Source organism: Capricornis sumatraensis, chromosome 17 (assembly GCF_032405125.1).
Source record: "Capricornis sumatraensis isolate serow.1 chromosome 17, serow.2, whole genome shotgun sequence".
NCBI classification, from domain to species: Eukaryota; Metazoa; Chordata; class Mammalia; order Artiodactyla; family Bovidae; genus Capricornis; species Capricornis sumatraensis.
The window spans coordinates 40999205-41071293 of NC_091085.1; the positions used below are offsets into that span (position 1 = coordinate 40999205).

The 72089-nt window shown below is 38.8% G+C and overlaps 1 pseudogene; it reads right to left on the bottom strand.

Moving 5' to 3' along the window:
• Nucleotides 1–20746: 20746 nt before the first annotated feature.
• On the bottom strand, nt 20747–36478 carry LOC138093535 (histone-lysine N-methyltransferase SETMAR-like; annotated as a pseudogene).
• Between the last annotated feature and the right edge of the window lie 35611 nt (nt 36479–72089).

Sequence of the window (72089 nt, forward strand, 5' to 3'; positions counted from 1 at the left end):
CTCCAAGGGATCTCCCAACCCAGGAATCGAACCAGGGTGTCTTGCATTGCAGGCAGATTTTTTACCAGCTGAGCTACCAGGAAAGCCCTAATCTTCCATAAACCTTATTAAAAATTAGATCTGGTCTCAAGGTGTGGGAAACTACAGAAACAAAAACTATTCCAGAGGATAACAGTGTTTTTTTCTCCAAAACCAAGATGGTTGTCACACTGGTATTAATGATGGAAGATAGCTTTTCCAGTTGGCTACTAGGAAGAATGGCAAGGCAAGATGACAGAAGCATAGCAGGTTAGAAGGCTGCTTTTGAGCACAGATAAAGCCACACCCTGAGGAATTCTCAGATCTGATGGGGACATTTTATGGAGTTAACCTCTGATAACAATAAATCTAGTAGATGTTCAGATAATAGTAACTTAGATTAGACACAAAGAAGAATGACAAGGAGGAAGGAGCCAAGAAGAAAAGGAGGAGAAGAGGAGGAGATGTAGGTTACTACCTAACCTACATCACCCCTCTGTATAAGCATTCCCCTCACTTATTAATGTTTCTGTACAGTTTTTCCCTGTATATTTTCCCCAAGTGAATGTAGCCTAGATGTTTCAGAATGAACTATGACTTTTTCTGCATCTAAGCCCATAACCCTGCCCTTTCAAGTTGTATGTGAGAAACACAGACCTATTTAGAATAGGATGACATGATCTCCCACCCAAAGGTCATTGTTCTTTTCTGAAGAGGCACCCTTTGATATAAACAAATTTGCAAAGCAAAACACAGATACTTTCATCTGCCAGATCCAATGTAGTAATTTAATAGGCATGAGATTATTTAAATAAGTAAAGTCTGTAAAAATATCATTATAAAGCCATTAGTTTGAGCATTTACTTAGAAAGTAACATTGACTCTAACAGAAACAATGATCTGGGATTTGTTTGAAAATTATGTTCTCATTCACAGGGGAAAGTCTTGCCTAGTGCCTGTTAAAAATAAAGAATAAAAAAGGCATAGAATCAATGATGATTTACTAGTTAATACTACACATATCCCACAAGTATATACTACATTTATTTCTATGTAGAGATATATGCCAATACTTTTCCTTCTCTACTGGACAAGTCTTTTTCTTTAAAGAAAAACTCATATTCTAGCACTACCATGACTAAGAACTTTATGAATTTTTCAAACTCAGTTGAGCTTTGTCTCTTCTGAATACCACATAATCCTTAGACCACAAAAGATAATTTAGTTATAACCTTTTTTGTATAGTGTTTATTATTCATATGAGTTTGTTATATCTTCCTTGAATGTTACTGAAATGTCTGTAATGATGATACCCAGGTCTTAAAAGATCTTGGTAACCTACATAGAACATAGCCTATATGCTATCATAAAAATTAAATGTTATTTTAAGATATTTTAAAAGCCAGAATAGCTATATATATATATATATAGCATTATTTTTTTAAGAAAAGAAAAGCTGTCAAACGCACTAACATACACAAAGTCACTGGACTAGCTAGTCTCCCCAACACAACAACAATGATAATAACAACACTGAGTATTTACTGAGCTTCCCAGGTGGGTCAGTGGTAAAGAATCTGCCTGCCAATGCAGGAGCTGCAGATGATGAAGGTTTGATCCCTAGCTAGGGAAGATCCCCTGGAGGAGGTAAGGGTAACCCACTTCACTATTCTTGACAGGACAATTCCACAGAAAGAGGACACTGGTGGGTGATAGTCCATGGGGTCTCAAAGAGTTGGATGTGACTGAGCACTCACACACTACTATGTCACAAATTGCCTAGCACTTCATATAGATTAACTCGGTCTTCACAATAACCCATGACTTGGTTACTACTGTAGTTTTTGCTATTATGCACTCTACTGGAAATTCATATCATCATGAGGTAATTTTTAAATTAGTTTATAATGATAAGCAACCACAACATGAACTGTCATACACTGTCAGTGTGGCATCCTCTTTCCTTAGGCAGAGAGCAGTGTGACCTGACCCAGTCTTGCTAAACAATTAGACAAAAAATGACGTAACATAGAACATAGACATAATGATGTGATGATTGTAACATAGAACATAGACAGTTCTAATGATTTAACAGCAAAAGGAAAAGATGCCCTGGTCCATCTAACTCAAAATAAAGAAAGTCTTACCATACTTAAAGTCATGAAAGAAAATAACCTACAGCCCAGATTACTGTATCCAGCAAGGATTTCATTCAAATATGAAGGAGAAATCAAAAGCTTTACAGACAAGCAAAAGCTCAGAGAATTCAGCACCACCAAACCAGCTCTCTAACAAATGCTAAGGATATTCTCTAAACAGGAAACACAGAAAAGGTGTAAAAATTCGAAACCAAAGCAATAAAGTAAATGGCAATGGGATCATACTTATCAATAATTACTTAAAGATAAATGGGCTGAATGCCCCAACCAAAAGACAGAGACTGGCTGAATGGATACAAAAACAAGACCCCTATATATGTTGTCTACAACAGACCCACCTCAAAACAGGGGACACATACAGACTGAAAGTGAAGAGCTGGAAAAAGATACTCCATGCAAATAGAAACCAAAAGAAAGCAAGAGTAGCAATACTCATATCAGATAAAATAGACTTTCAAACAAAGGCTGTGAAAAGAGACAAAGAAAGATACTATATAATGATCAAAGGATCAATCCAAGAAGAAGATATAACAGTTATAAATATATATGCACCCAACATAGGAGCACCACAATATGTAAGACAAATGCTAACAAGTATGAAAGAGGAAATTAACAATAACACAATAATAGTGGGAGACTTTAATACCCCACTCACACCTATGGATAGATCAACTAAACAGAAAATTAACAAGGAAACATAAACTTTAAACAATACAATAGACCAGTTAGATCTGATCGATATCTATAGGACATTTCACCCCCAAAAAAATGAATTTCACCTTTTTCTCAAGTGCACATGGAACATTTTCCAAGATAGATCACATCCTGGGCCATAGATCTAGCCTTGGTAAGTTCAAAAAAATTGAAATCATTCCAAGCATCTTTTCTGACCATAATACAGTAAGATTATATCTCAATTACAGGAGAAAAACTATTAAAAATTCCAACATATGGAGGCTGAATAACACGCTGCTGAATAACCAACAAATCACAGAAGAAATCAAAAAAGAAATCAAAATATACATAGAAACAAATGAAAATGAAAACACAACAACCCAAAACCTGGGGGACACTGTAAAAGCAGTGCTAAGGGGAAAGTTCATAGCAATACAGGCATACTTCAAAAAAACAAGAAAAAAGTCAAATAAATAACCCAACTCTACACCTAAAGCAACTAGAAAAGGAAGAAAAGAAATCTTAAAAATTAGGGCAAAAATAAATGCAAAAAAAAAAACAAAAGAGACCATAGTAAAAATCAACAAAGCCAAAAGCTGGTTCTTTGAAAGGATAAATAAAATTGACAAACCATTAGCCAGACTCATCAAGAAACAGAGAGAAAATCAAATCAATAAAATTAGAAATGAAAATGGAGAGATCACAACAGACAACACAGAAATACAAAGGATCATAAGAGACTACTACCAGCAATTATATGCCAATAAAATGGACAACATGGAAGAAATGGACAAATTCTTAGAAAAGTACAACTTTCCAAAACTGAACCCGGAAGAAACAGAAGATCTTAACAGACCCATCACAAGCATGGAAATTGAAACTGTAATCAGAAATCTTCCAGCAAACAAAAGCCCAGGTCCAAACGGCTTCACAGGTGAATTCTACCAGAAATTTAGAGAAGAACTAACACCTATCCTACACAAACTCTTCAAGAAAATTGCAGAGGAAGGTAAACTTCCAAACTCATTCTATGAGGCCACCATCACCCTAATACCAAAACCTGACAAAGATGCCACAAAAAAAGAAAACTACAGGCCAATATCACTGATGAACATAGATGCAAGAATTATTAACAAAATTCTAGCAATCAGAATCCAACAAAACATTAAAGAGATCATACACCATGACCAAGTGGGCTTTATCCCAGGGATGCAAGGATTCTTCAATATCCGCAAATCAATCAATGTAATTCACCACATTAACAAATTGAAAAATAAAAGCCATATGATTATCTCAATAGATGCAGAGAAGGCCTTTGACAAAATTCAACATCCATTTATGATAAAAACTCTCCAGAAAGCAGGAATAGAAGGAATACTCCCCAACATAATAAAAGCTATATATGACAAACCCACAGCAAACATTATCCTCAATGGTGAAAAATTGAAAGCATTTCCCATAAAGTCAGGAACAAGACAAGGGTACTCACTTTCAACACTACTATTAACATAGTTTTGGAAGTTTGGGCCACAGCAATCAGAGCAGAAAAAGAAATAAAAGGAATCCAAATTGGAAAAGAAGAAGTAAAACTCTCACTGTTTGCAGATGACACGATCCTCTACATAGAAAACCCTAAAGACTCCACCAGAAAATTACTAGAGCTAATCAATGAAGACAGTAAAGTTGCAGGATATGAAATTAATAAACAGAAATCACTTGCATTCCTATACACTAATAATGAGAAAATAGAAAGAGAAACTAAAGAAACAATTCTATTCACCATTCCAACGAAAAGAATAAAATACTTAGGAATATATCAACCTAAAAAACTAAAGACCTATATATAGAAAACTATAAAACACTGGTGAAAGAAATCAAAGAGGACACTAATAGATAGAGAAATATACCATGTTCATGGATCAGAAGAATCAATATAGTGAAAATGAGTATACTACCCAAAGCAATCTATAGATTCAACACAATTCCTATCAAGCCACCAGTGGTATTTTTCACAGAGCTAGAACAAATAATTTCAAGATTTGTATGGAAATACAAAAAACCTCGAATAGCCAAAGCAATTTTGAGAAAGAAGAATGGAACTGGAGGAATCAACCTGCCTGACTTCAGGCTCTACTACAAAGCCACAGTCATCAAGACAGTACGGTACTGGCACAAAGACAGAAATATAGATCAATGGAACAAAATAGAAAGCCCAGAGATAAATCCACACACCTATGGACATCTTATCTGTGACAAAGGAGGCAAGAATATACAATGGATTAAAGACAATCTCTTTAACAAGTAGTGCTGGGAAAACTGGTCAACCACTTGTAAAAGAATGAAACTGGAACACTTTCTAACACCATACACAAAAATAAACTCAAAATGGATTAAAGATCTAAATGTAAGACCAGAAACTATAAAACTCCTAGAGGAGAACAAAACACTCTCTGACATAAATCACAGCAGGATACTCTATGACCCACCTCCCAGAATATTGGAAATAAAAGCAAAAATAAACAAATGGGACCGAATTAAACTTAAAAGCTTCTGCACAACAAAGGAAACTATAAGCAAGGTGAAAAGACAGCCTTCAGAATGGGAGAAAATAATCACAAATGAAGCAACTGACAAAGGACTAATCTCAAAAATATACAAGCAACTCCTTCAGCTCAATTCCAGAAATATAAACGACCCAATCAAAACATGGGCCAAAGAACTAAATAGACATTTCTCCAAAGAAGACATACAGATGGCCAACAAACACATGAAAAGATGCTCAACATCACTCATTATCAGAGAAATGCAAATCAAGACCACAATGAGGTACCATTTCACACCAGTCAGAATGGCTTCAATCCAAAAGTCTGCAAGCAATAAATGCTGGAGAGGGTGTGGAGAAAAGGGAACCCTCTTACACTGTTGGTGAGAATGCAAACTAGTACAGCCACTATGGAAAACAGTGTGGAGATTCCTTAAAAAACTGGAAATAGAACTCCCATATGACCCAGCAATTCCACTGCTGGGCATACACACCGAGGAAACCATAATTGAAAGAGACATGTGTACCCCAATGTTCTTTGCAGCACTGTTTATGATAGCCAGGACATGGAAGCAACCTAGATGTCCATCAGCAGATGAATGGATAAGAAAGCTGTGGTACATATACACAATGGAGTATTACTCAGCCATTAAGAAGAATACATTTGAATCAGTTCTAATGAGGTAGATGAAACTGGAGCCTATTATACAGAGTGAAGTAAGCCAGAAAGAAAAACACCAAAAGAGTATACTAATGCATATATATGGAATTTAGAAAGATGGTAATGATAACCCTGTATGCGAGACAGCAAAAGAGACACAGATGTACAGAATAGTCTTTTGGACTCTGTGGGAGAGGGAGCAGGTAGGATAATTTGGGAGAATGGCATTGAAAGATATATATCATATAAGAAATGAATCGCCAGTCCAGGTTTGATGCGTGATACTGGATGCTTGGGGCTGGTGCACTGGGACGAGACAGAGGGATGGTACAGGGAGGGAGAAGGGAGGGGGGTCAGGATGGGGAACACGTGTATACCTGTGGCAGATTCTGTTGATGTATGGCAAATCCAATACAGTATTTTAAATTAATTAACCTCCAATTAAAATAAATAAATTCACATTAAAAAATAAATAAAGAAAATAAAGAAAAAAAAAGTCTTACCAATGAGAGTAAAATATTTGAAGTCTGATTCCACATTTATTTTTACAGTAGGGATGGCTTTGTCCTTCAATCAGTTCAGTTCAGCCACTCAGTCGTGTCCAACACTTTGTGACACCATGGGCTACAGCACACCAGGCCTCCCTGGCCATCACCAACTCCCAGAGCCTACTCAAACTCATGTACATTGCGTCAGTGATGCCATCCAACCATTTCATCCTCTGTCGTCCCCTTCTCTTCCCACCTTCAGTCTTTCCCAGCATCAGGATCTTTTCAAATGAGGCAGTTCTTTGCATCAGGTGGCCAAAATATTGGAGTTTCACCTTCCGCATCAGTTCTTCCATGAATATTCAGGACTGATTTCCTTTAGGATTGACTGGTTGGATCTTCTTGCAGTCCAAGAGACACCCAAGAGTCTTTTCCAACACCACAGTTCAAAAGCATACAACAGTACACTGACAGTGTATGACAATTCTTTGGTGCTCAGCTTTCTTTACAGTCTAACTCTCATATCCATACATGACTACTGGAAAAACAATAGCTTTGACTAAACAGACCTTTGTTGGCAAAGTAATGTCTCCGCTTTTTAATATGCTGTCTAGGTTGGTCATAGCTTTTCTTCCAAGAAGAATCCTTTAATTTCATGGCTGCAGTCACCATCTGCAGTGATTTTGGAGCCCCCAAAAGTAAAGTCTCTGTTTCCATTATTTCCCCCAACTATTTGTCACGAAGTGATGAGACCAGATGCCATGATCTTAGTTTTCTGAATGTTGAGTTTTAAGCCAACTTTTTCACTCTCTTATTTCACTTTTCTCAAGAGACTCTTTAGTTCTTCTTCACTTTCTGCCATAAGGGTGGTATCATCTGTGTATCTGAACCAGTGAATCAGTGAAGTTGTTCAGTCATGTCCAACTTTTTGTGATCCCATGGACTGTAGCCTACCAGGCTCCTCCATCCATGGAATTTTCCAGCAAGAGTACTGGAGTGGGTTGCCATTTTCTTCTCCAGGGGATCTTCCGACCTGAGGATCAAACCCAGGTCTCCTTCATTGCAGGCAGACACTTTACCTTCTGAGCTACCAGGGAAGCTTGATATTTCTCCTGGCAATCCATCAATACTGTCCTGCAACACTTATTATCAATTAATTTATGGGATGTGAGTGACAAACATAAACAGAATTAAAGAGTCTATTTAACTTTTAGAAATTTTAATAATAAAATCAATATTTTTAAGAAATTGAAGCAGCATAATAGAAAAAATAGAATTGAGACACCATTGCCAAATAGAACATATTCAAAGGAAACATGAGGAATGCCCACTAAGCATCTCTCGCCTGGTAGACCTCAGCTTAGCACAAGGAAAAGCAAACAAAGACAGAGCTGTGACAGAATCTAATGCAAGGCTGCCCAGGTTCAAACCATGACTCCACCACTAGCAGGACACATGGCCTTGCAAAATTGCCTTAATTTCTCTGGGTCTCTGTTTCTTCATTTATAAAATGGAAATAAATACCTACTTCTTAGAGTTATTGTGAAAAGTAAATATATATGAATTTCTATAACAATACCTAGAACATAGTAAGAACTATGTGTTACCTGTTATTTAAATTGCCTTGCACTTTTAACCCCATCAACAGTATGAAAAGCAAAATGATAGGATACTGAAAGGGGAACTCTCTGGGTCGGTAGATGCCCAATATGCTACTGGAGGTCAGTGGAGAAATAACTCCAGAAAGAATGAAGGGATGGAGCCAAAGCAAAAACAATACCCAGTTGTGGATGTGACTGGTGATAGAAGCAAGGTCCAATGGTGTAAACAGAAATATTGCATAGGAACCTGGAATGTCAGGTCCATGAATCAAGGCAAATTGGAAATGCTCATACAGGAGATGGCAAGAGTGAATGTCGACATTCTAGGAATCAGTGAACTAAAATGGACTGAAATGGCTGAATTTAACTCAGATGAAAATTATGTCTACTACTGTGGACAGGAATCCCTTAAAAGAAATGGAGTAGCCATCATGGTCAACAAAAGAGTCCGAAATGCAGTACTTGGATGTAATCTCAAAAACAACAGAATGATCTCTCTTTGTTTCGAAGGCAAACCATTCAATATCACAGTAATCCAAGCCTATGTCCCAACCAGTAACACTGAAGAAGCTGAAGTTGAAACGTACAAGATCTTTTAGAACTAACACCCCAAAAAGATGTCCTTTTCATTATAGGGGACTGGAATGCAAAAGTAGGAAATCAAGAAACACCTGGGGTAACAGGCAAATTTGGCCTTGGAGTATGGAATGAAGCAGGGAAAAGGCTAATAGAGTTTTGCCAAGAGAATGCACTGGTCATAGCAAACACCCTCTTCCAACAACACAAGAGAAGGTTCTACACATGGACATCACCAGATGGTCAACACCAAAATCAGATGGATTATATTCTTTGCAGCCAAAGATGGAGAAGCTCTATACAGTCAGCAAAAACAAGACAGGGAGCTGACTGTGGCTCAGATCATGAACTCCTTATTGCCAAATTCAGATTTAAATTGAAGAAAGTAGGGAAAACCGCTAGACCATTCAGGTATGACCTAAATCAAATCCCTTATGATTATACAGTGTAAGTGAGAAATAGATTTAAGGGCCTAGATCTGATAGAGTCCCTGATGAACTATGGATGGAGGTTCATAACATTGTACAGGAGACAGTGATCAAGACCATCCCCATGGAAAAGAAATGCAAAAAAGCAAAATGGCTGCCTGGGGAGGCCTTACAAATAGCTGTGAAAAGAAGAGAGGCAAAAAGCAAAAGAGAAAGTGAAAGATATAAGCATCTGAATGCAGAGTTCCAAAGAATAGCAAGGAGAGATAAGAAAGCCTTCCTCAGTGATCAGTGTGAAGCAATAGAGGAAAACAACAGAATGGGAAAGACTAGAGATCTCTTCAAGAAAATTAGAGATACAAGGGAAAATTTCGTGAAAATATGGGCTCGATAAAGGACAGCAATGTTACAGACCTAACAGAAGCAGAAGATATTAAGAAGAGGTGGCAAGAATACACGGAAGAACTGTACAAAAAAAGAGCTTCATGACCCAGATAATCACGATGGTGTAATCACTCACCTAGAGCCAGACATCCTGGAATGTGAAGTCAAGTGAGCCTTAGAAAGCATCACTACGAACAAAGCTAGTGGAGGTGATGGAATTCCAATCGAGCTATTCCAAATCCTGGAAGATGATGCTGTGAAAGTGCTGCACTCAATATGCCAGCAAATTGAGAAATTCAGCAGTAGCCACAGGACTGGAAAAGGTCAGTTTTCATTCCAATCTCAAGGAAAGGCAATGCCAAAGAATGCTTAAACTATCGCATAATTGCACTCATCTCACACACTAGTAAATAATGCTCAAAATTCTCCAAGCCAGGCTTCAGCAATACATAAACTGTGAACTTCCAGATGTTCAAACTGTTTTTTAGAAAAGGCAGAGGAACCAGAGATCAAATTGCCAACATCCGCTGGATCATCAAAAAAGCTAGAGAGTTCCAGAAAAACATCTACTTCTGCCTTATTGACTATGCCAAAGACTTTGACTGTGTGGATCACAATACACTGTGGAAAATTCTGAAAGAGATGGGAATACCAGACCACCTGACCTGCCTCTTGAGAAACCTGTATGCAGGTCAGGAACCAACAGTTCGAACTGGACATGGAACAGACTGGTTCAAATAGGAAAAGGAGTACGTCAAGACTGTATCTTGTCACCCTGCCTATTTAACTTATAAGCAGAGTACATCATGAGGAACACTGGGCTGGAAGAAGCACAAGCTGGAATCAAGATTGCTGGGAGAAATAGCAATAACCTCAGATATGGAGATGACACAACCCTTATGGCAGAAAGTGAAGAGGAACTAAAAAGCCTCTTGATGAAAGTGAAAGAGGAGAGTGAAAAAATTGGCTTAAAGCTCAACATTTAGAAAACAAATATCATGGCATCTGGTCCCATCACTTCATGGCAGATAGATGGGGAAACAGTGGAAACAGTGGCAGACTTTATTTTTGGGGGCTCCAAAATCACTGCAGATGGTGATTGCAGCCATGAAATCAAAAGACGCTTACTCCTTGGAAGAAAAGTTATGACCAATCTAGATAGCATATTCAAAAGCAGAGATATTACTTTGCCAGCCAAGGTCCGTCTAGTCAAGGCTATGGTTTTTCCAGTGGTCATGTATGAATGTGAGAGTTGGACTGTGAAGAAAGCTGAGGGCCGAAGATCTGAAGCTTTTTTTTTTTTTTTCTTTTTCTTTTTTTTTTATTAAATTTTAAAATCTTTAATTCTTACATGTGTTCCCAAACATGAAACCCCCTCCCACCTCCCTCCCCATAACATCTCTGTGGGTGATCCCCATGCACCAGCCCCAAGCATGCTGTATCCTGCGTCAGACATAGACTGGCGATTCAATTCTTACATGATAGTATACATGATAGAATGCCATTCTCCCAAATCATCCCGCCCTCTCCCTCTCTCTCTGAGTCCAAAAGTCTGTTATACACAGCTGTGTCTTTTTTCCTGTCTTGCATACAGGGTCGTCATTGCCATCTTTCTAAATTCCATATATATGTGTTAGTATACTGTATTGGTGTTTTTCTTTCTGGCTTACTTCACTCTGTATAATCGGCTCCAGTTTCATCCATCTCATCAGAACTGATTCAAATGAATTCTTTTTAACGGCTGAGTAATACTCCATTGTGTACATGTACCAAAGCTTTCTTATCCATTCATCTGCTGATGGACATCTAGGTTGACTGTGGTGTTGGAGAAAACTCTTGGGAGTCTCTTGGACTGCAAGGAGATCCAATCCGTCCATTCTAAACGAGATCAGTCCTGGGTGTTCTTTGGAAGGACTGATGCTAAAGCTGAAACTCCAATACTTTGGCCATCTCATGCGAAGTTTACTCTTTGGAAAAGACCCTGATGCTGGGAGGGATTCGGTGCAGGAGGAGAGGGGATGACAAAGCATGAGATGGCTGGATGGCATCACCGACTTGATGGACATGAGTTTGAGTGAACTCCGGGAGTTGGTGATGGACAGGGAGGCCTGCCAAGCTGTGATTCATGGGGTTGCAAAGAGTTGGACATGACTGAGGGACTGAACTGAACTGAACTGAACTGCACTTTTAAAAAATTAGACATCTTTTCATTTTCATAATTGATTAAAGATATACCAAGACGATTTTCATATACTACATGATATGGAAATCTACTTTGGTTTTTGCCTGAGCTTTCCTAAGGCTTACTGTTAGCCATTAAACTATACGACTGTCCAAATTAATAAAATAAGATAAACCTTTTTCAGAATTTTTTCAGATTTTTTTCAGCTTTTCAGATATTTTTAAGATTCTCTTTGAACAAATACTACCCTTTCTTTCCTAATGGATAGACTTTAGAAGATGGAAATAAAAGCTTTAAGCAGGTTTGCTGACTAACTGCTCAGCTTTGGCTAAAGGAATACTTTACTGGTATCACAGCCTGAGGTAAACACTCCAGTTCTTAGTTTCCACCTTAAAACACTAAGATGCTCCTGTGCTATCTTAAGACTCTTTCTTGGTCGTGTTTCTTTTAACATTTTTTATCCCAGATTTAGGGTAGTTGAATGAATATTCAAATGCTAGTAAAGGAAGCCAGATTTTAGTAGTGGTCTTAGCCAGCTCAGGCCACCGTAACAAAATGTCACAAATACGAGTTTATTTTCCCACAGTTTGGGAGGCTGGAATAGATATCAAAGTGCTAGGGTGGGCAGATTTCTGGTGCAAGCTCTCTTCCTGGCTTGCATGTGTCCCCATATTTGGTGGGGTAGGGGAGAGAGAAAGAGAAAGAGAATGAATAAACTATCTGGTGTCACTTCTTATGAGAGCTGTTATCCCATGACCTCATCCAACTCTAATTACCTCACAAAGGCTCCATCTCCAAATTTCATTACATCAGGGTTAAGGATTCAACATATGGATTTTGGTGGGTGAGCAAAATCATCCAGTCCACACAGGAGTGTATTAAGGAGAGATTAAGAGTATTTAAATCATATATATATTACTGTCTTTAAGCTGGTAGGCACAGCCTAGTTCTTTTACTGCTCTGAGAAAGACCAGTTACTTAGCTGACTTCATGCAGTAATATTTGATGGCAGAAGGGAACTTAGAAATGCTATATTGAAAATCTGAGAACAAACCAGAAAAGCAAAATCATAAAATGTACTTTATCTATATAGCTTTATATAGAGAGAGAGCATTTTGGGAAACACTTCATTTATGTGTATAATATTGAATTTTTTTTTCATTTAGAGTCTTATTAGCAGACTCATGTATAAGATAACCTCAAATCTTTTCTTAATCTGGAACTTAGTTATTACTTTATTAACTGATTTATCATTAAGCTGGTTATTAATAATCAATAGACTTATTCTGGGTCATTTAAAAATTACCTATATAATATTCTTAATATTAGACAATTGTTTTTTTAATTGAAGTATAGTTCAGTTAAAGTGTTGTATTTTTCAAGTGTAAAACAAAGAGATTTAGTATTTACACATATTATACTCCATTTAAAGTTATGAAAAAATATTATCTATATTACCGTGGGCTCTACAATATACCCTTGGTGCTTATCTATTTTATATATAATAATCATATCTTTTATTCCCTTACCCCTATCTTGCCTCCCCCTCTTATCTCTCCCCATACTGTATGTTATCACTTACATGTGGAATATAAAAAATGGAAAATATATATAACAAAACAGAAACTGACTCACAGAAAACAAACTAGATCCACTGTATGTTTTTCATTTTTTATATTCCACATGAAGTGATAACATAGTGTTTGTTTTTCTCCATCTGACTTATTTCACTAAGTATAAAACTCTCTAGGTCCATCCACACTGCTGCAAATGGAACAATTTTGTTTTTATCTGACTGAATAATATTCCACTTTATATATTCACAAAACACACCTTCTTTATCCATTCATGTGTTAATAAACACAGCTGCTTCCACTGAGGTACATTTATTTTTTATTTTTTTTAAACTAGAGTACAGTTGATCTATAATATTGTTAGTTTCAGGTATACCACAAAGTGAGTCAGTAATGCAAATGTGCCAAGTCACTTCAATCACGTCCTACTCTGTGCGACCACATGGACTGCAGCCTGCCAGGCTCCTCTGTCCATGGGATTCTCCAGGGAAGAACAGTGGAGTGGGTTGCTGTGCCCTGCTCCAGGAGACCTTCTTCAGCCAGGGATCAAACCCGTGTCTCTTCCATCTAACCTGCATTGGCGCCACCTGGAAATCAGTAATACATATACATATATCCACTCTTTTTGAAAGATTCTTTTCCCATATAGACCATTATAGAATATTGAATAGGCATAACAAAGTATTGAGTAGAGTTCCCTATACTATACAGCAGGTTCTTATTAGTTATCTATTTTATATATAGTAGTATGCATATATCCATCCCAATCTCCCAATTTATCCCTCTCCCTCTTATCCCCTGGTAACCATAAGTTTGTTTTCTACATCTGTGTCTCTCTTTTTTCAAATTAGTGTTTTCATTTTCTTTGGGTATGCACTTAGGATTCGAATTACTGGATCATGTAATAATTAATTTTTAGTTTTTCATTTTTTGAGGAACCTCCATACTGCTTTCCATAGTGGCTGCACCAATTTACGTCCCCACCAATAGGACACAAAAGTTCCTTTTTCTCCACACCTTCACCAGCATTTGTTGTTTGTAGACTTTGATGCTAGTCATTCTGACAGGTGTAAGTTAATATCTCGTGGTTTTAAATTGCATTTCTCTAATAATTAGCAACGTTGAGCATCATTTCATGTGCATGTTGGCCATCTACATGCCTTCGGAAATGTCAGTTCAGATCTACTGCCCATTGTTTAATCGGATTATTTTTTGATATCAAATTTTATGAGCTAATTATATATTTTGGATAGTGACCTCTTATTGGTCATATCATTTACAAATATTTTTTCCCACCTCTGTTTTATAGGAATCTTTTCACCAGTCTCCAGTTAATTTTCAAGGAGAATTGTTCCACATGTAGATTATTTTTGATGTTTTCATGGGGGGAGTCAGAGGGGGCAGTTCTATATCTTCCTATTCTGCCATCTTGATCAACTCCATAATGAAAGACATGTGAAATATAAAATTATGGGAATCTTTCATACAGTAGAAAGTGCATGTGATTTTGTAACCGTACAAGACTGGATTCAACTCCCAACCCTATTACTTACAATTTGGGTAACTTTGGTTTAATAACTTCACAGCTCTATTTAATTTTATCACTCAAAATGAGCTTGTTAAGTGACTACCTTAGAAAATTCTTGTAAGGATTATGTGGGAATATATTTGAATGCTCTTAACATGGGCCTGTCACAGTAGCCACTTAATCAAGGCTATTATGTTGTAATGTTGATTGGGCGGAAGTAATAGAAGCAAAAATAGTAGTATTAACAATCATGCCTTTTTTTTTTTTTCCTACTGTTGTGGGGAAAATAAGCAAAACTTTTTTGTTGCTAGTCACACAGAGAATTCTAGAAACAAAAACTGCATATAACATTCTTTTTCAATAATGTACTTTTCTTTGTCAGTTAATGCTATGGCCAATCACTGTTGCATACATGAATGCATTGTGACTTCTGATTAACTCTTTCCAAATAAGTTCAATTCATATCAAGAGATTAAGCTAACTCATATGTGATTAAGCTAAAACATATGTGGTATTGGTTTCTGCTCTCAGTGCAGTTTTAAACTGTTAAACTGACACCAGCTGCTTTCATAAACCAGCCATTCTAATCACCCAGTATCACTCCTTGAGGCATGTTAGATTATAGAAAGAATGTGATAAACCAACATGAATTTTAGATTTTCAGCAGATTTATTTCAATTTCTAATCAAACTCATTCCAAGCATTTTCCCTGACCACTCTTGTGCAAAGAGATTTAAAATAAGGAAAATTGAAGTCAGAGAATGTAATGCATGAAAATTTTATGCTGACGATACCCAACTATCTCCTTTTGTTTCTAGTTATGTACAAGAAAACTCTAAATGATTGTCTCATCATCTTCATAATTTAAATAATTTTTAAAAAACCATATTCCCTTCATTTCAAATATAAACAGGACCAAAAAAATCAAGGAAATACCTACAACCTATAAGTTCCTTGAGATTCCTTATAAGAAAAAATAATTTATATGAGTCTGAAGATGGGAACAGCAATATATACTGTCTTACAATATTTCATGCCAAAATAATGCAGTTAAGATAATACTATGTTGTAAACACTATTTTCAAGAGTTTAACATGTATTAACTCACTTAAGGCACATAGTAATTCTAAGAGAGAGATGATATTACTATACCCCTTTTTTTCTCATTTTTCAGATGGGAAACCTAGGGCATGCATGCGTGCACGTGTACTCCGTCGCTTCAGTCATGTTCAACTCTTTGTGACCCCTGGACTGTAGCCCACCTGGCTCCTCTGTCCAGGGATTCTCCAGACAGGAATACTGGAGTAGTATCCCCTCCTCCAGGGGATCTTCCCAATCAAGGGATGGAACTTGCATCTCCTGCACTGCAGGAGAATTCATCACTGACTAAGACAGCAGGGAAGCGCAAACCAGGGCATACAAGATTGGATATCTTGAGAAGGTAAGTTGTAAAGTTAAGATTCAAATCCAACGGTTGTCTCCTTGACCACTCATCTTAATGCTAATTTGTGATAGTTTAAAAAGTACAAAAAGAATGACATTCAGGAATTATTTTAACATAAAAGATATCCAAGTGATTTCTAAATCTCATTTCACTTTTTGTATATCAACAAGGTAGCTAAAAAACCAAAGAGCTAATAATCCCACTGGTGTGACAAAGTCACTCTTTAACAAAGTAACTTGAACCTATCATGAAATTCCAACGTTTTTTGTTTCATTCCTTCTTTGGTCTTCACCTTCTTCTTTCCTACTGTCCCAGTGGGGTTTTCAAGTGTATGTTTTAACTTTCTTCCATGTTCCTACTCTTGTCATTTGTAAATGAGGATTTTCAATTGCTATGGATATATATTGTTTTATTTTCTTCTGGAAATTTTACTATTTGATTCTTCTTTGTTTATTTCTTAGTCTTCTCTGCAGTTTATTTCAGTGGTCTCCTTCTCAATAAGTGGGTTTGTTTAGCTACTTTAGATTTACTGGTGAATCTTAGAATGTCTAAATGAATAACCTGGAATTCATTCCAGAAGTATACAAGATACTGAAAGAAGAAAAGATCCTCTATTTGCAACTTTCCTTATTCACTCTTAACTCCTCTTTTCACCCCAATCCTAACCTTATGCAGAGAATGTTCCAATTAGAGCATCAGCTAGCCTTCAAATTTCAAGTACAAGAAAAAAAAGAAATAACTTCTGCATCACCATTTTAGCCTGACTGTTCAAAGATATCTGGTTAATATCTGTGCTTGACTCGGGATAGAAATACTCTGGTTCAATACATACAATATTCAAAGGAAAACTAATCAAGGGAAGTTTTCAATCCAAAGAAAGATTACATCTCTAATATGTATATCACATGAGGCTGGACTGCCTAAGTGAGAAAATGCCAAATCTTTCCTTATGATATAAAGTGACAGTATGCAAAAGCATTTACTGATTTTCATCTGTTAAATTCATTATCATACATAATGGTCTTTCCAGGTAAATCAGCAAAGGGATGTAAAATTGTATAAATTTGTTCACAAGGTTGTAAATGTGCCAGAGTAGCTGTTTTTCAGGTATCTGAGTTGACCCAACAGCTGAATGCTCACTTGTGTTCGAAAGTAATAAAATACTCATGGCTGGACCTCACTCTGGTCGAGTGCCAAACTAATTATCTATTACCTGATATTATCCAGGAGTTCTCTTTATGTACTTCTGATGCAAGCAGGTAAAATACTTAATCTTTCCTCCACAAGTTAATTTGCAACTGGCCTAGACAAAAATAAAACTGAATAATAACCATAATTTTAAACCAAATCACCCAATAAGTTCACTGACTTAAGTCTTGAGGCATTGCTAGTGACCCAGTGGAATACTGATTTTATCATTTCTTATACTTGGAAGCAATCTATGGAAAGAGAGGAGGGAATAAAACAACAAGGTTAATTGATCCACCAACATGATTACTGAGAAAAGAAGAAAACAGGTTTTAATATGTTGTGTTGTTTATTATAGAAAAAAAAAAAAAAAAGATGATGTAATTGGGACTGAGGGAACCAGGAAAAGATTCAAAGCACTGTGACTTATTGCATTGCTTTTTCCAACCCTTATTCCACAAAATAGCTGTTTGTTTTTATACCATACTGAGTAGTGCTATGTTTAAGCCATTATAAAATCATGAAATTGAACTGTAGAAATGACCATAACCAGAAATTATGAGCTGGATACCTATTTAATACAAATAATACTTATGCAAAAAGAAGAAATTCTAAAGAGAATTTAATGATCCTATTATTTATTTCCTTCTGTAATGTTGCACAAAAATGAGCACTGTCTCTTTTCTATTTAAGTTTAATAAATTTAGAAGCAAATGTTAGTACAGCAAGTATACTGTAAATTATACTCATAACACTCAAAAGAGTAGACTTGAAGGTAGTATCTATAAGAGGTTTTGTGGTGCTTAGATTATACTGAACAAGCCCTGAACAAACATTAATAAGAATTTCTGTGAATGTGTCATTTAGTCATAGCTCTTTGTGGACCATATAAAGAGCTTACAAGGATGTGAACTTTACATCTTCCTGGATTAAGCATCTTATTCTATTTTAAAGAGAATATATTTTGTATTGTTTCTATTGAACAAGCACTGCTTGATTTGTTTTTTTTTATTTTTTAATCTCAAATGCATATTGATTTAATTCTAAACACCAAATAAGATTAAATAATACTTCATAATTCTAGACTTGCAAGTAATCCCCTAGTGATTCCGTTGAACTGGAAATCTACATGATAGAAACAGACTTAGAGTCGTAATAGGATGAGAACTTGAACTCATAAAAGGGCACCAGTTTAAACAATTTACTTAGCTAGGTGGTATCTACGAATAGAAAATAATATTTAAGATTAATTTTCACTTGGTTTGTGAGTTTGTGTCATTCTTAATGCCAGTTTTAACCATACAAATTTTTATTTAGAATAGTGGTAAGAAAAGAGTGCATATTACCAAGTAAATCCTAGTTAATCACTCTTAACATAAATTGAAAATGTCATATTTAAATTTAAGTTAGTAAGCATTTATAGAGACACGGTTGAAGATACATGTTAGGAATTCGATTATAGGAGCTGACTGATGAAAAAGAAATAATAATATAATTCAGTCCTGAAAAAAAAACAAACCAGAAAATCATGTTTCTTTATGATCAATTTCAGGATGTAAGTTTCAGTTGTATATTAATCCGTTTGTTGAATATCACCTCTCCTTCAGACACTGTGTAGGCACTGGGGTCTCCAACAGTGAATGGACCCCAGAATAGTGTACTCCACAAGCAAACTTAAGTCTGCACTCAATAGCAAAATGACATAGGGAACATTTAAAAGTAAGCTCAAGAGAGCTGGAGTCAGGAAGGAGGACATATTCGGTTAGGGACATCAGGCTTTCCTGGAGGAGGAAGCATTTAATTTGCAACTTGAAGGATGGTTAAGATTTCAAAAATAAAAGAGAGGAAGGCTTTCTCCAGAGTTGTAATTAACAGTACATTTAAAGGTAAAAACTCAGAAACTTTGCAAGAAGTAGTAGCATGGGGAATTTTCTAGTTATGGTATTAGGTATAGACTCATACTATCCTTCAGACTTCTCAGATGAGATTATGGATTGAGTGATTTCTAAGCAATTATAAATTTGAGAAGGTCCTCTTTTTCTTCTCCTTGATAAATTATTTCCCCAATTTTGTTTCGTTTTTATTCTCACAAGTATACTAGAAAAAACTAGTTCCATTCCTGTACTGCTCGGATGTATTTTCTATATAGCAGCAGCCCCAGAGAGCTTTTTAAAATGCAAATGTGAAGATCTCACTTCTCTGCTTAAAACTCATCAGTATTTCCTCAATTTACAGTTCCTAAAATAAAGTAAAATAAAACAAAACAATAAAAGAAAGGGGGATAATATCAAAGTTTAATCTGATTCAGAGCCTTCTTGCCTCCATCAAAAATCTTATTCTAAATTTGCCACAGTAGTGATGATTTACCATCATCAGATATTAACAAATGTCAGTTTCTCAAATATTTCTTCCCTGACTCATCTAAATGAATGCTTCTTTTAATTCTCTCTTATGGGGTCCTCAATCTTTTTGTTTCCCTTTACTTATCAGAATTTGTAACTGTAGGTTCATGTATGTGTTTATTTATATGATGACTCTCATTACCCATTCCCACATCTACTACCCAGGTAGACTAGAAGCTTCCTGAAAAAAAGGCATCGTTTCAGGTTTGATTGACCATCATAGGCCCAATTGGAGAAGGCAATGGCACCCCACTCCAATACTCCTGCCTGGAAAATCCCATGGACAAAGGAGCTTGGAAGGCTGCAGTCCAGGGGGTCGCTGAAGGTCAGACACGACTGAGCGACTTCACTTTCACTTTTCACTTTCATGCATTGGAGAAGGAAATGGCAACCCACTCCAGTGTTCTGGCCTGGAGAATCACAGGGATGGGGGAGCCTGGTGGCCTGCCGTCTATGGGGTCACAAAGAGTCGGACACAACTGGAATGACTTAGCAGCATCAGCATAGGCCCAATGCCCAGTGTATTAGGTTGGTATGAAAGTAACTGCAGTTTCAGACCATGGGGAGCCTGGTGGGCTGCCGTCTATGGGGTCACATAGAGTCGAACACGACTGGAGTGACTTAGCAGCATCAGCATAGGCCCAATGCCCAGTGTATTAGGTTGGTATGAAAGTAACTGCAGTTTCAGACCATGAATTCTAAATCACTATGAAAGTGAAAAGTTAAGTCGCTCTGTCGTGTCTGACTCTGCGATCCCGTGGACTGTAGCCCACCAGGCTCCTCCATCCGTGGGATTCTCCAGGCAAGAATGCTAGAGTGGGTTGCCATTTCATTCTCCAGAGGATCTTCCCGACCCAGGGATCAAACCCAGGTCTCTCACATTGGAGGCAGATGCTTTAACTGCCTCTGAGCCACCAGGGAAGCCTAGATTCAAACACATCTTTAAAATAGGGAACATTACAATCAACACCTTATTGCCAACTAGAAATGTTTGCTTATTCCTGTAGCATAAAAATCCGTGCTTCAGGATTGAACAAACTCTTGGAAAGCATCTTCTTTCTCCTGCTAGTTGTGAAAGGGTTCGCCCTGCAAAAAGTTGTTTGAGGTGCTTGAAGAAGGGGTAGTTGGTTGGCAAGTGGTCAGGTGAATGTGGCAGATGAGGCAAAACTTCGTAGCCCAATGCATTCAAGTTTTGAAGCATTGGCTGTGCAACATGCAGTCAGGGGGTTTCATGGAGAAGAATTGGGCCCGTTCTGTTGACCAATACTGGTTCTAGGCATTGCAGTTTTTGGTGCATCTCATTGGTTTGCTGAGCATACTTCTCAGATGTAATAGTTTCGCCAGGATTCAGAAAGCTGTAGTGGATCAAAAGGGCAGCAGACCACCAAACAGTGGCCATGACCTTTTTTTGGTGCAAGTTTGGCAGTGGGAAGTGTTTTGGAGCTTCTTTCCTGTCCAGCCACTGAGCTGATCGTCACCTGTTGTCATCTAAAATCCACTTTTCATTGCACATCACAATCTGATTAAGAAACAGTTCATTGTTGTTGCATAGAATAAGAGAAGACACTTCAAAATGAAAATTTTTCTTTTGACGTTCAGTCAGCTCATGAAACATCCACTTATCAAGCTTTCTCACCTTTCTAATTTGCTTCAAATGCTGAATGACCATAGAATGGCTGATGTTGAGTTCTTCAGCAACTTCTTGAGTAGTTGTAAGAGGATCAGCTTCAATGATTGCTCTCAAGTGGTCATTGTCAACTTCTGATGGCCGGTCACTACATTCCTCATCTTCAAGTCTCTCATCTCCTTTGCAAAACTTCTTGAACCACCACTCCACTGTGCATTCATTAGCAGCTCCTGGGCCAAATGTGTTGCTAATCTTGCAAGTTGTCTCTGCTGCCTTACAATCTATTTTGAACTCGAATTTAAAAATCACTTGAATTTACTTTTTGTCTAACATTTCTATAGTCTAAAATAAATGTAAAATAAGCAGCAAGTAATACATGAACTGTGAACTTCCAGATGTTCAAGCTGGTTTTAGAAAAGGCAGAGGAGCCAGAGATCAAATTGCCAACATCCGCTGGATCATCAAAAAAGCGAGAGAGTTCCAGAAAAACATCTATTTCTGCTTTATTGACTATGCCAAAGCCTTTGACTGTGTGGATCACAATACACTGTGGAAAATTCTGAAAGAGATGGGAATATCAGACCACCTGGCCTGCCTCTTGAGAAACCTATATGCAGGTCAGGAAGCAACAGTCAGAACTGGACGTGGAACAACAGACAGGTTCCAAATAGGAAAAGGAGTACGTCGAGGCTGTATATTGTCACCCTGCTTATTTAAGTTATATACAGAGTACATCATGAGAAATGCTGGGCTGGAAGAAGCTAAAGTTGGAATCAAGATTTCCAGGAGAAATATCAATAACCTCAGATATGCAGATGACACCACCCTTATGGCAGAAAGTGAAGAGGAACTAAAAAGCCTCTTGATGAAAGTGAAAGAGGAGAGTGAAAAAGCTGGCTTAAAGCTCAACATTCAGAAAACGAAGATCACGGCATCCGGTCCCATCACTTCATGGGAAATAGATGGGGAAACTGTGCAAACAGTGGCAGCCTTTATTTTGGGGGGTTCCAAAATCACTGCAGATGGTGATTGCAGCCATGAAATTAAAAGACGCTTACTCCTTGAAAGAAAAGTTATGACCAACCTAGACAGCATATTGAAAAACGGAGACATTACTTTGCCAACAAAGGTCCATGTAGTCAAGGCTGTGGTTTTTCCAGTGGTCATGTATGGATGTGAGAGTTGGACTGTAAAGAAAGCTGAGTGCCGAAGAATTGATGCTTTTGAACTGTGGTATTGGAGAAGACCCTTGAGAGTCCCTTAGACTGCAAGGAGATCCAACCAGTCCATCCTAAAGGAGATCAGCCCTGGGATTTCTTTGGAAGGAATGATGCTATAGCTGAAACTCCAGCACTTTGGCCACCTCACGCAAAGAGTTGACTCATTGGAAAAGACTCTGATGCTGGGAGGGATTGGGGACAGGAGGAAAAGGGGACGACAGAGGATGAGATGGCTGGATGGTATCACTGACTTGATGAACATGAGTTTGAGTGAACTCTGGGAGTTGGTGATGGACAGGGAGGCCTGGCGTGCTGCATTCATGGGGTTGCAAAGAGTCGGACACTACTGAGCAACTGAACTGAACTGAACTGAATGTCATTAGCAAAAAATATATAATAATAAAGCAAGAAATGCATATTAAAATGATGTATAACATAACTACATTTATTTAAGAATGTATTCCAATAGTAACAGTATTAGTAGTGTTACAGCTCAGCTGTGTCTGACTCTTTGCAACCCCAGGGACTGTAGCCCACCAGCTTCCTCTGTCCATGGAATTCTCCAGGCAAGAATACTGGAGTGGGTTGCCATTTCCTTCTCCCGGGGGTCTTCCTGACCCAGGCATCAAACCTGGGTCTCCTGCATTGGCAGGCTGATACCATCTGAGCCATCAGGGGAGCCCTAACTTATTCCAATATCAAGTGCAAATGCCAGCAGTGCAAAATTGCAATTATGTTCGCACCAACCTAACACCACCTGGAGGAAAAGTGGTTTGCAACAAACATTGGCTGAATAAATCATTTACATCTCCTAAAATCATTTTTCAGATTCTGGAACATAATCATAAAATTACCTAATTTCTTAAGTGTCTTACTATTACTCCTGTTTTCATTGAAATCTAAAACATGATTATTACTTTCAATTAGATGGAAAAATATTTCTTGATTATTAAACTCTGTCAAAGTAAATGTAACATGCTGATTTAATTAATATTACCCTTTATATATTCAATACATTGTATTCTTCAGTTCTGGAAAGCTATAAAATACAGGCACACACACATAAATACATACATAAAGCTATATGAGTATGAAGATTGACATTCCACTCTTTGTTAGCCTTACAACTATAGAATATTACTAAAATGAAGGCCCACAGGGATGAAAATGAAATTAGGATGATGAAGGTAAATGCTAAGGTCCTATTTTAAGTATCCCTGAGTCATGTTGACTTACGGAACCTGAGTAGCTGATCTCACAGACAGCTAGAAATCACATACAGTAGCAGACTGGATTTTCCAAAAATCTATTCTGTCTCATATTCTCATCTTCACATAGCCCTTACCCTAATCAAAAGCTGGAGTCTATGAACCACCTCCATGAATATGGAACCAACAGGATGAGACACAAAATAAGCTGTGTGACTTGCGAGGGTAGGTCAGAAAAGGTGGTCCCATTTCTACATAAGTTCATATTACAATGGTGCCATAGAAGGAAAGTGCTTTAAATAAGAAGTGAAAAACATTTCCCAGGTTCTTGCTTTTTTTTTTTTTTTCTATAATACCTACTTAACTACAGAGATGGACATTTTCCCCCCTTCTTCATCATCACTGCCCTGAGTTCATCATCTAAAGGCAGTCCCTGCATTTGAGTCTTCCCAGCTGAGGACCCAGACATCACAGAGCAGTGTCAAGCCTTCAGTGACATCCGTTTTCCAAATTCCTGACCCACAGAACTCACAAGAATAATAAAATTGTTGTTGTCTTGCAATGCTAATTTAGGGGTCGTTTGCTGAACAGACAGATTGAACTGTTTAGCATGACACACAAATCTCTTACTTAAATTAACTTCATAGTATCATGTTTTACTTTGCTTAACTCACCCAGGTCATAATAAGTAAAAACTATACTTGCTCTTTGGTTGAGGGTTCTGTTCTCATCTTGGCAGCATCCACTAACTTGAACTTCCTGCTGCACAAGAGAGGGAGTCTAACATAGGAAATCACTTCCAAAATTAGGTGCTTCTGCCTATGGACATGTATCATGTAATGATAGCTATGCATTTTCCTGATTCTAAGTACTTTTCAGATGTATTCTCTGCACTCTACTTAATCTTAGGCCTAAATATTTGCCTGGAATAAAATTGGGCTTGCTCGGCTTAGAGGGTATTAGTTCTAGTCTAGTTAGCTAAGCTTTCCCTTTCTGGATGGATGGTGCTGCCTTGCCTTACATGACTGATTTTTCCATAAAAGTCTAGCATATTTTAGGTTTTGTAGACAGTATGTGAAAGTGCTCACACAGGAATTACAGAACAGAAGCAAATGTAAACACTAAGCCTCCCCTTCTTTTTCAGACCCCCTCACCAGCAGCTGATTCTGTTCAGAACTGCTCTGATCTGACTTGTTCAGCACGTCCTTCTGCCCTCCTGGTTGGAACATGGCCTGAACATAACCACTGATTTCTGTGTCCTTCTCTTCAGCATTGGAGTCTGCAGGTTTGCCTATCTGATTACTTGATATATTTATCCATCCCCCTATGAATATAAGAAACCATTTAGCTTATTTACCATAAGTGGATTTGCTTAAGGTGACTAGATCTGTTTCTTTTCCTGAGTGAAAGAATTGGACAACATGCCATAGTTTCTACCTCATTAGAACTCGTGCACTTGGAGCCCTGAGCCAGCATGTACCCTGAGTTGTTGTTCAGTCACTCAGTCATGTCTGACTCTTTGTAACCCCATGGACTGCAGCATACCAGGCTTCCCTGTCCCTCACCATCTCCCAGAGTTTTCTCAGACTCATATCCATTGAGCCAGTGATGCCATCCAGCATCTCATCCTCTGTCACCCACTTCTCCTCTTGCCCTCAGTCCTTCCAGCATCAGGGTGTTTTCCAATGAGTTGGCTCTTCGCATCAGGTGGCCAAGTATTAGGGATTCAGCATCAGTCCTTCCAATGAATATTCAGGGTTGATATCCTTTAGGACTAACTGATTTTTTTTTAATCTACTTATTTTTTAAATGAAGAGTAATTACTTTACAAGATTTTTGTTGTTTTCTGTCAAACCTCAACATGAATCAGCCATAGGTATACATATATCCCTTCCCTTTTGAACCTCCCTCCAAACTCCCTCCCCATCCCACCTCTCTAGGTTGATACAGAGCCCCTGTACAGAAAATTCCCGTTGACTACCTATTTTACATATGGTAATATAAGTTTCCATGTTACTCTGTCCATACATCTCAACCTCTCCTCCCCTCTCCACATGTCTATAAGTCTATTCTCTATGGCTGTTTCTCTGTTGTTGCTCTACAAATAAATTCCTCAGTACCATTTTTCTAGATTCCATATGTATGTGTTAGTATACAATATTTATCTTTCTCTTTCTGACTTACTTCACTGTGTATAATAGGCTCTAGTTTCATCCACCTCATTAGAAATGACTCAAAGGCATTCCTCTTTAAGGCTGAGTAATAGTCCATTGTGTATATGTACCACTACTTCTTTATCCATTCATCTGTCGATGGACATCTAGGTTGCTTCCGTGTTCCAGCTATTATAAATAGCGCTGCAATGAACAACAGGATACATGTGTCTTTTCAGTTTTGTTTTGCTCAGGGTATATGTCTAGGAGTGGGATTGCTAGGTCATATGGTGGTTTTATTCCTAGGTTTTTAAGGAATCTCCATACCGTCTTCCATAGTGGCTGTATCAATTTACATTCCCACCAACCGTGCAAGAGCGTTCCCTTTTCTCCACACCCTCTACAGCATTCATTGTTTGTAGAGTGTTTGATGATGCCCATTCTGACTGGTGTGAGGTCATATCTCGTAGTTTTGATTTGCATTTCTCACATAATGAGCGATGTTGAGCATCTTTTCATGTATTTGTTAGCCATCTGTATGTCGTCTTTGGAGAAATGTCTATTTAGGTCTTTTTCCCACTTTTTGACTGGGTTGTTTGTTTTTCTGGTATTGAGTTGTATGAGCTGCTTGTATATTTTAGAAATTAATCCTTTGTCAGTTTCATTTGCTATTATTTTCTCCCATTCTGAGGGTTGCCTTTTCTCCTTGCTTATAGTTTCCTTTGCTATGCAAAAGCTTTTAAGTTTAATCAGGTCCCACTTGTTTACTTTGGTTTTTATTTCCATTACTCTAGGAGGTGGGTCATAGAAGATCTTGCTTTGAATGATGTCATTGAGCGTTATGCTTATGTTTTCCTCTAAGAGTTTTATAGTTTCTGGTCTTATATTTAAGTCTTTAATCCATTTTGAGTTTATCTTGTGTATGGTGTTAGGAAGTGTTCCAATTTCATTCTTTTACATGTAGTTGTCCACTTTTCCCAGAACTATTTATTGAAGAGGCTGTCTTTGCCCCATTGTATATTTTTGCCTCCTTCGTCAAAAATAAGGTACCTGTAGGTGCATGGGTTTATTTGCGGGCTTTCTATCTTGTTCTATTGGTCTATATTTCTGTTTTTGTGCCAGTACCATACTGTCTGGATGACCATAGTTTTGTTGGATAATCTGAAGTCAAGAAGGTTAATTCCTCCAGATCCATTCTTCTTTCTCAAGACTGCTTTGGCTTGAGGGTCTTTTGCATTTCCATATGAATTGTGAAATTTTTTGTTCTAGTTCTGTGAAAAATGACATTGGTAATTTGATAGGAATCAGACTGAATCTGTAGATTGCATTTGGTAGTATAGTTATGTTCACAATATTGATTTTTCTTACCCAGGAACATGGAATATCTATCCATCTGTTTATGTCATCTTTGATTTCTTTCATCAGAGTTTTATAACTTTCCGTGTAGAGTTCTTTTGTCTCTTAGATAAGTTTATTCTAGGTATTTTATTCTTTTTGTTGCAGTGGTGAATGGGATTGATTCCTTAATTTCTCTTTCTGATTTTTCATTGTTAGTATATAGAAATGCAAGTGATTTCTGTGTATTGAATTTTATATCCTGCAACTTTGCTAAATTCACTGATTAACTCTAGTAATTTTCTGATAGTATTTTTAGGGTTTTCTATGTACCACATCATGTCATCTGCAGTGAGAACTTTGCTTCTTCTTTTCTGATCTGGATTCATTTTATTCTTTTTCTTCTTTGAGATAAGGAAGGACACTACAGAATGATCCAGGGATAAATCCAAGATGAAGACATAACATTTGTAAATATCTATGCACTCAACACTGGAGAAGGAAATGGCAACCCACTCCAGTGTTCTTGCCTGGAGAATCCCAGGGACGGAGGAGCCTGGTGGGCTGCTGTCTATGGGGTCGTGCAGAGTCGGACGCGACTGAAGTGACTTAGCAGCATGCACTCAACACATAAGACAAACACTAACAGACATAAAAGGAGAAATTGACAGTAACACAGTAACAGTAGGAGAGTTTAACATCCCACCCACATCAATTGACAGATCATCAAAACAGAAAATTAATAAGGAAACACGTCTTAAATGATACATTATATGAGATGGATCTCAGAACATTCCATCCAAATGCAGAATACACCTTCTTCTCAAGAGCATGTGGAACATTCTCCAGGATAGACCACATCTTGGGTCACAAATCAAACCTCAGTAAACTTAAGAAATCTTAAATCATATCAAGCATCTTTTCTGACCACAACACTATGAGACTAGATATCAATTACAAAAAAAAAAAAAACTGTAAAAAACACAAATACATGGAGATTAAACAGCACATTTCTAAATAACCAACTGGTTACTGAAAAAATCAAAAAGGAAATCAAAGATTTTCTAGAAACAAATGACAATGAAAACACGGCAATTCAAAACCTATGGGATTGACTAATTTGATCTCCTTGCAGTCAAAGTAACTTCAAAAGCGTCAATTCTCTGGTGCTCAACCTTCTTCATGGTCCAACTTTCACATCTGCATATGACTGCTAGAAAAGCCATTGCTTTGACTATATGGGCTTTTGTTGACAAAGTGATGTCTCTGCTTTTTAACACACTCCCTAGGTTGGTCACAGCTTTTCTTCCAAGGGGCAAGTGTCTTTTAATTCATGGTTGCAGTCATGGTCTGCAGTGACAGTATGTATTCTGAGGCTACTGTGTTATTATGAAGGCAAGACACATGCAGAGGCCAAGTATAAGAATTCCTGGTTTTCCAGTCCTCCTTGCCTAGGGACCAGATACTTGAATGAATACGTCTTCAGATGACTCCAGCTTCTACTCTTCAAAGCAGTCCTAAAAGTTGAATCTGATAATGACCCTTAATTTTTCTGATAATGTCCCTTAATGTTGAATAACATTACCTCTAAGAATATTTTTCAATGACATGTGCACTAAAATCATAAAAAGTTATAAGCATACCAAAAACAAAATTATCTGTACCATATTGAACTTGCAGTCAACATCACATTCAATTTACACATGAACTTTTTGCATGGGTTCCATCTTTGTGCATGCTACTTGCACATTAGTAGCAATAAAGCAAGTCATAAACATGCAATGAATAATTTTTTATTAGCTGTTATTTGAATCTTGGTTTAAAGTTACTTTATTTTGGAATATTATTTTTAAACTATCTATTGAAATTTTCATTCATAGTCATTCTTAAAATTTCCACCCACTCAGGATGAGACATGCTTCATAGAAAGTGCTAAATTCATCCAAGAAAGGATTAATTATTTGTTCAGTTTTAAACTCCCCAATAATCTTTTGAAGCTCATTTCAGGTTCAAAAATTGTGAAATATATGGCTTTAAGAGTAAGATTTTGTTGAGAGGGGAAAATGGCACACATAATGTATAATTTATGATGCTTTGAAATTTGGTCCTTGCAGACACTGAAAAGACTGGCCCTCCCAGGATGAGCTAATTCCTAGAGCTGGCAAATGACTCCCCTGAAGTATGCAAATCAATGAATCCAGAGTCCATACTCTCCTACTATCTCCTCTATCAAACTCTTACAGGTTAAGCCACTATCGCTGTGCCCCAGCATCACCTCAGGGCCAGGTACCAGGCAATTAGGGACTATCCTTCCACCCCAGAGCCTGTTGAAATTATTCACACTAAGTTCAGTTCAGTCGCTCAGTTATGCCCAACTCTTTGCGACCCTGTGGACTACAGCACGCCAGGCTTCCCTGGCCATCAACTCCCAGAGCTTGCTCAAACTCATGTCCATTGAGTTGGTGATGCCATCCAACCCATCTCATCCTCTGCTGCCTCCTTCTTCTCCTGCCTTCAGTCTTTACCAGCATCAGAGTCTTTTCCAATGAGTCAGTTCTTCCCATCAGGTTGCCAAAGTATTGGAGTTTTCAGCTTCAGCATCAGTCCTTCCAATGAACACTCAGAAGTCATTTCTTTTATTGACTGGTTTGATGTCCTTCCAGTCCAAGGGACTCTCAAGAGTCTTCTCCAACACCACGGTTGAAAAGCATCAATTCTTTGGTGCTCAGCTTTCCTTATGGTCCAACTCACATCCATACACAACTGGATAAACCATAGCCTTGACTAGACGGACCTTTGTTGACAAAGTAATGTCTCTGCTTTTTAATATGCTCTCTAGGTTGGTCATAGCTTTCTTTCAAGGAGCAAGCCTCTTTTAATTTCATGGCTGCAGTCACCATCTGCAGTGATTTTGGAGCCCTCCCAAAAATAAAGACTCACTGTTTCCATTGTTTCCCCATCTAATTGCCATGAAGTGATGGGACTGGATGCCATGATCTTCGTTTTTTGAATGTTGAGTTTTAAGCAAGCTTTTAAACTCTCCTCTTTCCCATTCATCAAGAGGCCCTTTAGTTCTTCTTCACTTTCTGCCATAAGGGTGGTGTCATCTGCATATCTGAGGTTATTGATTCCAGCTTGTGCTTCATCCACCCCAGCATTTTGCGTGATGCACTCTGCATGTAAGTTAAATGAGCAGGGTGACAATATATAGCCTTGATGTACTCCTTTCCCGATTTGGAACCAGTTTGTTGTTCCATGTCCAGTTCTAAAGTGTTGCTTCTTGACCTGCATACAGATTTCTCAGGAGGTAGGTAAGGTGGTCCAGTACTCCCATCTCTTTCAGAATTTTTCACAGTTTATTGTGATCCACACAAAGTTAATAAACCAGAAGAAGTTTTTCTGAACTCTTGTGCTTTCTTGATGATCCAGTGGATGTTGGCGATTTGATTTCTGGTTCCTCTGCCCTTTCTAAATCCAGCTTGAACCTCTGGAATTTCACGGTTCATGTACTGTTGAAGCCTGGCTTGGAGAATTTTGAGCACTGCTTTGCTATCTTGTGAGATGAGTGCAATTGTGCGGTAGTATGAACATTCCAAAACCTGTTTAGCCTGCTTACCCTGCCTTGCCCATTGCTTCCCATGGAAACCACCATGAAGGCTCTTGCCCACATTTCTGCTTGTTCCTCTGCCTTCTGACCAGCCCTGGTGCTTTCCTGTGTGACCTTTCACGGCATGCCATGCCTCCTGTTTCTGGGGATCTGTGAATATAAATTTCTTCCTTCATGACAATCATTTCCATGTCTCTGTGTCTTACCACATCTGATTGAAACAAATCCAGGGTACATCTTAGAACAAGATTCTGGAGGTCAAACTTTGGAAAAGTGATCATAAAGTTTTTGACTCTGTATCACAATGTAGACAGATTTCCTTCTCAAGTCCCACTTCAGGCTATCCAGGCAGTTTTAATGCTTTTCAAAACTACTTTCAAAAAAGAGAGAGAGAGAAGGAATAAGTACAGTTAATTGGGGAACCCTGCTTGGATACTATTTTGAGTGATTTGGAGCAGTGAACTTTAAAGAAGACGCTGTCATTTTCAGGCAAATCAGAGTTTCTCCTTCCCATACATACACTTGTGGCTTTTGGCCCCTTATCTTCCTTGGGGGATTGTTTTGGCTCATGAATCCTTTCCATAATTCTCTTTTGTTCAAGTGATTAGTCAACCTTCAAAAAAGATTTTACGGACATCATGATGAAAACAAAACAAAATACCTTTGTGTTTGAGCATTTATGATAAGTGAGTCTTCTAAAACATGGGTCATGGGACAGAGCCCTCCTTGTCTGGGACTCCAGAGGTATTGGCTCTGTTAGATATTGTGTCTTATGATATATCTGTATCATTTAAGACAATATAATTTGCTGAAATGTGTGAAAGTGTTAGTTGCTCAGTCGTGTCCACATAGTCCAGCAGGCTCCTCTGTCCACCGTTCCCTTCATTCCCTTCCTGACCTAGAGATCGAACCCTGGTCTCCTGCATTGCAGATGGATTCTTTACTGTCTGAGCCATCAAGGAAGCCCATCTTCAAATCCTGTTGCTGAAAGGGTGGAACTTAATTCAAAATGCAGAAACAGACCCAGGCATTTATAAATATTTGGTAATCGAAAATGAGTGAGAACAGGCTGTGCATTCAGTAAACGGTCCTGGGACAATTGCTTAGTCCCATGGATGAAGTCTAGATCAGTACAAGTTACAAAGTCAACCGCAGCTCAACAGAGCAGAGAAATAGACTCTACCTTTTGAGAGAGGAGCCACAGTGCCATCTGACAAAGTGGCATGAGTAGAAGGAGACTTGAGTCACTAAAGGGAGGGTTGCCAGATGTAGTAAATAAAAATACAGACAGCCTAGTTAAATCTGAATTTCAGAAAAACAACACATTTTTAGTATAAATATACCCCAAATGTTACATATGATATACATATACTAAAAACCTCATTGTTTATCTGATGTCAAATTTAACTGGGCATCCTGTATTTTGTCTTGTAGCACTAATTAATGGCCATTATTAAAATGTTTACCACAAATATGGGATTTTAATTTGTACATAAAACAATCCTAGCTTGATTTAGGAACTCTCAGTTAATAAGTATTTCTAAAAATATATATACCAAAAAAAATTTTTTTTAAGTTTAGGTTTCCAGGAGTTTAGAGCTCTTTATGAATATTAATTAACAGCTTATCAGTAGAGAACAGCAAGACAAAAGAAGTGATTTCTGTCTAGCTACATCATTACCTTTAGATGAATGGTTCCTCCCTCTATCAGTTTATTAAACGTACAAGTCAGCTTACCAGCTCATTCACATTCATTCTCACATCTTTCCCTGGTACATTGAGAGGATAAAGAACTATTCATCCCATCATAAAGGTGATGTTCCAGCATTGCTATGGTGAACAGATATTCCCAAGCACTCCCCAGGATTATTTCCAGGGACACTGTCCCTCAGGTCTCACCTTCCAGGCTGCAGAGGACCTGTTGTGATCTCACAACCAAGTGGAAAACCTCAGTGCCTCTGACAGAGGAAAGCCCCACAGTCTATCACCCAGGAGACTTGTTCAGTGGAGCAGAACAACTTTCCAGGAAGACATGATAGGTTTTATATTTCTAAAGAACCTTATTCTGGCAAAAATAATATCACCTAATATTTATTTTTATCTCCAACTTCTGTACCTCTTGACTTTGAGTCATGGTTTTATGGAATACCTTTAGGGTGTGTAATCATGCCCTGGACTGGGGATACATGAGACCCTGGTCCATAAGAAATACTGTTTAGTAGATGAGAAAAACATCATGAACAGAAATATAAAGACAAAAGCATAGAAGTCATTTTTCTAACAGCTGAAGAAAAAAGGTGGCTAATATCCAAAAAGGTTTTGGTGAAGTAGGAGAATCATCAGCTGAGATTTAATGGAGGGTATCATGTGACAGGCTGAGCAGGGAGAGGAAAACTGGTCGAGACTACTGTTGTTTTGCAAGATATATTTCCCATTTTTTGCTTAAGTACATAACCCTCAGGGTTTTGCTAGGTATGTGGTCACCTGTAATAAAAACTACATTTCCCAGACTCCACTGCAGCCAAGTGTGGTCCTTTAGTCAATGCAACCTAAACATGAGGCCATTGAGTGTAATTTCTTGGAAATATCCTTAGCATGAAGGGGCCCACCTTTTCTTCAGCCTTTCCTACTTCTTGCTGGCTGGAACACTGACAAGAGGGGAGGAGCACAAACAGCCCTCTTGTAATGTGAGGTAGAAGCATGAACTAGAATGCTGAGGGTAATGGAATGGCAAGACCAAGGAGTCTTGGTTTCTAACACCACACGTGCCCTCCTGCTCACCATAAGTGCTTACTCCCTGATTTCATTTCCATAATTGAGAAATGAACACCTGTTCTACTAAAACCTTGCCTTGGGGTTTTTCTACAAAATAAAATAGTATCCTTGCATAACAGATATATAACATAATGGCCAAATCAAATACTTAATAGGAAATTAAAACTATGGTTACCAGAATATCTTTCCAAAAAGTAGTGACCTTATAATACAGCCAGAAGTTTGCTATTCCCCAGGCCCATTCAGGCAGATTTCCAATTGAAGAGCAAGGCAATAGGGAAATATCCAAGCCCAACTCTAAATGAGCCTGTCATTGAAGAGATTTATTTTCAAGAAGAGATCAAAGGGTCAAAAAGGAAAAATAAGGATCGTTTGCACTGAAATAGCTCCAGCCAATTCCTACCAAATCAGGCTGAAAATAAGTTCAAGTCAAAGTTGCGGTGAAATTAAGTATTACTTCTGACCAATCTCTCTTAGCCTTTAAAGATGGCTGTAATTGAGTTGTAGAATAGCCAGAAAACATCTTACATGGCACACCATTTCTTGAATATCAGTCTGCACAATGATAAGATAATTAAATCACGGTACTTTTAACAAAACCTAATTTCCTGGAAATTTAACTTGTTCTTTTTTTTTCCCAACTGACAAAACCCAAAATAAACATGAAAAGTTGAACATTACTTAGCAATTTGAACAAATATCAGTATTTATTTCAAACACAGTTAATTTGCAGACATTTCTGTTACCATCATCAAGCCATTGATAGGATCCTCCCATCAAATAATTCTAGAAAGGGAAGAATAAGATATTCTTTCATCTTTTCATTCTTTTTGATTTTTTGCTTTTAAGGTAGCATTAGTTTATTAGACTGAATTTTAAACTTCATAGACAGTATCATACTTTTCCACTTTAATTTACCTGTACTTTTCTACAAAGAATTTTACAGGCAGCTAGAAAATTTCACTCTAATACTTTATGTTATGGGTTTTATATTGAGGAAAGATATTTCAGTGGTTCACACTTTGAAGACCTTTCAGGTCAGAGGCCAGTGGTGGCTTTTCATGCAAACCACAGAACAGGATGGAGGTGTTCATGGTCTTCACACTTCCTCCCATGGGCAGTGACTCTGGTGGGCCACACTGACTCTAGTAGGACTGGGACAGTGGCAAATATCACTCAGTTCCTGAGAATCAATGAAGTGTTATGGATTCAGTCATATCAGACTCTTTGTGACCCCATGGACTGTAGCCCTCCAGGCTCCTCTATCCATGGAATTCTCCAGGCAAGATTGGCTGGAGTGGACAGCCAATCCCTTCTCCAGGGGCTCTTACCCAGGGATAGAACCCAGCTCTCCTTCATTGCAGGTGGATTCTTAACCATGTGAGTCAGCAGGATCAATAAAAGGAGATGTTGAAAACAGATCTACAAGATAAACCCTACTATAGGTATATAATTCAAATATTCCCCTCTTAATATGAAGATTAAAATCTGTTTTAATCTTATGAAAATCTGTTGATCTTAACATTGTTTTCAAAGATGACAAGGCAAAATAATAAACCAAATAGACAAATAGAGGACCGTACAAAGCTCAAATATTTATATATTTTATATAGCTATTTACATAACACATAACCAAGCCACTATTTGGAAAACATCATCTCTGTTTTTTTCAACAGCTCAAATTGCTCAAATCACTCTTAAGGATTATCAATAATGATTTGATCAAGAAATCCACCAGAAGTTTATCAGTCCTTGTTTAACATGAACTTTCTGCAGCCTCTGAGAACAGTGGGTTATCCCTACTTCCAGAAAAATCTCTTCTCTCTTGGCTTCTGTAGAACTATTTTCTCTTGGTTTACTTCTTATCTCTCTGAGCAATCCTGTCTGCATTGCTGGCAGTCCCTGAAGTGTTACAGTTCCCTGGGGTCTTGATCATAGCATTGTCTTGTCCCATGGTTTAAGCACTGCTGCTGTTGCTGCTGTTGCTAAGTCACTTCAGTCGTGTCTGACTCTGTGCAACCCCATAGACAGCAGCCCACCAGGCTCCTCCATCCATGGGATTTTCCAGGAAAGAGTACTGGAGTGGGGTGCCGTTGCCTTCTCCAGTTTAAGCACTACTCATCTGCTAAAAGAATTCCAATTCTTGACATTATTAGTCTCAGCACACACTTCCAAGTTTCATTGTATCTGTTGTATTCTGGATTTTTTTCACTTGAACACCCCAAAGACACCAAATCCATTCCCAGCCAGACTTATTTTCTAAATCTCTTCCTTCCCCCATCCCAGCTTCATCCAGCCACAAATCCTGTTTATTCTACAGGCTATGCATCATTTGTTTTTCTCTCCAATTTCACTGATTCTTATTCAGCAGTCAGCTGGACCATTACAAAAATTAAAAGAGGAAACAAACAAAAATCTTCTAAATAGCTGCTTTTAATTTCATACCATTTCCATTATCCAACAGCTTATGTGAGCCTTCTAAAGCATCTAACATGGGTCATTTTCCTATTTGAAATCTTACAGTGACTTTCCTTCACCTGTAGGTAAACATCCATACTCTTGAGGGTACAAAATGCCTTTCATACTGAGCATCTTCATTTCAGCCATCCACTTCTTCACACACTCAACCGTGGTTCAGTCACCTTGAACTCTTAGGTTCACTACACGCACTACAATCTCTCGTTCCGCTGTGCCTTTGTACATGCTGGTATCACTGACTGGAAAGTTCTTCCCTTCTTTTTTTACTTGGAACACTCTTTTAAGAAATTCCCCTTTCTCCTATGTCTGTGTTACAGAGACTCTTCTCCTGTGCAGTATTAGATATTTCCTTTCTTGAGTCCCTTTGCATTTTGTATGTTTTCATTGCAACAATTTACACAATGATTTGGAAGCACTTCTTTACATGTATATTTTTGCTTTATGAGGAAAGGAACCATGTCTTATTCACTTTTCTGTGACTAACACCAGGCACAGTGCCTGGTGCTTGAAAGATGTTTGTTTTATTAATATTAAACAGAGAAGCGGGTACACAGATAAAACACATATGGTCCTTGATTTCAAGGAAATATGTTAAAGATCTAAAGATGTATCATGGAAAAAAAATGTAAAATAAGTTTGCTTTTATTCCACCAGAGAGTAGAACTAGTAAAATTTACAAAGAAGCAAATGTTTATTGAATAAAAGAAAGTACTCTGTAATTTGTGGAGTTATCCAGCAACCGAACAGGAAGTCCAAGGGTTAGTGAGTTTCCCATCACTATAGTCAAGCTGAAACAAAATGGCCTAATCAACCAGAAGGAGGGCTATATTCAATACTTGTAATGAATGAGGGTTTAGGCCTCTATAAATCTGACGTCACTATGTGAAAAAGACATGCTTTAATGATGCTGAAACAATTTTTTGAGGAAATAAGATTATCTGATGTTACTGCCATGATTCAGTATTTTAATATATTAAATTTAAATTAAGTTCAGAGTGTTTATAATGAGTTCACTGAAATTTTATAATTCTATAATATTCTGGGAATGCACAACTAGAGATGTTGTATTGGAGTTATCTGGGGGGAAAGCAGTAAATATCTACTTGGGAAACATGGGCATAGGAATCAGAAACATGGAGGTAAAAAAGCACCTTTGTTACCAATGAAGGTGAAAAGTTTTTTACTGATAAGCCCCATTCGTCTGCAGGCGTAACAGACAACCCTGTATTAAAAATAGCACCTGAAAGGACAAAGAAGCTATAACAAAAGCACTGACTTCTATGAATTTTTTTCTCACATGTGACAGTAGAGGAAATGCCCATCCTAGTAAAGAAAAGGAGACATCTAGTCACCAAGAGGACGCCAGGAGGCATGGTAACAGATGAACATGACACACTCAGTTTGCACAATGCACAAGGCTGGAACGAAACTATTAAATACTCAAAAAAAATAAAATAAAATAAAAGTACTCAAGCCCCACCCCCCCCACCCCCCCCCAGTGCAAGCTTCCCCTGCAGTGCTCCTAGAGGGTAAAATGCAGAGCAGCAGAAATATCATGAGGACCCAGAAAACAGCCCGCCCTGCTCTGTTTCCTCCCCATTTCCCACCATCAGTGGAGGGGAGTGAGTGAAGGAGTGGAGAGAAGCTAGAAATGCTTCTTTTACAAATTCTTCTGGGGAACTGAGAGGAATGCTCCTCCTCTCTACGGAAGAGGAAATGAAGAACAGGGAAGAAAAGTCTTATATACTCTTAAGAGCAACACCTTCTTTCCAGTGCCTCTTATTCTACGACAGGCTTTACAGATGAGAAAACAGTCTTGCTTCGATACTTTGAAAGAATCAAAAGTCAGGAGCTGTACTAAAGACTAACCTCTTTCTTTATTTTAATAACATATTTTACTTAACCCAATATATAAAATTACATTAATTTCATAGTATAATCAACATAAAATTAATTATTGAGATATTCTACATTTATATTCATTCTAAATCTTCAAAGTTAGGTGTGCATGTTTACACTTAAAGCACATTTCGGTTTGCATTAGCAACACTGTATTTGTCAATAGCTACCTGTGACTAGTATCATACTGGACAGTACAGGTAAATGGTTAAAATCTGTACCTGTTGATAGCATGTATCTTGTGTTTTTCATCCAACCTGACAATCTCTGCTTTGTCGTTAGTGTATGTATACTATTTATATGCAATGTGATTATAATATAATTAGATTAAGCCTATCATCATATAATTTTTTAACTAAATTTTTATTTTATATTGGGGTATAGACAATTAACAAACAATGTTGTGATAGTGTCAGGTGAACAGCCATATATACATGTATCCATTCTCCCTCAAACTCCGCTACCATCCAGGCTGCCACATAACATTGGGCAGACAGAGTTTCAGGTGCTATACAGTATGCCCCTGTTGGTTATCCCTTTTAACTATAGCAGCATGTACATGTCCATCCCAGCTCCCTAACTATCCCTTCCCCTGTTCTTCCACCCAGCAACCATAAGTTCATTCTCCAAGTCTGTGAGTTTCTTTCTGTTTTATAAATAAGTTCATTTGTGTCATTTATTTTTCGATTCCACAAATAAGGGGTGCCATATTTCTCCTTCTCTGTCTGACTTACATCACTCAGTATGACACTCTCTAGGTTCATCCATGTTGCTGCAGATGGCATCATTTCATTCTTTTTAATGGCTGAGTAATATTCCACTGCATGTATGTACCATACCTTCTTTATCCATCCTTTGTCAATGGACATTTACTAACCTCTCTCTTTAGAATGAGTTGTTTTACTATTTACTCATGCACCCATAGCCTTCCCTGGTGGCTCAGAGGTTAAACCATCTGCCTGCAATGCAGGAGACCTGGGTTCAATCCCTGGCTTGGAAAGATCCCCTGGAGAAGGAAATGGAACCCACTCCAGCATTTTTGCCTGGAAAATCCCATGGACAGAGGAGCCTGGTGGGCTACAGTCCATGGGGTCGCAAAGAGTCGGACACGACTGAGCAACTTCACTTTCACTTTCATGCACACATATAGTCAATGAACATTATTAAAAGTCTATGATCTAACAGAAGCAGAAGATATTAAGAAGAGGTGGCAAGAATACACAGAAGAACTGTACAAAAAAGATGTTCATGACTAAGATAATTACGATGGTGTGATCACTCACCTAGAGCCAGACATCCTGGAATGTGAAGTCAAGCGAACCTTAGAAAGCATCACTACAAACAAAGCTAATGGAGGTGATGGAATTCCAGTTGAATTATTTCAAATCTTGAAAGATGATTCTGTGAAAGTACTGCACTCAATATGCCAGCAAATTTTGAAAACTCAGCAGTGGCCACAGGACTGGAAAAGGTCAGTTTTCATTCCATTCCCTAAGAAAGGCAACGTCAAAGAATGCTCAAACTACCACACAATTGCACTCATCTCACACGCTAATCAAGTAATGCTCAAAATTCTCCAAGCCAGGCTTCAACAATACATTAACTGTGAACTTACAGATGTTCAAGCTGGTTTTAGAAAAGGCAGAGGAATCAGAGATCAAGTTGCCAACATCCACTGGATCATGGAAAAAGCAAGAGAGTTCCAGAAAAACATCTATTTCTGCTTTATTGACTATGCCAAAGCTTTTGACTGTGTGGATCACAATACACTGGAAAATTCTGAGAGAGATGGGAATACCAGACCACCTGGTCTGCCTCTTGAGAAACCTATATGCAGGTCAGGAAGCAACAGTTAGAACTGGACATGGAACAACAGACAGGTTCCAAATAGGAAAAGGAGTACATCAAGGCTGCATATTATCACCCTGCTTAATTAACTTATATGCAGAGTACATCATGAGAAATGCTGGGCTGGAAGAAGCACAAACTGGAATCAAGATTGCCAGGAGAAATATCAATAACCTCAGATATGCAGATAAGACCACCCTTATGGCAGAAAGTGAAGAGGAACTAAAAAGCCTCTTGATAAAAGTGAAAGAGGAGAGTGGAAAAGTTGGCTCCAAGCTCAACATTCAGAAAACGAAGATCATGGCATCCGGTCCCATCACTTCATGGGAAATAGATGGGGAAACAGTGGAAACAGTGGCAGACTTTATTTTTTGGAGCTCCAAAATCACTGCAGATGGTGACTGCAGCCATGAAATTAAAAGATGCTTACTCCTTAAAAGAAAAGTTATGACCAACCTAGATAGCATATTGAAAAGCAGAGACATTACTTTGCCAGCCAAGGTCCATCTAGTCAAGGCTATGGTTTTTCCAGTGGTCATGTATAGATGTGAGAGTTGGACTGTGAAGAAAACTGAGCGCTGAAGAATTGGTGGTTTTGAACTGTGATGTTGGAGAAGACTCTTGAGAGTCCCTTGGACTGCAAGGAGATCCAACCAGTCCATTCTGAAGGAGATCAGCCTTGGGTGTTCATTGGAAGGAATGATGCTAAAGCTGAAGCTCCAGTACTTTGGCCACCTCATGCGAAGAGTTGACTCATTGGAAAAGTCTCTGATTCTGGGAGGGATTGGAGGCAGGAGGAAGAGGGGACGGCAGAGGATGAGACAGCTGGATGGCATCACCGACTCGATGGACGTGAGTTTGAGTGAACTCTGAGAGATGGTGATGGACAGGGAGGCCTGGTGTGCTGGGATTCCTGGGGTTACAAAGAGTCGGACACAACTGAGTGACTGAACTGAACTGTACTCCTGATGCTTTTGTGCTAGTGATCAAAGACAAATAAGCCTCTATGTCCTTGAATAAGAAAGTCTAGCTGAAAGAAATGGCCTGTTCATAATGTGATACATTGGGCAATAGGGGCAGGAAAATTATACTATGAACCCAAAGGAGAATGAGCAATTAATTACTAGAAGAAAGCAAAAGGAACATGGTAACGAAAATGGCAAAGATGAGGGGGAGTCTCATGCAAGCTTTGAAAGATGATTGGGAGTTCACCAGGAGAAAGTGGATGGGGACAAACATATCCCTTGGAAAGAATGTCCCTGGGCAAAGGTACAAACATCTCAATATGAAGAGCTTCCGAAAGCACTAAAGCAAAAGGAAAACACGGCAGAACTTTTGATATATGTGAAATATTCCACATTTAACTTAAAGTTTATTAAAGCAAGGAAACTTTTGCATAGTTTAACATGGTTACAAGGATCTAGACATGAGGCATTTTGAACTAGTTAATAATAACCAAATGACTTAGGGAATTATTCATTAATCATTAACGAATACCCCCTGGATCCCTCATCTTTGGCTGATTTCCAACAGTTATATCTCAGCAGCCTTGGCACTTGATATTTGAATTTAAGCATTTATGCCCATAATATAAAAACCAAAAATATTTTGCTTCTGGGTCATTAAAATTTTTAGAATAATAAGCTGTTCCCTCCCAGCCTCTCTCTTTGGTAGAACGCCATCCAGGAATGTGTTCTCTATCGGAATTCACGAGGGAAATAAAGCAGTGCTCTTATTAAGGAAATCCATTTCCTCCAAAAGGATAAAATATGACAAGGACTGTTTTTCCAACTTAATGTAAATTTCATAACATCAGCAGTGGGCCATGCAAACTGCCAAATGGAAAGGCTCTCTCACACATGCTACCCACAGAAAATAAGGGCTCCGAAAGGACAGAGGTTCCGGGCACCTCAGAGAGGCACACCCTCCCCCAGTTCTCTAGGCTCTAAACCAGTGAAGCTACTCCTATCATTTGAAGGCTTAGTCCTTACTAGATACTTTTGTTTAGGACACCTAAAATAATGAGAAGTTTGGTTTCTGTTTTTTTCTTTCCTTTCTGTCCCTTTCTCCTCACAGATACAATACCAGTGATTGAAAAGCCTGGCCTGCAAATCTGACAGTCTAACTTATCTAGGTCTATCTCTTAAGTACAAGGTCGACATTATCTCAGCCTGCATCCTGTGTAATTATAGCATTTGGCTGGCATTGCTGAACAGGGGCTGAAATCCATCAGGTTCTAGTTAATCTGCCTTGAGTAACCACAGCTGGTTGGCCGGAAGAAAATGATTATGAAACAAAGTTGTTGTGTCTTAATAATCAAGATGACTGATATGCAGGAAAGATGGATCCAAGGTTAACCTTTTCCTCTATAGGAAGGCTCTGTATAATGGGAAGCAAACCAATTTTTCTGTAGTCTCCTCGATTACATATTTGGTGTCTCTTCCTTTCTTCTCACCCTTACCCTTACCTAATTTCCCACCAGTCCTAAATTTTTATTACTCTTCAGTGAAACACGTATATTAACTTTTTGGATGGCTTCCAAACAGACCACACTAGAAATTTAATGGACATGAGATCAGCTTCCTTCTTTTTAATTAGTCTTCAAACTTAATCTTGTCTTGTTTTAAGAATCAGTTTATCTTGCTAACATTAAGGCTATGCTATTCACACTACAGACAGGATACCAACGAACTTACACGGTGAGATTAGGTAGTATGTCTAGTGATGTGTGGCACGGTGCAAGCCGTGTATACAATACATGCAACAGACGCATAGATGGGGGAAAACTCCCCATCATCATTTGCAAAACATAAACAGCTCAAGTATACTCCCAATCCAATAATTCTGACCTCTTTCAACAATAAAAGATGAGTACAAAATGATTTATCTTGCAACTGTGGAAAACCTCATGCAGTAGTATGGTGGTTAAGAACATAGATTTCAGAGTCCATACCCAGCTCTGCCACTCACCAGCTGTGTGACCTTGGGCAAACTACTTAACTTCTCTGTGCCTAACCTCAAATTTAAAATGGAGACATAATAATAATAGCTGTCTCATGTGGTTATCATTAGAATTAAATGAGTTAATGTATCTAAAGTACTTAGGACAGTGCCTGACATTTCATAAGTATGGTAAGAGTTCACTGTTGATACAATTAAAACAGCTAAAGAAACAGGACTGGCTGGACCATGGTCCTACTGGATAGTTAGTAAGTAGGACTTGCAAAATCTTTTGCTCTAAATTCCTGTGTTTGATATTTGACTTTAGGCTATTAACATTCAACCGGAGGCTCATAAATAAGATGAACTGTGGTTAAACCCGTCATGTTAATGTGTCTATTCATAAGAAAATGAGAATGCACATAAAAGTGGTATGCTACAGACTTCACTTGGCAGGCTAGAATGAGAGCAGAAGAGGACAAGGGAAGATGCTTTGCTCTAGCTTGATAAAGCCTGGACATGGTGGCTCCCAGGTTCTTCCTTATTCCACCTCCCTCACTGCCCTTAGAGTGCATGCCTGGGATGACTGTGGAAGTCCCTCAAAGGAACGCAGTTTCTGGATTTCCAAGTCTACCTTCCCACCTTGGGCATTCATGCTTTGGCTCTTGCACATTCTTCTTTCTTTGTAATCACATCTCTAGTGTAAATGCATCCAACAATGATCCTTAATTATGTCCTCCTAATTACATACCTATTGCAGATCCATGCCAGCCCCCTTTGTCAACATTTAAGTCAATTGGATAATACTAAAAGAATGCATAGAGGCATAAGAAAATCATCCATGGGGGTTTTGGGGTGAAAAGATAAGCTGAGGAATATGTCTTTTTAATAATTCCTTTTCTTTTTTTGTGTGCTTTTAAATTTTGGAAATTGCTTTAAAAAAAAAAAAATGTTGGATGCACTGGGTCTTTGTGGCTGTGTCCATGCATTCTCTAGTTGCAGCAACCAGGGCTACTCTTGGTTGTGGTGCACAGGCTTCTCATGGCAGTGGTTTCTCTTGTTGTGGAGCACAGGCTCTAGGCATGTGGGCTCAGTAGTTGCAGCACATAGGCTTAGCTGCTCTGCAGCATATGGGATCTTCATGGACCAAGGAGTGAACCCATGTCCCCAGCATTAGCAGGCAGAGCCCCATCCACTGTACCATCAGGGAAGTCCTGGAAATTGTTTGTTAATCAATTTACAGTAGCTCATTTTCATTCTTATTTCTCTTCTCTGATTTTCTAAAGATAACAAAGGAAAATATGACAGGACAGACTCTTGATGTCTATTCTGTGTTTGTTTATAAGATTTTAAGACATCATACTCATATTTATGTATTTCCACTGATCTTACAGTACGTTCATTTATTTTAACTGAAGATAATATATAAAACTCAAAACATGTCAAAACACATAATCTTCCTTATATACCAAAAAAGTAAACAATTCATTAGCGAGTCATCATGATTTTATAATCTAAAGTGAATTTCTGCCTTAGTACCTATTTCTCACCATAGTAAATCTACATGGTTCTTTTTAATGTCAAAGAAATTTAAGTGTCCTAATAGAAAGATCATTTGAGAATAAATCTGTTTTTAAAAAGTAACAACCGCTACCAGTTGAAAGAAAAGAAAATTTTTTTTTGCTGAAGTCTGATTTTGGAGGTGGGGCTGGAGAGGAATGCCTATGTTTCCAGTTGCTAAGAAGATTTTTTTTTCAGGCATCATCTTTTCAAATGGAGCTTAAAATGGGTGGATTTCAAGACTGTCTTTTGCTCACAAATCATGTCTCTAAAGGTAAGGAAGAGAATACATGAAATTAAATCACTTGGTAAAATATTAAAAAGTCAAACTATTTTAAACATATCATTATGAAAATAGACTTTCATAAGATCCTTGCTTTCTGGTTTTTTTTTTTTAAGCAGTAGTCTTTTTATTTCTTTAATAATATTCAGTGCTACTTGTGTTTCCATTTCTATACTGAGCTTCCTAACATCTGTTTTTCATTTTTCTTTAATTTCCACCCGTGACCTCTGGCCTATTCTCTGTGTTTGGAGAAAAACAGGAATTAAAGTTGACATTATCTCTGTGCCTTCTCCAAACTGCATAAATTCACATTTTTAGCCTGCCTTATTTCTCAGCACTGGTTTTCTGACCACAGAATCTATTTTTCTATTGTCTAGGAGGAAGTTTCATAATGTCCAAAACTGGGATCTGCAACCTGGAGCCTGGGTTTCTGGGGTGCTGCCTGGGCTTTCGGAGCACCAGAGTGTTGGTTCTAGCTCTGCACCCACTGTGAAAATTGCTCTGGTCTAGTTCTAGTGTTCTAGAAAATCCCTAAAGCATGACACATGTGAGGTTCTTTTTATAATTACAGCATTTAGTTTCTCATATGAGACTGAAAAATGTGATACTACCATAGTATGAAAATAATATCATACCTGTCTGAAAAAAACAGTAGGTAAATGAGGAGGTTTTTATATTCAAAAGCTTCTGAGACATTTAGGTTTCTCATATTCAGAACTGGCCAAGATCATGCTGCACAATCTTGAAGAGTTTCTTTGATTTTTTACAACAAATACGCTCGACAGGAAGGGGTTGGAGGGAATGCACCACTCTCTCAAGGCATTTTGTCAAGTCAAGTGTGCGGTTCTAAGATTCTCAGCAGCCACTCCAAGGAAACCATGCCACCCACCCCGCCACCCCAGGGTGTGTTGCTCGTGTAAATATTATGCAGGCAGAGAAGTAGTTTAAGAACTTTGACCTTCAGTTTCCAGTTTGGTAAAGGCAATCCTACAGGGGATTTACACAAAGTCCAAAAGAGTAGAATTTCCTGAGAGGCAGAAGCCACAGATAATTAGATCAATAATTACTATTAAAAACTCACTGCAGAGAGACTGCTATGTTATCACCAAGACAGAAGACCAGGCTGCCTCCCGTGATCCCACTCACCCCAGCCTTTCCTGGACCTGCAAGGCCACATCCATAAAAGCAGAACTAATAAAAAATAACAGCTTTTCTATGCCTTTTGGCATTAGCAACTAGTTTTACAAGTTTTCTTTAAAGGGTGAATGACTTCCTGTTTATCTGTACAAAATGCTTTCTCATACAGACTTTGCTACATATTTCAACATCAAACAATGCATTATTACCCTGAAAGAAGTGCTACTTAAGAGACTAGAATACAAAATTTTCTGGGAAGACAAAGGTGAGCCTAAAATAAAGAGGTGGACCTATGGTTTCCCTTATTTTTATAATTTAGGATCATTTGAATTAATTATTTACTTGTAACATTGCTGGGGTCACTAGATCTTTTTCTCCAAATGCCATCTTATACAACTCTTTGAAGTTACACTTCTTATAAATCTATTAATGCTGGTCTCTCCTTATAGAAAAAGAAAGTGTTTTCCATGCTGTAGAGAAATCCATAAATAAGTCAGAAAACTTAACAAAGGCTAGCTATTTCTGTTCACCATCATGCTTGAAACGAGGAATTTATTTTTGGTCGACTCCGTATTTTTTCTCTTGTGTGTCATAACAGTGATTGTCAAAGTAATAAGAGAGGATCCTTTCTTGACACCAGAAATATGAACTGTAAGACATAAATTATTTTGTCTGGCTAACCATTTGCACAAATCTTTCTTTGCTTGTGATTAAATCCATTTTAGTATCCGGTACACATGACCTTTCACTCTTCCTTTCCAAGTTCCTTAGTTTCTTTTTGAAAATGCTGTATTCTCCACTTCAAAGATTGTGTATCCGGTGTTTATTCCCACTTTCTTTTAAAACAAATTCGTCTTGGCATTGCGCAGGCATACTTTCAATGTTTGTTTCCTCTTCTTTCCTAAAATAAAGGTTCAAAAACAATTCCAAAAGAGCCAGTGATCTCTCAGTTCTCTGAACACCTAAAGCAATTTTTTTTAAACCATCACCGAGTTGAAAATATTATTTTCTGGAGGCCCAATTTATGCACCTCCCCAGACGGAACCATTCTCACCTGCCCCTCGCTTGCCTCTGCCCACTTTTCTCGCTTCCTCTTAGTTGAAAGCCTGGGCACTTGGCCTCAGTATCTCCTCGTCTTCCAACAGGATGGTCTCCTTTGCACCTGGACAGTCGGAACTCAACAGTTCCCAACACCTAAGTCCTGCCCAGCAGTGCTCAAGGAGATTCTGGCTCACTTGGGAACTGCAGAGAAGGGCTGGAGGGCAGAGGCTGGAGGTGCAGGGAATTCAAGAGACAGAAGGAGAGGGAAGGAGGGGAAAGATGAGGAGCTGACAAATTCTCTGTTATACCTTCCTCGGAAACTGTTTCAGTGTACAGCATGTCATGTTGCTTCTCCAGAGACACCTTATTTGTGCAGGCTTTCCTTGTTAAGCTCTGACCAACATGGTAAAGTAACATTGGTATTTATTTAGTTTCCCCCCTTCTCTGACTCACATCCGCCATTTTCCCTCCTCCTCACTTCCTCCGGAATTATACTTCTCCAAGAAAACATTCACATGTTAAGCTTTACCACAGGCTTTCTTTTCTGGGGAACTGAGGCTTAGATGCCATTTTTACTAGATTTGTTAAGGTTTAAATGTCTCTGTATCCTTCACAGCACCTGGCATCATACAGAACACTTGGCTGATGCTAAATAATATTTATATTTAACATTTCTACTAGAACATAAGCTAGTTTTTAAAAAAAAAAAGGAAAATAACACATTTCTAAACGCGTAGGGATACTTCCAAAAGAGGCGTGTCTTTTGTCATTTATCTTTATTAAAAGTGTAAGTATTGGCATTAAAGCATTATCTATCAGGCAGTCCCCATCAGGTAACATTTAAAAACCATGTTTGACCTCTTTTCAGAATGACAGAGGTAATATTTGTAGTTTCAAAGCAGAAACATCCACTTATATAACCTCCACTGTTAACTCAGGGTTGTTACTAAATTTTCCATGCCACTTCCTCCAAACTAGAAAAGCTGTTGAAGTAGAATTAAATTATTACAAGGCATTTGTGAATCTACATAAAGAGCCTTTTTATAGAACTTTTTTTTTTAGTGAGGGCTCAGTCACCAACATCTGTCTTTATGCATGCCAAAATACAAATTATTTCAGCCCATGCTACTTCCCATTCCCTGGATTTGACTTATGTTAGTTCTCCCCACCCCCCCCCCCCAAAAAAAAACTATAGACAAAGTTTTTTTCAGTTCAGTATCCAAATATTTTTATTCAAATGTCTCTTTAATCTTGGTTTTTATTTTACTTTTTCAAAGATGAGAACTGAGATTCAGAAATTGCTCAAAGGCACACAGCATAGAGTGGCAATATTAGAACATAGGGAGTTTACACTCTGAAAGTTGCTTGTTTATCAGGCCACACATCCCCTTTAAACACTTGGTGCTCTTTCAGAAGAAGTAAAGCTTCTGCAGGTGTGGTGCTAGCCAACCCCCTCTTCTCCTTCTGGATCAGGGCTCTCCAGCCTCTGGGGTCTAATCCCTCATGATCTGAGGTGGAGCTGATGTAATAATAATGGAAAGAAAGTGCATAATAAATGTAATGCACTTGAATAATCCCAAAACCATCTCCCTCCCCAGGTCAGTGGAAAAATTATCTTCCATAAAGCCAGTCCCTGATGTCAAAAAGATTGGAGACCACTGCAGTAGAGGACAGATTCTAGCTGTCTACAGTTAGGACACTCTCAGACACATGGATTTTAAAGACATCGTGGGACCAATCAATATATGAAGAAGAAACCAGAGTCAAGAGTTCTCTCCTCTGTAAGTACAGCTTTCCCACAATGCTGACAGTGACGATAGTCAAAATAGAGGATGCTGCCTTCTATGTGGGAAGTAAGCACCACTGCTGAACTGAGACAGCACACTACAGAACTGATATTAATAACATCATGTAAAAGCTTACTAAAAACTTAGACGGAAATTCATTTCCATGTAACCCCACACAGGTCATGTCAGTGATGATTCCAGCACATTCCTGTTGAGGATATTTCTACCAACTCACTCCTCTCGCATACCTAGAAGGCTGGAGAGCACTCCTCAAGGGCATGATGATTAGAAATTAGGGGAGAAAAAAATCTTCCTACAGAAGCCTTAAATGCCAGGAGTCAATTTAACCTTTTAAATCAATTCAGTACAAGGGAGAGAGTTATTGAAGATATTTTTGGAACAGGAGAAAAATAATCTTGGAGCTTCACTCAGGAAAAGAGTTTGAAGTTGTAAGTATTAGGAACAGAGTAAGAGTGAGACATTTGTCCATACAGTGTGAACTAGAAGCCAGGACTAGGGTGCAAAAGCTCTATGAGTTGGTTGCTCTTTTTTTTCCATTCCACCTCCCCACATCTTCTCCCCACATTAAAGTGAGAGTAGGAAGCCATGCAGATGGCTGGCAACTGTCTTCACTGTCCCACGGTAGGAGCCAGACCTGCAGCCCCTTATGTGAAGTTCAACTCAATACAGTTTACAATTGCTCCAGGCAAAATTGAGCTCTCTGACTATTTTTAAAATGAAAGAGCTAACTATAAATTCTAGATTGTAAAATTTCAAATTTGAGACCTAAAGCTAAGGTTCCCACATACCAAAAATCCTTTATCTAGTCTCTAACATCATAATGATGTACAGATATTATACTGTATTGGTTATGGGTGTTATTTGGAGTGGGGATGGGCATTTGTGCATGCTGCCTCACTGATTTTACCATGAGTTAAAAGTCAACCTGTTCCTTCCTGTTTCCCATATCATCTCATAATAGAAAGTGCTAAATGACATTTTAAATAATTTTCAGGTTTTCTGTTACTGCTGCATTTAATAACCTTATAACAAATTGTCATCATCTTTTATAATTCTTAGTAGCAATAAAGTCTCCATTATGTTCTTCTCTGCTGCCTTAACCTTGGTCTACTTAATAAATGCTATACATCAAAGGATAACTAATGGGCCATAAGACAATTTTAACACCTTCATGGACTAATTACTAAAGTGGCCTTTATTTAATTATCTGAGGACTAAGCTCCAAGAAAATTACAACCCAGTGAAAACATGAACCAAAAACTCAATGTTAGGCTTTCATTGTAACCCACTAACACATAGTGTCCACTTGCTGATCATAGTGAATATGAATCGAATTAGTACTTGTCCAGTTCAATTATTATAAAATTTGCTTAAAAACTGTTTTCTCCCTATAAAATTGACCCATTTAACTGAACTTTTCCAGCCCACAGAAAACAATTTTATTATAGTGGCCACTGATCAATTCTTTAAGAAAACTTCTAGTTAGGGACTAACTTTTTGAAAATACTGACTTGTCTAATAGTTCCTATATAATCAAAGAGAGCCTAACAAACCATTTGCTGTATTAGAATGTAAAACTTTGTTAATAGGTTTCTGTTATATTAAAAATGATTTTTCACTCTTCAAATATAAATTAAGAAGAAGAAAATAACTTCTAAATGAAAGCAAGGACTCAACAAATTCAATTCAGCTAATACATTTTAGTCTTACCCTTCAGAAATGGACTGTTACTGACCGAGGATTCCTAAATCAAGGAACCTCAGGTTCCTTAACACAGTCACATCGGCAAAATCCCTTTTGCTGGGTAAGACAGTATATTGGCAGCTTCTGGGTATTAGAGCACGAACATCTTTGGAGGCTATTCTGGCTACCACATCCTGATTCTGTAACTGCACTACCAATAGGGAGGCCCATAGTCAGGTGGCTTAGTGGTAAAGAATCCACTTGCCGATGCAGGAGACACGAGAGACACAGGTTTGATCCATGGGTTGGGAAGATCCACTGGAGTAGGAAATGGCAGCTCACTCCAGTATTCTTGTCTGGGAAATCTCATGGACACAGGAGTCTGGTGGGCTACAGTCCATGGGGTTGCAAAGAGTTGGGCATAACTGAGTGAGCACACACGAGCATGTGAACATGACATGACCTAGGACTTGGGGAGGATGGGCCTTCCATTTGCTTCCTCCCTACTCCAAACTGTGCCAGTTTACTCAGTCCCTTTTCCTTTGCTAGCCCTGTACATTTGCAATTTATTTAAGAAACTTTATGATTCAGTCTAACATTTGTTCTGTCTTTCCATTTCACGAGCTCTGAAATGATCTGTCTGAGAGTGAACTTGGAGGCTACCCTGGAATCAAGGTAGCTCTGCAAACAACAGGACCTCAGTTTTGGTTGGTTCCCAGATGGAGCCTCTCAAACTTCACAACCTCATATGAATGAATCATGATTAATCCCAAATGAGAAAATAAATTATCAGTCATTTATCTTTCCTGTAATAAAAGAAGTCTATCTCTGGAAGAGTAGAAGATCAAATCGATCAAAAAGACTGAGAAAACTGAGTAAGAAGAAGGAGATATAGAAAGGAAAATAGTTTTGATTCGATAGAAACTAGAAACCACAAGACCCATACTGCTTGGATTACCAGAAATGATAACTTTAATCTGAGTAGAAATTGAAGGTCAAAGAGGGAGGTAATTTGTGGTAGACAAGAAACGCCAGCCTCAAAGCAGGAAGAATTTAAAACTAGAAAAATAACTATGATTTTTTTTTTTTTTTTTTAAGTAGGGCAGGCCAAAAAACCTGATTTAGGCATGTTCTTGGCCTGGAAGATGCAATAAGGTTCTTTGTGTCCCAGATTTCTTAATTTTATTTTTTAAGCTGGACTTTGTATCCATTTTAGGCATCTAGTATTTGTCTATTTACATTAGTGCCACAAACATTTACTTGGCCCCTGTTTTGTACAAAGCATTTTTCTAGGTGCCTTAAGCCTGGCTTCTGGAAAACAAAAATTGAAACTAATGACTGTAGCATGTAACATGTTACATGATCTGGCTCCTGCCAACCCTTCCAGCTTCTCACATCAGCCTTCCCCTTGCTCTGCCAAAAACGTTTCCTTCCTGCTGTTCAGCAAACACCCAAATTATTTCCACTCTCAAGGTCTTTGCTGCTGCTTCCCCAGAATGCTCTTTTCAGATTCTGTTCCATGTCGGCTACCCCCTGTGCTTGACAATTCAGAGAGCTCTTCTCTGTCACTCTGTCAAAATCAGCATTGCCCAGTCCTGTCCCAGATGTGCTCTATGGGATCACTTCTTCCAAATCACCCATAACTGTCTACAGTGACCTTATTTGTTTCCTTGGAATTATTCATTCTGTTTCCCTGTTTCTATTTGCTAGGATGCGGACTCCATGAGACCAAGATTTTGCCTGTGTTCTTACCACTGTATCACCAGCACCCAACACTCAAAATGTTTTGCACATTTTAAATAAAAATCAAATGATTAAGAACTAAGTGAATGGATAGATAAATGGGTTTAAAGATGAATTAGATTATGTATTCTGGTAACATCATAGAATTTATAATCCTATTGACATGTGAGATATGTGCAAAGCCCCAAATTGTCCTGTTTCTTGTTGAGTCCTTCCCCAAGGCCATAGAAGCAGAGCCCAGAACCAAGGTCACCTTAGAAGCTAATAGAGGCCTTTTGTAACTATTGCCAAAAGCCCCCTGATCATCACTAACAAGCTTCCTGACTCCAAATGAGGCAAAGATGCCCACTGCAGTAAACACCCCATAGTGCCCCAACCAATCACCTAAGGTCAACCTTCCAGCAGGAATTTTCTTTTTCTTGAGGCTATAAAAATTGGCTATGAACTCATGATCACCGTCCACTCTCCCTGGTCTGTCAGGAGGCTGGCCCGCTGTACTCCCCCTGTCTACTTTATCTCTGCTCTTTTTTCTTAATAAACTCACTCCTTTCTGAAATACTCTGTCTGGAAATTATTTTCCAACTGGAATTTGGACTGCCTTAACATTTCTGATTGGATTATAGTCACGATTCCCAAACCTGCCAGAAAACCACAATTAACATTCAGAGGTGACACTGAATGTTTTAAATGCTTGAGGAATTTATAGGAAAACATATACTAGACATCATGAGAACTTCTAGATCAAGGTACATCACACTTTCGATGTCAGATCACATTACATTTTTTGATGATGTCATATCTTTGATGGGTTTTCTTATGGTTGCTGTGATAACAAGCAAATATATGCAAAAATCGGTGTGGAATAAGAAATGAAGTTGGTGGTATCCAGTTTGATTCCAAGAATTGAGAAACTGTACAGAGCCCAACAGATAAGTAATTCCAGTTATTAACATTTAAACTGTATGTGCATGTGTGCTCAGTCATGTCTGACTCTTTGTGACGCCATCGACTGTAGCCTGCCAGGCTCCTCTATCCATGGAATTTTCCAGGCAAGAATACTGGAGTGGGTTACCATTTCCTACTCCAGGGGATCTCCTTTAGCTCTTGTGTCTTCTGCATTGGCAGGCAGATTCTTTACCACTAATGCCATCTGGGAATTCCAAATTCTCTAGTAATCCGTATTTTAAAAAGAGGAAAAAGGACAGATTAAATTAATTTTAATGGCACATTTTATTTAACCTAATATATCAAACATATTACCATTTTCAGATGCAATCAATCTAGAAATATGAAGGTAATATTTTAAGTTCTTTTGTGCATCCTAGGTCTTCAGCAATTCAGACCAACCACATTTTCCATGCCCAGCACTCCCAAGTGGCCAATGCAGGTCTACATCCACAAAGTCTCAAGCAGAAGGTATGTTTCATTATAAAATTCTGCTATATTTTTTAATCTAAAAAAGAAAAAAGTTAACCAGGTTCCACAATCAAATTATTTGCCATTTAAATATGGCAAATGATTAATAATTGAACATGACTTAAAAAAGAAATTAAGGTAGTTATTACAAAATAACAGTCTGTCAATGATTTCATATTTTTCATCTGATGCAATGCCATTCTTTTAATGAGATCATCTGTTTAAGGCATTTACACAGTACCTGGCATGATTCTGGATAAGTATTGAGTATTGTTATTTATACCAAGGAAGATACATCAGTTTAGCAATATCCTGGTGGCTCAGAGGTTAAAGCGTCTGCCTGGAATGTGGGAGACCTGGGTTTGATCCCTGGGTCGGGAAGATCCCCTGGAGAAGAGAATGGCAACCCATTCCAGTACTCTTGCCTGGAGAATCCCATGGAGGGAGCAGCCTGGTAGGCTACAGTCCATGGGGTCGCAAAGAGTTGGACACGACTGAGAGACTTCACTTCATTATATGACTAGGAAGAAAGAAAGCACAAGAATATTTATCAATTACTTTTTAGACTCTCTGTGGTAAACACTGGCCAAATAATTACATCAGGAAATATTTGTAAGATGAAGGTGAGTAGTAAATTGAGCACTTCCTAAGTGTTTAAAACCTTTCAAGTTTCTGAGCCTTATTACATTACTCAGTTCTGAGTATCTCCAGTACCAGTCTATATCTTTACTGTTCTGATCAAAACTAATCAGTGTTTCAACCAGGAATTTTCAGGAGTTCACTATTGTCCATGCCTCCTTCATTTTTGTTCAGCTTAGGGGGGAAAGTAATGTGCTGATATGGTTTTACTTCCATATTCTCTTTTAAGAAATCCCTTCCATTACCCCATCCATGTTTCTCCCCACTTAAGCAGGAATGTGGCAAATGTGACCGTTCTTAGCCTAGTTAAAGCAGAGTAAGCATTCGCTTCAAGCATGAATTAATAGTAACCTTTGTAAGGCTGTATTTAACCTCTGCAAAGTCCTGCTAGTTTCTGAAATATTCCTTGTCCTGAAATCAATAAATCACTGAAATCCCCACTGGGAGGGAAACTTCCTGAGGTCTCAAAGGCCAAGCTAGAGTGGAACCAGTAAACATCAGGTTCTCACAGACATGCAGTTAGAACATCTGTTTGTGTCTTCTATGCCTATTAAGATGTTTACTCTGTTAATTGTAGGCATAACATGGGTATCCATCGGTATTTTTGTTTTCGCTCCCACTACAGGAATTCAATAACAGAGTTTCTAACCCAGGCCAAGCTACCTTGCCAGTCAATTAGCAACTTGTCTTTTGAAAAAGAGTATAAGAAATGCAGTTTGTCAGAAGCAAACGACGACTGATGAGAGATGATCATGAAGAAAACCTGCAAGTTGCGCTATGGACAAACATCTCAGCCATGTGAAAGTTCATTATTGGATTGATTATGTCGAAAGAGCCACCTCTGGGATCTAAGGATGGATTGCAAGCATCTCCAAGCATTTTAAATACTAAGCTCATTAGCCTTCCCAGCTGTGCTGTTAATTTTCCAGCTTGGATTTTTCTGCATGAATGGGTAGTAATCTTCTGTAGTTTGCTCAATTTTAGAGTATTGGGAAAAAATAGAGAAAGGATGTACCAAAATGCCTGAATTAGAGATTACTGAAAATTATTCATTACAACTCAGTAAATTAGCTGCATTTAAAAATTGTACTAGATAAATATAACAACCATGAATTCATAAAATTAATCCACTTGAAAACTTTGAAATACTGATGAAATTTAGTAAAATATTTCCCAGATGATGTTCTAATGGTATAATAATCCTGAAGGGATATTTAGCACACCAAAATTTGGGGTTCAGCTCTCTCTCAATAATATTGCTATGTGCATAAAGTAGTTTAGCAGCATTTAATATAATCTTTACTTTGCATTTATCCAGTAACTTTCACTTGGCCCAATTCACAGAAATGATTACATAGTAGTAAGCATCTGTGTATAAAATCTTGAAAGTATAATAGACATTTAACTTACATAAATTTCCCTCTGTCAAATAGTCATCCAATATTCTAATAAGGAATAAAAATGTAGTATTAATTTCATCATCATTTCCATTCATTATTTCTGATAATTATGAATAATGACAATTGCCACGAATAATGACAATGCAGTAGAAGCAAGAAGTTGACGATATTTAGCAACTAGCTTGCTCTGCGTCCAACACTGTCTCTGAAACATACCAGCTGGTTGAGAAGTATGTTTCTATGTCACCAGCCCTTTAAGAGAGGAAATTAAAAAGAAGGCAATACTCACCTGAAATTGAATTTCAAGATGGGCTTCCCATCTACTATTTAAGTTGAAATTTCTGAACTTCCTCAAAAGTAAGCACAACGACAGTAAAAACTCATTTGCTAAACATCCGGCCTAAAACGATATTTTTCAAACATCTGGAAACACTCCTTTGCCTCCTTTCTAAAACCTTAAGAACTACACATTGCTGAAGCTTGATGAATAAATTTTATTTCAGTGACTGTGGAACAGATATTCTCCACATTGGAACTCTATCAATACAGGGCTTTTCCAGTTCAGAGAATGTCCTTGGCTGTTCTTGGCTAAGAGATGGATTTTTATAAGGTTAATTGAACACCCCCCCACCTCCACACCAAACACACACCTATTTTAGCTCTAAAAACCAATCTAATCATCAAACAGCCTCCATCCAGTTTCATAGTCACTTTATCTGTTGTTACAAACTCAGGTGTCCTCAACACATTTAAGACTCAAATTAATCCTTTGTCCTTATTAGTATGTATGTATTCTGTTTCTAAGTTAAACCAAAATGGTGACCTTACTGGGGATTAGAGTCATGCTAAAGTGATTGCTTCCCTGGTGGCTCAGATAGTAAAGAATCTGCCTGCAATGCAGGAGACCCAGGTTTGACCCCTGCGTTGGGAAGATCCCCTGGAGATGGGAATGGCAATCCACTCCAGTATTCTTGCCTGGAAAATCTCATGGACAGAAGAGCCTGCTGGGCTACAGTTTGACTTCCAAAGAGTCAGACATGACTGAGCAACTTTCGGTGGAATGATTTCTACATTCCCCTGTTTTTCTATCTCAATCATAGATAGGGAAGAAAGAAAACATACATTTGTATATGTTGGTTTTGTTCATGTTATCTGTTCATGCTTGTGCTTAGCATATCCCACTCTTTGAGACTCCCATGGATTGTAGCCCACCAGGCTCCTCCTGCCTGTGGGATTTCCCAGGCAAGAATACTGGAGTGGGTTGTCATTTCCTCCTCCAGGGGATCTTCCTGACCCAGGGATCAAACCCAGATCTCCTACGTCTCTTGCATTGCATTTAGATTCTTTCCTCACTGAGTCATGGGGGAAGCCCTCTCTTCATGTTCATGTTATAGCAACAGGTAGTTAAGGAAACAGAAAAAGAATACCTATAGCTTATGGATTTCCCTATAGCTCAGATGGTAAGGAATCTGCCTGCAATGCAGGAGACCTAGGTTCAATCCCTGGGTCAGGAAGATCCCCTGGAGAATAAAATGACAACCCACTCCAATATTCTAGCCTGGAAAATTCCATAGACAGAGGAGCTTGGCAGGCTACAGTCTGTGGGGTCGCAAAGACTTGGACACAATTAAGCAACTAACACATACAACTTCAATACACATATTCTTAGCCACTATGCTACCCAGCCTCTTCATAATGCAAAATTCAGCACTTACTTTAAATACCCACCAAGGAAATTTTTATCTGAACTATGACCAAAAGAAAATGGGATTTTTCTAAATAAGGGATTTTATTACAAGGATCACACACACACACACACAAATTCCATGAAGTTTCACAAAGTTCTTCAAAACCTGGCATGTGAATTTTAGAAACAAAAAACTATGTGCCATGTTTATAACAAAATATATCTGAGACATAAATGAAACTTAGCAAGGTAGATGTTCATTATGCAAACCTACAGGTAAAGCAGTCAAGCTACAATACATCCCTTAGCAAACATAGCAGACTGTACAGGTGTGTAGCTGAACTATGCATTATACCGCCAAGTCAATTTATCATGAAAATTGACCAGATTTCTTACAGGCTAATCCAGTTTGGTTTTAACAATTAAAATATGAGATAAAACATGTCATAATTCACATTGTTATAATCTAGACTTACCCAAAACTCAGCAGATTTGAAATAATTCATTTATGTACTGATCACTACATCAAAGTTGAGTACCTAAAAAAAAAAAAAAGGTTGAGTATCAAGATAATAATTTAATAAATGATCCACAAAATTTCTGAAGCGTTCTCTAAAAGAGATGTGACTAAGTTCTATAAAGTTTGCCAAAGTGGACAACAACAACAAAAAATAGGGTTGGAAATCAAGGGAGTTTGGTGTATTCTTTAAATCTTGTACTCCTTACAAAACTAGCAGTTACATCAAATTTCTCTAATCACAGGACAGCAAAATATCAGAATTGTAAAGGAAAAAAATTTATATCTAGTTCAGTTCAGTCAGTTCAGTTGCTCAGTCATGTCTGACTCTTTGTGACCCTATGAATCGCAGCACACCAGGCCTCCCTGTCCATCACCAACTCCCAGAGTTCACTGAGACTCATGTCCATCGAGTCAGTGATACCATCTAGCCATCGCATCCTCTGTCGTCCCGTTTTCCTCCTGCCCCCAATTCCTCCCAGCATCGGGGTCTTTTCTAATGAGTCAACTCTTCACATGAGGTGGCCAAAGTATTGCAGTTTCAGCTTTAGTATCAGTCCTTCCAATGAACACCCAGGACTGATCTCCTTCTAGTTAGGAACATAATTAAGAAAAACAATGTAGAGTTTTACGGTTATTGTATAAATCTGATGAACATCCACAAAGAAAAGTGCAAATCAAATGCAACCTGGTAGGTCAAATCTTCTCTTACAAATTCTCTATACATTTTTAACCCCTCTAACAACATATGGCCTTGGAATACAGAATGAAGCAGGGCAAAGGCTAACAGAATTTTGCCAAGAGAACACACTGGTCATAGCAAACACCCTCTTCCAACAATATGAGAGAAAACTCTACACATGGACATCACCACATGGTCAACACCGAAATCAGATGGATTATATTCTTTGCAGCCAAAGATGGAGAAGCTCTATACAGTCAACAAAAACAAGACTGGGAGCTGACTGTGGCTCAGATCATGAGCCCCTTATTGCCAAATTCAGACTCAAATTGAAGAAAGTAGGGAAAACCACTAGATCATTCAGGTATGACCTAAATCGAATCCCTTACGATTATACAGTGGAAGTGAGAAATAGATTTAAGGGCCTAGATCTGATAGATAAGAGTGCCTGATGAACTATGGAATGAGGTTCATGACATTGTACAGGACACAGGGATCAAGACCATCCCCATGGAAAAGAAATGTAGAAAAGCAAAATGGCTATCTGGGGAGGCCTTACAAATAGCTGTGAAAAGAAGAGAAATGAAAAGCAAAGGAGAAAAGGAAAGGTAGAAGCATCTGAATGCAGAGTTCCAAAGAATACCAAGAAGAGATAAGAAAGCCTTCCTCAGTGATCAATGCAAAGAAATAGAGGAAAACAACAGAATGGGAAAGACTAGAGATCTCTTCAAGAAAATTAGAGATACCAAGGGAACATTTCATGCAAAGATGGGCTCAATAAAGGACAGAAATGGTATGGACCTATCAGAAGCAGAAGATATTAAGAACAGGTGGCAAGAATACACGGAAGAACTGTACAAAAAGATCGTCATGACCAAGATAATCATGATGCTATGATCACTAATCTAGAGCCAGACATCCTGGAATGTGAAGTCAAGTGGGCCTTAGAAAGCATCACTATGAACAAAGCTAGTGGAGGTGATGGAATTCCAGTTGAGCTGTTTCAAATCCTGAAAGATGATGCTGTGAAAGTGCTGCACTCAATATGCCAGCACATTTGGAAAACTCAGCAGTGGCCACAGGACTGGAAAGTTCAGTTTTCATTCCAATCCCAAAGAAAGGCAATGCCAAAGAATGCTCAAACTACCACATAATTGCACTCATCCCACACGCTAGTAAAGTAATGCTCAAAATTCTCCAAATCAGGCTTCAGCAATACGTGAACTGTGAACTTCCAGATGTTCAACCTGGATTTAGAAGAGGCAGAGGAATCAGAGATCAAATTGCCAACAGCTGCTGGATCATCGAAAAAGCAAGAGAGTTCCAGAAAAAACATCTCTTTCTGCTTTATGGACTATGCCAAAGCCTTTGACTGTGTGGATCACAATACACTGTGGAAAATTCTGAAAGAGATGGGAATACCAGACCACCTAACCAGCCTCTTGAGAAATCTGTATGCAGGTCAGGAAGCAACAGTTAGAAGTGGACATGGAACAACAGACTGGTTCCAAATAGGAAAAGGAGTACGTCAAGGCTGTATATTGTCACCCTGCTTATTTAGCTTACATGCAGAGTACATCATGAGAAAGGCTGGGCTGGAAGAAGCACAAGCTGGAATCAAGATTGCCGGGAGAAATATCAATAACCTCAGATATGCAGATGACACCACCCTTATGGCAGAAAGTGAAGAGGAACTAAAAAGCCTCTTGATGAAAGTGAAAGAAGAGAGTGAAAAAGTTGGCTTTAAGCTCATCATTCAGAAAACGAAGATCATGGCATCCGGTCCCATCACTTCATGGGAAATAGATGGGGAAACAGTGTCAGACTTTATTTTGGGGGGCTCCAGAATCACTGCAGATGGTGACTGCAGCCATGAAATTAAAAGACGCTTACTCTTTGGAAGCAAAGTTATGACCAACCTAGATAGCATATTGAAAAGCAGAGACATTACTTTGCCAACAAAGGTCCATCTAGTCAAGACTATGGTTTCTCCAGTGGTCATGTATGGATGTGAGAGTTGGACTGTGAAGAAAACTGAGCACCAAAGTATTGATGCTTTTGAACTGTGGTATTGGAGAAGACTCTTGAGAGTCCCTTGGACTGCAAGGAGATCCAACCAGTCCATTCTAAAGGAGACCAGCCCTGGGTGTTCATTGGAAGGACTGATGCTAAAGCTGAAACTCCAGTACTTTGGCCACCTCATGCAAAGAGTTGACTCATTGGATAAGACTTTGATGCTGGGAGGGATTGAGGGCAGGAGGAAAAGGGGATGACAGAGGATGCGATGGCTGGATGGCATCACCTACTCGGTGGACATCAGTTTGATTGAACTCCTGGAGATGGTGATGGATAGGGAGGCCTGGCGTGCTGCGATTCATGGGGTCACAAAGAGTTGAACATGACTGAGCAACTGAACTGAACTGAACACCATTTGTACACCCATAGTAAAGCATCAGGAGAAGGCAATGGCAACCCACTCCAGTACTCTTGCCTGGAAGATCCCATGGACGGAGGAGCCTGGTAGGCTGCAGTCCCTGGGGTTGCAAAGAGTCCAACACAACTGAGCGACTTTCCTTTCACTTTTCACTTTCATGCACTGGAGAAGGAAATGGCAACCCCCTCCAGTGTTCTTGCCTGGAGAATCCCAGGGACGGCGGAGCCTGGTGGGCTGCCGTCTATGGGGTCGCACAGAGTCGGACACGACTGAAGCGACTTAGCAGCAGCAGCAGCAGCAGTAAAGCATCATGGACATGGTGTTTTTGTAGCACTTCCATTGTTTACCTTGTCACACAATAAAGTGTTTTAATTAGTTTCCAGTCTCCTAAATGATACAATAAGTACCTTAAAGACAAAAATCTATATATCCTATGTTCTCTCTGTTGCTAACATCTAGTATACTGTTGTTGTTGTTTAAATATTTGTTGAATTATACAAAATTCAGCACAGTAACTTTTAAGCAGGAGACGGGGGTTCAATCCCTGGTGGGGAAGATCCCCTGGAGAAGTAAATGGCAACCCATTCCAGTATTCTTGCCTGCGAAATCCCAAGGACAGAGGAGCCTGGTGAGCTAGAGTCCATGGGCTTGCAAAAGAGTTCGACGTGACTTAGTGACTAAACAACAAGCTGTTAGTATAACCAGGTTGAAACATACTGTTCTACAACAGAAAGCCTTGGCGCTTAGGACTTCAGAGTGTAGCACATCGCCCTCTACATTTAGCTGTCTGAATTCACTGGCTCTAACGTAAGCCCAGGGCCATTTTCCTTTGGTCAAGATACAGCAGGTCCCCTTCTATACCTATTAGTTTCCTGTAGGAAAACAAAAAAAAAACAGAAAAGACAACATTGACCCTTTCAGTAAACATTATAAATTGGAAAGAATATTAGAGATAAGCATATTGTGCTATGATCCTTTATACTTGAGAATAAAATTTAACTTTCTTTTTCAATTATTCTCCATCTGCCCTCTATGAAACACAGATCTTTATTTGGCAGCATAATGCCCCTTGTTGTTGTTCTTTAGTGACTAAATCATGTCTGACTCTTTTGACACTCCATGGACTGTAGCCCACCAGGCTCCTCTGTCCACGGGATTTCCCAGGCAAGAATACTGGAGTGGGTTGCCATTTCCTTCTCCCAGGGACCCTCCCCACCCAAGGATAGAACTCACGTCTCCTGCCTTGGCAGGTAGATTCTTTATCACTGAGCCACCTGGAAAGCCCAACATTTGACAAACATGTTTATGGATCCAAATCTCTTGAAGGAATACTTTATAACTAGGACACACTCACCCTCACACACACATCATGATTTAATATGTAAAAAAAAAAAAAAAAGACAACTTGCATTTTAAAACAATTTTAAACATAATTTTATCCAAATAAAAATAGCCACCAAGAGACTTTGTTTACGGTTGAAGTGGTATGCTTATTTAAAAGATAAAGCCAATAAAGAAAATGTCTAAGGCTTTGCTTATAGGTTGTTTTTTATACATTGTTGATCATTCTCAAGTTTAGTTTATACACCAGAAAGCCATACTAGACTGCTAATTTTCTGCCACAATGAAGAAAATGGCAGATCAAGATGACAAGTTTTATCAGTTCTTTATCTTTCTAGATTCTCCTCAGACTCCTTGGTATGATTCAAGTAGAGATGTTTTTACTGATTCATTTTTGGTTTATTTTGTTAGGGAAAAGATGGACTCATAAAATATGACTAACAGTGACTAAAATATTAATTATTTAAGCGATTACTGTGGCAATCACTTATTCCAATTTTCTGGAACATTTTTGATTACAAACATCTGTGTTATGGTTACCAGAAAGACAGAGCTAACGTTTTACAACATATATCCCAGTTTTGTATTTGGAGCAAATGGTTATACAATCTTCCATTCCCCAGTAGTATTATTAAAACTTTCTGTATCACATTTCCAAAACAATAAAGGTAACTTTTTCAATGAATGAGTAGTTTGTGCACATATGTTCTCAGGCCCTTTAAAAAGAGATTTTAAATCACTGGGAGTTTACTCTCAGGAGAACAAACTCCCTGCAATACTTTTGTGATCTGTTTCATCTTCATACAAGCAGATTTGTGTTGTCAAGTGCTATCTGCATGGCTTCCCATCAAGGAAAGCTCAGTTGCTGCAGATGGCAAGTGTGTGTAATTCATTTGCCCACCTAGACCTTGCAAAACAGGGCTGAATCAATGCGCCAAGCACCCAACCCACAACAACACTTGAGCGCAAGAGAGAAGAAAGGCGTGTGGATGTCAGTAAGGCTTCCTCAGTCATCCCATAGTCATCAAATGGAGACTGAATGTCTGGCAAAAGTAATCACATGCTTCATTTCCCTAAGGGCCTACAGGTGTCCTGCTTCAGAAGATCGTGTATCACTGAGGTGACCTCCAATGAAGAACAGTCAACCATGCAAGCTCTGAGAACTGTGGGGACACAAGGGACCGTCATCCAAACGCTCATGGCACAAAGATCACCACACATACCTGTCCTCTACACCCACTGTGGGGTTGGGCAGGGGGGGTGGAGGGGTTGGAAAGTCACTAGGTGGCTAAAACCCTGATCCTTAAGCTTAATCTGTGCTAGAGTAATGATTTTTTTTTTTATGTGTGTGTATGTAAAGTATATGTCGCCCTCACTAAGTGTCCTTCCCCAAGATTCTGTTTCATCATAAAATGGCAAATTCATTCTAAGGTCATGACTTTAAACCTTTTCTATTCCTGGGTAATAATTAGGATGAGTCAATAGAATCCGATACTACAGATAACTAAATACTGGTGTAAAGAGTGGAAAATACTAGTCTCTGGTTACATACTTCAAACTGGCTCATCTAATTTTATTTTGCTTATTTCATTTGTATTGGTGTACATAAATCGATGGAATTGTCATCTTCTACCCTCCAAAACAAAAGCAGGAAGAGTGAAAAAGAGAGTCTTTCTGAGTACTGTTACAGAGATTAGCACATGAAAACCGGATGGAATAAAACTAGGCTGTGGTGAAGTCAGTGAGCTTAGAGGCTCATATCTGATCAAACCTTTAACCTCACTATTTCCTTTCCTTCTCCGAGTATTTATTTTAACTCTGAATTTTAGTCTTTGGCCTTCAGTGCCAGAAATATTCTTACATGTTCAGATAAGGCACTTTCATCCAGTTCCAAAAATGCTGAGGGTGAGGGTCAGATCTGAATTCCTGCTTATCCTCCAGGCAAATGTCTCCAACCAGACAAGCACTTGGAATGTCTTGACTGAAGTCCCTGCAGCTGACAGAGGGCTGTTTGCTGTCTCATTTTTTATCTCCACCATCCCCCTTTTCTGAATTGACACGGCAGCAGAGACAATAAATCGCTTGGAGATTCTTCCCATTCCCGCCAAAAGCTCAGCTGAGGACAGAAAGCCCTCATCGATTTTTTCAGCTTGACCCTACCTGTGTTTGGCTTTCGCCACTCGACCATGTCAGCATTCCAGGACCATGAGAGAATGCCATGTTTGCAACCCAACAGGAAGAGGAGTAAGCCAGGCGTTGACATCACCTGACAGATGTGTTTCTCAAGTGGGAAATTTTATTCAAGGCTTTTTCATGGAAATCATTGACACAGAAAAGGAGTAAAGAGAGGGAGGGTGGGAGAGAGAAGGCCGGTGCCATGATAGGCGTGTTTGCACCTCATAAAAGAGGAATTAAAATGACGCGGCCTCAGCTCCCCTTCTCCACACTCCCCCCGTCCTCACTCATCCTTTATGTCTGGAGGTAAATGTTTCTGAAACACTATAGCTACCGGCAGAGCAGCAACACATAATAACATGGTAGCAACACATAAAACTGTCAGTCTTCAAGGAAAATAGATGGTTAGGTTGAGGGGGAAATGAACTAAATCAATTTGAACACGCATGTTAAGGACTGTGAAAGGGCAGGGTTTAGTGCTGCTGGGCTGGGAAACATTTGTCTCTGTCTTCTTGTATTTCCATAGCACCAGGCAGAACCCACCCAAGGGCTTCTCACTTGGCTCCAGTCTGACTCTGCGGCTGATTAATGGCAGCTGGAGGTGTCCAGTAATTTCCTCACCTAATAATAAACTCCAACCTCAAATGGAGGTTCCCCTCAGGCCCACAGTGAACATATCTACACACAACAACCAGGACCTAGGCAATTACTCTGCCTCTGTGCCCACTACTCGGGAAGTGCATACTCCAGCAAGGCTGTCCATTCCATTTACCAGTGACCCAATTTGTTCCTCTAGACAGACGGTTCTTGTTACACAATGAACATGTATTAAGTTCATTCAGAGACATATATGTATGTATGTATGTATATATATATATATCACTTAGAAATATATATATATATCACTTAGAAAAGCCTTCTAGCCATTCAACAAGATACCATTTTAAAGTGACCCCAAAACCATGGGTGAAAAAAATATCAGATGACAAAAAGGTCTGCAGCCTTTTTGGAATGCAAATTTTAAATTGCCCTTTCTGAAATGCCAGGGGTGTAATTACAAAGCCAGAAGCCTAAGCCATCAGACTAATTTCCCGCTTCCTGAGACAACCAATAAAGCTGTTTGTACCTGGGCTCTTTCTTCCTCTCAGATCCGTTTAGCAATGAGAATTGGTCCATGCCATGAACTGCGATTACGTGGATTAACTTTGCCATTTTGATTAAGTGGTTGGCCTCAACATTTGTATTTATGGTAATTAACACAATTAATTTAAGCTAATGAATAATACATATTATATACCAAGATGAAAATAGAGAACTCTGTGTGTTCACAAGTCTGTTAATTCCACATAGGAAGCAGTAGTGTGGGGTGATGAAGGCTACAGGGGCTTGTTTTCAGATTTCATTTCTGAAATCTGAAATGACTGCATAATCTCATGAAATTATTTTAACTCCTGTGAACTTCTGTTTCTTCATTTGCAAAATGAGGATAATAACTTTTATCAGGAATAACATATGTAAAGTATCTAGTTCAAAATCTGGCACATAGTAGGCAACCTATAATTAGTTTCACATGTTAGAAGTGAAGTCTTAAAAAAAATTTAATAAGTGTAAAATACACACAACATGAAATTTATCATCTTAACCATTAAATATACAGTTAGGTGGCATTAAATGCACTCACTTTGTTGTGCTACATTATCACCATCCATCTAAAGAACTCTTCTCATCTTGCAAAACTGAAACTCTGTCTATTAAACAATAACTCCTTCTCTCCCTCCCCTCCAGTCCCTGACAGCCACTCTACTTTCTATCACTATGGATCTGACTACTGTGGGTTCCTCATGTAAGTAGAACTACATGGTATTTTCTTTTGTGACCAGTTTATTTCGCTTAGTATAATGTCCTCAAGGAGAAGGCAATGGCACCGCACTCCAGTACTCTTGCCTGGAAAATCCCATGGACGGAGGAGCCTGGTAGGCTGCAGTCCATGGGGTCGCTAGGAGTCGGACACAACGGAGCGACTTCACTTTCACCTTTCACTTTCATGCATTGGAGAAGGAAATGGCAACCCACTCCAGTGTTCTTGCCTAGAGAATCCCAGGGACGGGGGAGCCTGGTGGGCTGCCGTCTATGGGGTTGCACAGAGTCAGACACGACTGAAGCGACTTAGCAGCATAATGTCCTCAAGATAGATTCTTATTTTAGCATGTGTCAGACTTTTCTTCCTTTTCAAGGCTGAATAATAATTCCATTATATATAACACAATTTGTTTGTCTCTTCATCTATCAACAGACATTTGTGCTGTTTCCACCTTGGCCACTGTGAATAATGCTGCTAAAGAACAATGATGTACAAATATTTCTTTGAGTCTCTGCTTTCAATTATTGAAGGTATACACCCAGCAGTGGAATTGCTGGGTCATATAATATTATTTTATATGGTTAAATAATTTCACATTATGATTAATAAAGTAATATCCCCATTCCTTTGCTTAGAAACAAAGAGAAAAGAAGTCTATCATAAGGATGCCTAAGGAATCTTTCTGATTCTTAATTTCCAGAAATGGAGAAAGTTGCTTTTTCCAACTTTCAAGCTGTATCAGAATAATCCAATAGAGACTATGTAGCAAAAGGGAAATGCACAATTAACTGACCAGGGCATCGCAAAGACACAAAATCTGTGACAATGAAAACCTTGCCATCTTTCTTCTATATCTTTAAGAAAATTATACCAGAACTATAGCCTGATACATATTTTGTCCCTATTCAAAAGCCAGGATGTCACACAGAAGGTATTTACTATTATCCCAGTATGTAAAATCCTTCATTCTGGTAGTCCTTGCTGCTGCTGCTGCTAAGTCGCTTCAGTTGTGGCCGACTCTGTGCGACCCCTTAGACGGCAGTCTACCAGGCTCCCCCCGTCCCTGGGATTCTCCAGGCAAGAACAGTGGAGTGGGTTGCCATTTCCTTTTCCAATGCATGAAAGTGAAAAGTCAAAGTGAAGTCGCTCAGTTGTGTCCGACTCTTCGAGACCCCATGGACTGCAGCCCACCAGGCTCCTCCGTCCATGGGATTTTCCAGGCAAGAGTACTGGAGTGGGGTGCCATTGCCTTCTCCACTGGTAGTCCTTAGGCAAGGGAAAACTCTCTAAACAAACTCAAATCCTTGGCAAGAATGAGGAGACATTACATAAGGCAGACCTGCCTGTGTTAAAAAAAGAAAAAAAATTAGTATAGTGTCACAAGTCTTTTTTTTGGGGGGGGGGGCTGGGGGGTGGTGGGGCTGTGTTAGGTCTTCGTTCCTGCACTCAGGCTTTCTTTAGGGGCCAATCTCTGGATAAGATATTCAGGCTTCTCACTTTTGTGGCTCCTCTTGTTGCGGAGCATGGGCTCTAGAGCACATGGGCTTCGGGAGTTGTGGCACATGGTCTCAGTAGTCAAAGTTCCCAGGCTTTAGAGCACAGGCTTGATCATTGTGGTGAATGGGCTTAGCTGCCCCATGGCAAGTGGGATCTTCCCAGATCCAGGGTGGAACCGTGCCTCCTGCGTTGGCAGGCAGATTCTTTACCACTGAGCCACCAGGGAAGTCTTTTTAAAAAGTTAGATTATGTGAGTATTGTTGAATCGCCATAACAGTTTATATTACAATGAAAAATATATTGTAAACACGTAGTGAACCAGCACATTCTGGCTGAACATGACTGGTGAAGATGGGTAGATTATGTGGGTGGAAAAGGATACGGGCACTAAGAAAGATGATAAAGGAAAGGGAAAAAGAATCAAGGAATTATGAAAATGCCAGAGAAGAATAGTAGCAGAACGAATCAAAGATATCAGAACAAAAATTAAAAGTTTATAATGTAGGTGTTAGACCTCTGTCAGGAGATCCTAAAATAGGCTTGGCCAGGCAAAATGAGAACAGAGAAGGGACATTGCCAAGTTCATGACAGAATGTGTCATGGAATCCCATATTTGGGGGGTCTTGATCAGAACTTAGAACAAACAAGAATTTACTTGATGAATTAGTGACATATGACAGCAAATACCAGCTAATCTTACTACTTTATATTATTAAAAGTGCATCTTCACCCATTGTGGCAGGGGTAGGATTGTTTAAACTGCATTCAGCTAACTAAATTTGTACATGCCATTGAAGTGTGTAATTTTTAATAGAAAAAATGTTAAGCCTTCTTAACTATCCCCCAAGCTCCCCCAAAAGTGGAGACCTTTAGATTACTGAGGAGTTTATAGGCCTGTGGACCATCCAACAGTAACTCTACACTGGATGAGTTGGATGTTGTTGTCATTGTTCAGTTGCTCAGTCGTGTACGACTATGCAACCCCATGGACTGCAGCATGCCAGGCTTCTCTGTCCTTCACTATCTCCTGGAACTTGCTCAAACTCATGTCCATTGAGTCAGTGATGCCATCCAACCATCTCATCCTCTGCCATCCCCTTCTCCTGCCTTCTATCTTTCCCATCATCAGGGTATTTTCCAATGACTCAGCTCTTCACACCAAGTGGCCAAAGAGTTGGATGTACTTTTAACTAAAACGGAGGACCTGGGTGGAGAGATTTAAACCTGTGTACACTGATGCAGTGCACATTCAAGTGAACATTCTGAAGCAGTCACCAAGATTTGTAATGAGGTCTTATTTCTCCTGGTGTCTCGAACTGAGATGTTTCCCTGGCCAGCCTCCTTTCACATTCCTGCGCATGGTCAGTAGCTCTCTACCCACATCAATACTGACAGCTCCCTCATCCTGCTCAAGCTGAATCCATACATCTAATCCAAATCTCTTGTAAGCAAACTATTACTACTTCCTCTATTCCCATTTCGCCTCTCCCTGTTAATCAACATCAGTTCAGTTCAGTTCAGTCACTCAGTCATGTCTGATTTTGCGACCCCATGAGCTGCAGCACGCCAGGCCTCCCTGCCCATCACCAACTCCAGGAGTTTATTCAAACTCATGTCCATTGAGTCAATGATGCCATCCAACCATCTCATCCTCTGCCATCCCCTTCTCCTCCCGTCTTCAATCTTTCCCAGCATCAGGGTCTTTTCAAATGAGTCAGTTCTTCATATCAGGTGGCCACAAAGTATTGGAGTTTCAGCTTCAACATCAGTCCTTCCAATGAACACCCAGGACTGATCTCTTTTAGGATGGACTGGTTGGATCTCCTTGCTGTTCATTGGACTCTCAAGAGTCTTCTCCAACACCACAGTTCAAAAGCATCAATTCTTCAGTGCTCAGCTTTCTTTATAGTCCAGCTCTCACATCCATACATGACCACAGGAAAAACCATAGTCTTGACTAGATGGACCTTTGTTGGCAAAGTAATGTCTCTGCTTTGAAATATGCTGTCTAGGTTGGTCATAACTTTTCTTCCAAGGAGTAAGCATCTTTTAATTTCATGGCTGCAGTCACCATCTGCAGTGATTTTGGAGCCCCAAAATATAAAGTCTGCCACTGTTTCCACTGTTTCCTCATCTATTTCCCATGAAGTGATGGGACCAGATGCCGTGACCTTAGTTTTCTGAATGTTGAGCTTTAAGCCAGCTTTTTCACTCTCCTCTTTCATTTTCATCAAGAGGCTCTTTATTTCTTCTTTGCTCTCTGCCATAAGGGTAGTGTTGTCTGCATATCTGAGGTTACTGACATTTCCCCAAGCAATCCCGATTCCAGCTTGTGCTTATTCCAACCCAGCGTTTCTCATGATGTACTCTGCATAGAAGTTAAATAAGCAAAGTGACAATATACAGCCTTGACGGACTACTTTTCCTATTTGGAACCAGTCTGTTGTTCCATATCCAGTTCTAACTGTTGCTTCCTGACCTGCATACAGGTTTCTCAAGAGGCAGGTCAGGTGGTCTGGTATTCCCATCTCTCTCAGAATTTTCCATAGTTTATTGTGATCCACACAGTCAAAGGCTTTGGCATAGTCAATAAAGCAGAAATAGATGTTTTTTTGGAACTCTCTTGCTTTTTCAATAATCCAGCGGATGTTGGCAATTTGATCTCTTGTTCCTCTGCCTTTTCTAAAACTTGAACATCTGGAAATTCACAGTTCATGTACTGTTGAAGCCTGGCTTGGAGAATTTTGAGCATTACTTTACTAGCGTGTGAGACAAGTGCAATTGTGTGGTAGTTTGAGCATTCTTTGGCATTGCCTTTCTTTGGGATTGGAATGAAAACTGACCTTTTCCAGTCCTGTGGCCACTGCTGAGTTTTCCAAATTTGCTGGCATATTAAGTGCTGCACTTTCACAGCATCATCTTTTAGGATTTGCAATAGCTCAACTGGAATTCCATCACCTCCACTAGCTTTGTTCATAGTGATGCTTCCTAAGGCACACTTGACTTCACATTCCAGGATGTCTGGCTTTAGGTGAGTGATCACACCATTGTGATTATCTGGGTCGTGAAGATCTTTTTTGTACAGTTCTTCTGTGTATTCTTGCCACCTCTTCTTAATATCTTCTGCTTCTGTTAGGTCCATACCATTTCTGTCCTTTATTGAGCCCATCGTTGCATGAAATGTTCCCTTGGTATCTCTAATTTTCTTGAAGAGATCTAACCAACATAACCCAATGTATTATTTTCAAAGGTATAAGGTCAATACCCACACACACACACACACACACACACACACACACACACACACACACACACACACACATCTTTATCAGAAAATCTGGAAGAAGTTTTTTCTTTTTTGTTTTTAAGTGGAAATCTTTTATTGTTGTTTATGAAGTAAGATTAGGAAGAAGTCCCCAGTTAAAAAGAGTGAAAATCCTGAACAGATGTGTACTAAAAAGGAAAGGATACGAAAGGAAAAGGTGTATGAACATACAGGCATAAATAAGTTAAGTTATGCTCATGAGTAACAAGAATTCCAGAAGGGAGTAAGACCTCCAAAACTGGTACTGTTCTTGTATCATTCATATTTTTGCAGGATATACTCCATCTTCTTTTCTATTTGACCTGAAAGTTGCTGTTTATTCAAACAAAGTGAGGAGGCAGGGAAGGACCGAAATATACAGAGGAAAAATAGAGTTCAGGAAATAAAGGCCTATTGAAATGATAAGGTTCAGAAAACATGGGTAAACCTCTAAGTTTCACTGATGGTCAAGTCTGGAAACAAATGCTTTGTGAAAATTGGATAGAAAGTTCAAAGATTTGAACCATTAAAGGGAAGTCAGTTGAGTTCTTGGTATATGTGTCCTTAAAGGGATGACCCTTGTGTAGATACATCCAGGAGGAATACTTCCTATCATCTCTGATTATTACCTAGTGATGTTACAGTGGCCACAAATAACCTATTGGCCTCTTCCCACCAAATTCCCTTGTCATCACTATCTCCAACTCTACTCAGAGGAAGAGGCAACATATTCCAGCTTGCACAAATCAGTCGTTTTAGTCCCAGATGAAGCTTCAGACTGTAATCATCAAAATCCTGGATCTATTTCAAAATGTTGTATGCAGTGATCACACCAGCGACACAAACTGTCTGAACTACACATTAACACCTTGGACTAATATAATTCACGAGAAACTGTGTACAATTGATGCTTTTCACTGTAGTTGCTAAGAGAAAAGAAA